At 44.1% G+C, this 71,150-nt stretch overlaps 4 protein-coding genes and 1 long non-coding RNA gene across 6 annotated transcripts; 2 read left to right on the forward strand and 3 right to left on the reverse strand.

The window, feature by feature from the left end:
- Nucleotides 1-3,283: 3,283 nt before the first annotated feature.
- LOC117900854 (40S ribosomal protein S28-like) lies at nt 3,284-3,518 on the reverse strand. The gene has a single exon (XM_034811375.1). It carries the CDS (start codon nt 3,516-3,518, stop codon nt 3,321-3,323), a length of 198 nt encoding a protein of 65 aa, XP_034667266.1. The 3' UTR covers nt 3,284-3,320.
- A 25,023-nt stretch (nt 3,519-28,541) lies between these two features.
- On the forward strand, nt 28,542-29,754 carry LOC117900607. 2 transcript variants are annotated; one of them, XM_034811021.1, is made up of 2 exons: nt 28,542-28,993; nt 29,207-29,309. In XM_034811021.1, exons 1-2 carry the CDS (start codon nt 28,779-28,781, stop codon nt 29,292-29,294), a joined length of 303 nt encoding a protein of 100 aa, XP_034666912.1. In that variant the 5' UTR covers nt 28,542-28,778; the 3' UTR covers nt 29,295-29,309. The 2 variants fall into 2 exon arrangements, with proteins under 2 accessions (XP_034666912.1, XP_034666913.1); XM_034811022.1 differs by lacking the exon at nt 29,207-29,309 and adding an exon at nt 29,660-29,754 and having other exon boundaries at nt 28,544-28,993.
- Nucleotides 29,755-31,087: 1,333 nt separating this feature from the next.
- LOC117900484 (mucin-2) lies at nt 31,088-33,262 on the reverse strand. The gene is made up of 5 exons (XM_034810868.1): nt 33,152-33,262; nt 32,511-33,077; nt 32,162-32,411; nt 31,855-31,894; nt 31,088-31,824 (listed from the first exon to the last, which is right to left on the reverse strand). Exons 1-5 carry the CDS (start codon nt 33,165-33,167, stop codon nt 31,240-31,242), a joined length of 1,458 nt encoding a protein of 485 aa, XP_034666759.1. The 5' UTR covers nt 33,168-33,262; the 3' UTR covers nt 31,088-31,239.
- A 10,031-nt stretch (nt 33,263-43,293) lies between these two features.
- Nucleotides 43,294-44,039, forward strand: LOC117901483. Its single transcript, XR_004649320.1, has 4 exons — nt 43,294-43,402; nt 43,463-43,652; nt 43,706-43,879; nt 43,943-44,039. It is a non-coding gene; the product is annotated as an uncharacterized LOC117901483 (long non-coding RNA).
- Nucleotides 44,040-50,275: 6,236 nt separating this feature from the next.
- On the reverse strand, nt 50,276-55,996 carry LOC117901482. The gene is made up of 2 exons (XM_034812251.1): nt 55,871-55,996; nt 50,276-55,800 (listed from the first exon to the last, which is right to left on the reverse strand). Exon 2 carries the CDS (start codon nt 55,797-55,799, stop codon nt 50,322-50,324), a length of 5,478 nt encoding a protein of 1,825 aa, XP_034668142.1. The 5' UTR covers nt 55,800; nt 55,871-55,996; the 3' UTR covers nt 50,276-50,321.
- Between the last annotated feature and the right edge of the window lie 15,154 nt (nt 55,997-71,150).

Genomic DNA, 71,150 nt, shown 5'->3' on the forward strand with positions numbered 1-71,150 from the left:
ACCCCTTTGGCACTGCACTTCATTTATTACATTCCATTTATGCAATTGCACCAAAATCCATGTTTGCGGTTAATGGAAAAATTATTTATTTAAATAAAATTTATTCGACACGCCACTGGGAGGGAACTGTGCGAGTGGCGGGGGGTGCGGTAGTGAAAGTCACGCTGGGATTTTGCTCTTACTCTGGGTTGGGTGGGTGGCAAAATTGTTGCTGACATCGATGCCCTACCATAACATGGGCGTTGGCACGCCCCCATCTACATAGTAGATATTCCTTTGTCCTCTATAGCTTTGGCTGCACGGATTGTTTTGGGTTTTGTATTCGGTCGTCATGGCGGCAATTTTGGAATTTATTCGTACGGATTTCTTCGGGTAGGTGGAGCCCAATTTGCTCTAACTGTGAGAGTGCTCTCTGTGAAATGGCGGCAATAATGGTTTTATAATGGATTTGTAGGCAAACTTTTCGTGAATTGAACTTGTTCAAAATTTATGGTAATGGAAAAGAAATTATGTTCACCTTTATACCAGCACAAAAGCGCGTATAAACTGTATTTTTCCACGATTTGAACATTAGGCAATGTTTTACGGTGGACTCTTGATCTGGCGGCTGGCTCCTGATCGGTCTGTGCCCCTCTGTGACGTCGCTGCCTGTACTCGGTTCTTCTTCCCAATCAGCGTTGCTTCTTGTTCCCACCCGCTCGGCTTCTCGACTCGCTATGATTATAGCTTCATGCTCTTCTTCGTGACAAATGCCTCGGCTGCCGTCTTCGCCGTGTCTCTGCCCAAAACCTATGCTACGCTGGCTGATGCTCTGCCAGCTTGACGCTTTGCTGCATCATTTCTCTCTGCTGCGTTTTCTACGCGAGCCTTACTGTTGCTTCTACCTGCTCCTCGATCTTTGCCTGTAGCTTCTCTGCCTTGCTGTCGTATCTGTTTGCCGTTTTACCGTACTTTGTACCGTTGTATTGCCGGGAATCTAGGGATGAAACCACTTGCTAGAGATGGCCAACTCCGAGCTATGTGACCCACATTTAAAGAGTTTTTATTTTCTTTCGGAAATTGAGAAAATTCAAATGGAAATACAATCATTTCTGGATAATTTCCTTAACAAGCGGTAACTTTTTTCCACACAGACCACCAGAGATTGAGATAATTGCAAAACTTTTCAGAAATAAGCAAGAAAAAAGGCCACAAATTTTCATGCAAAATCTCCACCAATTTTCTACCGTTCCCTGGTCATTTAACCGCAAAAATGTATAGGGGAGGAGAAAGAAGAGAGAGGAAAGGCGAGTAGCATAATTTGGGGCGCATTAATAACATAATGAAGTGAAATTAATTAAAGAGCCAAATGAGGGAGAAGCACAGAGAACCCAAAGAGACAGAGACAAAACATAATGGAAACATATTATTTGACGTTAATTCTTTGCTTTTGTTTGGGCTGCCCAGAGACAAGCATATTTCAAATAATGAATAACTAAATGCTGAAAGATGATGACAATAATCATTAGCATGAGCATATGGCTGGCAGTCAGTGCGCACAAGAACATTCATCCCATCCCTAGTGGATGGAGATGGAGAGTAGACGGGGAGACTCATTAAAAATTCCCACAATTTTCTGCGTTGCCAACTCCAGACCGTGGAAAGCGAAAGTTTTTCCTTCTTTGCTTTTCTTTGTATTGTCTTGTATTGTATCTTTTGTAGCCCCAGCACAGCTGTTGCAGCTGCTTTGCCAATTGCCACGCCCCCAGAACCCCAGAAGAAGGACGGGTGCGTAATGGAATGGATAGGGAATAGGGGCGGACGTTTGTCGCGGTCGTCAAATGAAGAGTTTAGTTTTAATTAAATTCTCAGTTGTTTTCGGGTAAAAAGTGCTCGCAGATTTATTAGAAAATTCTGCCGCCTCCGCTGCTGCAGTCTGGCTCCCATCTCTGGGGAGTATCTCTCAGACTCTCTCTCTCTCGTTCTCTTTGTGTCTCTTTGCCCCTTTGTCACTGTCAATTGTTATGTTTGGGATCGTTACTCTTCATATGTTCCGTTGTTCTCGGGCGACTGACTGCGCTTTAATGAATTTCGTTTTTCTGTAAAATCTGAAAGCGGGAAACTTCCTTTTCGTTGCTTCGTTCGTTTCACTTGGCAAATTCGAAAAAATTGCCAGTTCGTTGACATTTGCACGGCTGTCTGTCAGACTGATGGAATTGCGAGGGAAACAGACAATAATAAGGTGAAGAGCAATGTTAAGAAAGAGATTACTGAGGGTACGGGACAAGTTGCAAGTACTATTTCCTTACGGGCTCTCTGAAAGGATTACATTTTGCTGATCTGTAGCTATGGAAGAAAGGATATTTATGAATAATACAAAACAATCAAAGTCTTGAAATATTTGTTTTATTTCTTTTAACAACAACTTCACCTAGTTCACATGTGTACATGCCGAAAAGACGACTGAAATTCAGATACCGTAATTATTCAAATAATTATTTACTGTGCAGCGATGCACAATTATCTTGTTCCCTGTTAACGTTGTCCCTGTCGCAGGTAGTAACATTTTGGTTGAAATTTGTTCACATCGAATCAGCTGCATCGCCAGTAAAGTCTCCCAACTTGTAGATTTGGATGTAAAGTATTTTCACTTTTGATATGGTACTCATTGTGTATCATTCGAGGTGTACCTCTAGCTCTTAGTGCTGTGACTTTGTAATGGAATGCAAACTATCCGTGATGTAACCAAATCCTCTCCTGCACGCGTTCCAGTTTCGAGCTCTCCGTTTGTTTGACGGACGATCAAAGTCCAGCCAAGACCCGCAATTTGAAACTTGAAACGGGTCTGCAGTCCCCTACGTATCGATCTTTCTTGTATCTTTTTGTCTTAGAAACCAATTTTTTTTTTTGTTAAATTTAATTGAGTTCAAAGAACTTGAAGAACAACTCTAAAGCACAGAAATGTTAAGCAAAATTGAACACAATGACGTGTGTGTGTATTTTGTTGTTGCATTCTCGGAACCGAGTCCCAGCGCCTGCTTTGCCCTGCTGAGATATCTTCGACGCAAATTGAACTGTTGGAATAAATCAAAAATAACAATTTAACTCTTCAGCAGAATAAATCAGTCTTTTAATTTTATTATCGTGAATGTAAGTATTCGATCATCTCTCGCTGGCAGACATACCTAACCGATGTCTTCCATTCAAGTAGTACTTTTCGCATTTGTTGTGCGACTATTGTTGCTTTTTGCAAGGGGTGCCTAAAAGTACCACACGTGCCACACGAACTTACGATTCGGGAAATTTTAAGCACTCCAAGACATCTGCTGCTTTGCGCTCTTCTAACAAAGCCTTCTGGCCTCACGTTCCGACTCCAAAAGTGTGAGAATGTCACCCACGCGGATGGGTCCCTTTACATTACGTATCATCTGACGGCTCTGCTCGCCCAGGAACTCCACTTTGACCTGTGTACACTGACCCTGACAGCCAGTGCGGCCAATAATTTTAATAACGCGAGCATAGACCGCTGGTTTGTCCATCAGCTCTAACCAAAGGTGATATTTAGTTAATTTTTAAAATGATAAACGTGACTGTTTTTCCAAGGCTTAGTTCTGTGAAACATAAATGATCTTCCAGCCTTTGAAGGTATTTCTTTCTGCTGCAAAAATCTCCAGCCCGTCGGCATGCCCGAACGCTCTTTGGATATGAAAAGAATCGAAAGAACAGCAAATAATTCAGCCAACCGCACAGCAGCAGCAGAAATGTCAGCCAAAACTTCAACATACCACAAAATGGGGTGGATATGGCTGGGGGATGAAATTGAGTTGCAACTGTCAAAAATGCAGCATGTACGAGCACGAGTATTCCATGCCACTTGTCGGCGGCGTCGGTGGTGGTGCACTTGCACTCCAGTGTTCTCCGGTTGTCGGTTGTTGGCATTTACATTTCAGGAACGGAATTTACATATTTCACTATGGATTTTTTATTGGTGCACCTCAGTCAGGGCTGAACTACGAGTGGAGAGAGCTAGCTAAAAAATTCCATTTAACAGCTTACAATTTCATAGCCATATGCAAATAAATAAGACGAAGGAGTGAGAAGTGATGAGGGCAAGGGGGATTTTTCGTTTTACGAGTTGAAATGAAATTAGATTTTGATTTTCTCTGGACCAAAAAGTGTTGCACACTTTGACTGCGGTGGGGGGTGTGGGGTTTTTGCATTGTAAATGAGGGGCAGATACTGTTATAGTGGGACAGGATAATGGGTGACGCTCAGTGAGAGTGGGCGATGGTCTGTAGAAATGGGAGAGTTCCTGCCATGACAGGAGCGAGAGTCTTTGCCCAGAGTAAAGTGGTTGCCAGCAGAGCCTAATAATGCTTGCCACCAGAAGTTAAAGCGTCGCATTCACAAAATGTCAATGCTGAGCATGAAAATGAAGCAGGAAAAATGGAAAACTTGCCCCAAAGAGAAAGAGAGAGAGAGAGAGAGAGTGCGCGCGCGTTCTCTCACACAAACACAGACATTTTGGCATAAATATTTAAGCTGAATGCGTTTTCATTCCACAGGCATTGGCAAATAAAACAAACTGCCAATGAATCTCCCTCCAACGGTAAGGGGCGACACGGGATAGGACGGGAGTGCCGTGCCGTATCGTACGGAAAAGTGAAACAAAGCGAAGCGACGGCAACGGCGACGGCGACGTCAGGTTGCCATTTTTGTGTGCTCGGCACACGTTGCGTATGAATAATTTATTTAATGAACTTGTAGCTGGAACCTGGCACTGTTGCTGCTTCTGCTGCCGGCCATTGTATGAAAGTATCTGCGAGTACGAGTCAGAGTACGAAAATGTATCTTTTTCTCTGCTGCAGACATGCTATAAAGTTCCTTTTTGCTTTTATTTTTCTTTTGTTTTTCGGGCGATTTGTTGCCGGCGAACGTTTCGTTTCGATAGTTTTCCTTCTTTTTGCTGCCTTTTTGTTTATTTCGCCTTCATTTATTCTCTCACTCTCTTTGTTTCCGCTTTTCTGACAGCCCAAAATATCCAAATACTTTTTTTTGGCAGCGTGTGTGAATGCAGGGGGGATATATAAGAGTTTTGAAGGCAGTGACAACAGGTGACTGGAATTTGGAATGAGGTTTGACATTGAGAAGAATAGCATAAGAACTTTTATTAAAATGTGTCAACAAATAATAGTTTCTGGATTAAAATTAGAAGATTTTATGCACGGCATTAAAGTCATTCTTGAGGTTAAATTTAAATTAAAAGAACCCAAAAACTGAACCATATAACTCTGCCAATTCTACTACCAAAAAATAGCACTGTAGAGAATAAATCCCAACTACTCTACAACAAATCTTGAAACTGTTATAAAAAAGGAAGAAAACTTTTCCCATTAAACCCAAAAGCAGAACAGCTCACAAAGTTCTGCAAAACTGTTAAAATATCTACCGAATCTCGCAATATTTTCCATTGGTGATACTTCTTTCTTATTTCATTACCTGCGACTCTTTGGAGCAGCCCTCGCGCTCTGTTGCTCTGTCGTACTGAATGACCTCTGGAACATTGCCGTTTGCTCGTCCGTTCGCTCGTCGGTTGTTTCTGCTGGCGTTCTTTCTAGCGAGCGAAATTATTTATTTATAGTTCATTTGCGAGTTGGCATTCAAAGTTGTAATGTGCAACGTGGATGCCCCGAAAAATGGGGGTTGGAGTCCCTGCCCGACTGAATCCAGGACTTGGGGAATTTATGTGTGTGGCTAAGTACAACGACAAATTGACTTTGGGGTCCGAGGGTCAACTTCCACAACGGGTAGGACGTATCTGATGGATACTTTTTGGGTGCAGAGTGGAGATGGGTGAGTGGAGGTTCGAGGGGGCCAATCTTTCAATTAGCACGGCCATTTAGGATGTAACCAAGCATTAAACAATGAGAGCCAAAGAGCAAATTGAGGCAATGGCATTCACTTGCCAATGGCTCTCGTAGCTGGCCTGCCACTGCAGTGGTGCACTGGTGCGGGGAGGGGAGAGAGCTCTGTCGGGCATTAGAATTGCATTTTCGCCATGGGACTGGGCAAACGGATGGCTGGAGGACAATTATGCAAGCAAACCGCAGGATGCCAGAGAGACTTAGAGTTGAGTTCCAGCGCTCAAAGCAACGCCACTTAATTTAAAATTTTAAAATCCTCTTAGGCAAATGCCATTGACCACAGCAAAAACACACACACCGCCGGGCAGGCAGCAGTGGACAGCAGGCCACTTGATATGACAGCTGTAGATACATTTGTATCTTAAGGCAAAGCACAGACACACACAAACACATACGGCAGCTGGTTGTCACATTTTAGGCTATGCTCCAGAATGTACTCAAGCAGACAGCGGGCTCTGGGCTGTGGACAGCATCTATTAGATATTCTAATGTCCTGCTGGTGGTCCTTTGTATCTGTGCTTATTTGTTTTCAAGTTTTCGCCCTGTCAAATGGATATGTATCTATGCAGCTGCAGCACTTCATTATCCACACTTAGACAGACAGATACATGGAGAGACAGATACGTAGATACGGATGCCACTGACAGCCTCAAGTGTCTTGGCAATATTTTGGCATATTCAATTTCATTTGCCAGCCACACACACAAAAGTCAAGTGTATCTAACGGATACGTTGAAGGCTGCACAATTAATCAAGTGTGTCCCGCCCCACACTTTTCGGGGCAGCTCTTTGACAGGCATTCATTTCGCAAGAATGCGGAGATGCTCCTATGTGGAGGATCCTTCAGTCACATTCCCTTTCACAAATAAAATATCACTTTTTGTTTTATGCCTTCGTGACTGCGGAAAGCGATCCCAGCGACCCAGCGATCCCAGCGACCCAGCGATCCTCATTGTCTCTTTTTGGGGGCTTTGTCTTTGTTTCGCTCTTGCCTTTAAGTGCTCCACTTTGGGGCAATGCCATAAATTGAAGAGGAGAAGGAGAGCCCTGCCGCTGCTGCAGTTCGCGTGCAAACAAGGCCTGATCACGGAGGATGATTCACGTGAATAGACGGCAGAGTTTCTTCCTTCTTTTGGCGGTTCATCGAACCGCTCCGGCACTCCTCACTCTCCACTCGCCACACCAGCGATTGATGCCACTGCCGCCTGGCGTACATGTGGCTGCATCTCTGAGCAACAAATCATTAAAAATGTATTTTCAATTTCGTTGCAAACAACCCAACGACGGGGGAAGATTCCAACAGGGAATGAAGATGGGAGACGGGAAAGGGGGAACGGGGAACGGAGGAGACAAAGGCGAAACTCGTTTCAGTTGCAATTTTCCCTCGGTTGACATTCTGTCTTCTGTCGCAAACACTTTCCACCATTTTATCAGCAGCTGCAGCTGTCAAAGGGAGTTGCACGAGTCACAGAAGATGCACAAACTGTGCAGGCTTTAAGTGGACAAAAAATACGACAATTCTGAAGATTTTGCAAGAAAGAAAAAGGTGAAATTTTTGTGAGGTTTTAGTAGAAGAAAAAGCAGAATATTTGTGGAGTTTTCAGTAGAAGAAATTAGGAAAATCTTCGCGGTTTAAGTAGAAGAAGGAAACACATAATTGTTCGAGGTTTCCGTAGAATTGTTGAGGTTACTGTAGAAGAAAAATACTGTGGGAGTTTTTCGGCACAGAACTCTCTTTTAACTGGGGGAGAACATGGGGAAAAGATTCTACAGAATCATGATGGAAGAAAATACCCAACAAACCCGACTCACGACTAGTAGATTTTCTCTCTCTCTCTCTCCACCTCTCTATCTCTCTGTTGCGGCTTATCTGCCGGTTAGATCGGTTCGGCTTCAGATTTCTAATTTTCCAAAACCACCTGCAAAAAAGGAAAAAAAAATATCAGATCATATCCATGTCTACGCCCACCTGCCAGCGTAGAGAGAGAGAGAGAGATTCCGTTCGTTGCAGTTGCAGCAATTAATTAACTGCAGCCTTAACTAAGTCGCTGCGCTGCTCTGATCTGCGCTGCCCTCTTGGCCCCTTGCCACACCGCGCCTCAATCAAACTCATCATCAACGACGAACCGGAGTGGAGTGGAGTGTGTCTTTTGGGTTTGTAATCATGATGATCATCTCTCTACGTACACTCGCTCTCCGTGGGGGGAAGTAAATTGCATGCACGCCTTTTTAACCTAAATATGAAGAGTGCTGCCTGCCTCCCCCCACAGCCGCCGACTCTGCCACTCTCTCTCTCTCCTGGTCGACGTTCCGCCGATTGTCGCTGGTTGATAAGCGAAGCCAGCCGCGTGCTTTTATTATGGGGCACACAACCAACGATGCAACAACAGGGACTACAATGAGAGATGGCAGCGTGAGTATCGATTGATGCCTTCCCCTGAGCCTGAGGGGAAATTGTATGATTTTTTGAAACTTGGGCAAAGAGATTAGATTTGAAATGAATTAAAGGAGGCATGGAAGATAATTGTTTAAGTGAGAATCAAAAGATAGCCTTCCCCACATTCCTTGTAATGTATCTATATATTCCGATCTGCCATCGCAATGGTATCGCCTGCCACAAGCGATCCGCAAAAAGAGCCTGCCGCAATGGATTAATGAGTCGCGCGATCAGCGATCTCTTTCGGAGAGAACGGCGGCGGGAAAACGTTTACGTGACTGAATTTTCAATTATTTTTTATTGCACTCGAATGCAGCAGAGCAGGAGGAGGACGAGGAGAAGGACGGTGGTACGGTGGTACGGTGGTACGGGGAGGGGGCTGACTTGGCCTTTAATTGCAGGAAGTTGCATTTTGAATGTGCAATTTATTAAGATATTATTTATTGTTGGCTAAAATTGATTTTGAAAGTCGTGTGACTGCACCGCCGTGTGGCATAGTGTGTGGCAGGCAGTCAGGCAACCCAAACAACCGGCTTTCCATGTAATTAGGGCCCGGTCACACTTCGGAAGCGATGGAAAATCTGCTTCTAACACCTTCTGCCTGCCGTCTGGCTCCATTTGCACGATCCACGCGGGCGCACTTCGATTTCCTGCCTGCCACACCCCAGATTGCAGTGGCAGTGGACTGGAGTTCTTCTGCAATTAATTTGATGTGTGTGCCGGGGAAGGAACTTCTTCTACCGATGCGGCTCTCTAGCTCATTGCCAACTCTTTTTTGCATTGCCCTGGCCTGGCCCGGCCTGCTCTGGCGTTGAGTAATTGGACTCACTTTGATCTCCTATAAATAGCAACTAAATGGCACTTTGAAGTGCCATACGGGGGGCTGTTTAATTAAAAACTGCGCCTATGAAAATAAACAGAAGGCAAAAGTGACAGCACATCTGAATATTGCCCTTCCTCCATCCCGGAACAAACTTATTTACTTTTATTTTTTGTTAATTTGCGGCTAAAACTTTGCGTGTAACTATTTCTTAGCTTGCACTCGTAAGAATTGGGTCAGTAAAGTTTCGATTAAAGAGAGTTACCCTCCAGCTAGCAATCTGCTATCTGGGGTCTTGCGCCTCATTAATCAAATTAAATTGCATGAGAAATATGTATATAAATACACGATATATGTATGAATATGTGCAGCTTTCTTGGGAATGTTGTGTCGGTCAGTGCGCCCGCAAGTAGGCAGCGGGCAGCGTTGCGTGGCCAATAGCCAATGGAGTGGAGAGTCGAGTCGAGTCCTCCGTGGGGGATGATGATGATGATGGTACCTTGTGCAGTGAGCCGCAAAGATTTTGCCGCTGCGACAACAACTTGTAGTTACACTGCAGGGAGCTCTGTTTAAGGACTTGAGGGTGCGGGTGCGGGTGCGGGGTGTAGGTGTAAATTGGTGGTATAGGTTATTGGGTTATGTGTAAGGAGATGCTGTAAATGGATTAATCGCGAAAAGACATAAATTTGAAATGTTTGTGGGGCAGCATCTTGTTGGAAATAACTTTGTTTTTGCTGCCTTTTTGGGTGTCCTGTTTATTTCTGTTGTATTTCAATTCATGGTTTGCTTCTATGAAAATAGATAGTAACCTTTTGGTACCAACTGTACCCTTCCTTAATGCAGAAATGTCTTTGTTTTCATTAAATATTACATTTATTTGATTTATTTTAAATGTTTCAAATGTTAAAATTTAAATTTAAAAATTTAAATGTGTCAAAATCAATCCTTTGTCTCATCCAGTATCCTTTTTCATGCCAAAAACTCTTACGAACTATCTTTTGACACCTACTGTACCAATGAGTTTTCATTATTTGAATTCATTTTAAACTAAAATCTACGATTTTTTTGATCACCAATCCAAATATTGTTTCTAGAAATAATATTCGCTAGCATAAATAAACGCTTTAGCTACTGCAAGAGTTCGCCTCTTATGACACACTGCTGTCATCTACTGTACCGACTTGCCATTCCCCTTAATCTCAACACAATCATGTTTGCCCTATAAACACATATATGGAGACTCAAATATCCTCCTGAATATCCTTCACTTGGAAAATATCCTTCGATTTGTATGTGCCTCCTTGCACAGCTCGCAACTCGCAAATTGAAGCTTTTGTCACCTACTGTACCTGCTTAAGAGCATTTCACACTCGCTGTCTCTACTTATGTTTAACTCTCTATCTCTGTCTCTGTCTTTGCCACTGCCACTGCCACACTGCCACTGCCATTGCCACACGGCCACTTTCATTAATTGCGTTTGTTTGCTTCTTCGGCATTTTCTGCGCTCTCTTCGCTCTGTGCTACGCCTCTTTGCTCCCGCTAAGCTGCCACCCAAGTGTCAATTGCTAATTGCTTTCCATTCGAGGAGCGTTCCTGCCGAGGCGGGCTCCTTCTTCTTCGCTTAGGAGCTGCTACTGCTGCTGCTGCTGCTGCTGCATCCACGACTCACTCGAGACTTTTAATCAACTTGTGTGAGAGCCGCTGACAAAACTTGGCAATCATTGAGAGCTTTCACTGCAGCAACGAGCAGCAGCAACAACATATCATTAATGCAATCAATTTCGAGTATATATCACACACACACAGGCCCACACACCCACAGAGACATTCTGAACTACCGACAGGTGGCGCTAGGCACTAGTCCTTGCCTGACTTCTTACGCTCAATTACGCCTCGTCGCTTCATTTTCTTTGCCCACTCCCTCCCCACCCGCCGCCTGCATCTTGATTGTCTTTTGCTCGTGGCTCTTTCTCTCTGTCAACGTGTGGCTTGCTTTTTGTGCTGCGTGCCCCGTGCCGCACCTTGGTGGCGCCTCCTTCACCATTCTCTCAGCTACACGGCACGCGCAACACTCATCGATTACGCAGACTGCCAGCCAGCAAGCATATCCCGGGCATCACAAGCAGCATGGCTTGGCCTCCCAGCCAGCATCTTGTTGTGTTTTGCATGTAAATACTTGTAATTTGTCATTAAACGCAACCTGTCACGCCCCCAACCGACTGGAGAACCTCCTGAAGAGGGATGCAAGAGGGGTGGACCGACAACTTTCCATCAAACAAGAGATGGCAAACGGCTTTTCAATGGGTCATTGCGTTGCAACAATGGAGTGGGGTAGGCCAGCTATGGGGGGTCGTAAAATGGGTACACAGGTATTGGTGAAAGCAGAATTTGGATCTTGGAAGAGGCATCGTTAAGGCAGAATGTTGAAGGCAATGGCAGGGTATCTATGCGGAGAGCATGAAGGTTCTTAGAGGTACTACTGGGATACAAATTTAGAAGCAAACAAGTTATCTTTTATTATTTTAGAAAATTAAATTAAATGTATTTCAATTGAATTAAAATGTTTGATGCTATGAAGAATTATATAGGGATAGGGTAGGTTGGTTATGTACCGATTTAATGGAACTAGGGGAGGATTTAATGGAACTTGCATAAAGAGTAATATTTAAAAATGATTAAAACTATTTCTGGAGTTAATAGTATCCGACATTCGCATACAATATTACAAATCCCCAATAATTTATCTTTAAAGTTTTAAAAAAAAACTTAAACAATATTGTTACATACAAAAACTTAGCTCTAACAGCTAAGATAAATTTAAAATTAGATTTTAGACATCATAAATTTGTAAATACTATTTTAGGTCAACATCTGACAGCTCACGCAAAGGCAACATGATCAAAAGCACTGAAACCACGATTAAACAGCTAATGAGATTTTTATATGGAGATGAACAATGGTAGAAATCCAATTCGCAAATCTGCCAAATACGCAACAAAACTTTCATTCGAATCGGCAAAGCCCTTTAGGAGGAGATCACTAACTAACCCCGTGAAACGAGAGTTTTAATTCTAATTTAATTCTAATTACACTAATTTTAATTATAAAATAATGATCTCATTTTCCTTTTTTTATTCCAGAATAAATTGGAGAGAACTGTGGAAATTGTACGGCTTAATCAGGTATGTGCTCATCCGTTCAATAAACCAAAATATTTATTTACAATTTTGAGACGTTCATTTGAGACGTTTGAATTATTTCAAATAAAATCTTACCGTCCAAGAATCTCCCACAAGTGACCTGAATATTTGCCTAGCTCTAAGAGAAAGAATTTCAATTAATCAACTAATTAATTTGGCTAACAAGATCTCCCTGCCATGATGTTCCTTTAATGATTGCCAGCATACATTGTATTGAGTACTCGTGTATGCATCAGATACTTCTGCGATTCTGGACTCTGTCTTGGGGCTCTTTTTGGGGCAGGGCAGTGTGGGGCTGCCTGGTGAGTCGCTTGTTGCACAACAGATACAACAATCTTTACACACGCCAACTTTTAAATCATTTCGACGCCACGCAACGCTCGCGCCACATGCGAGTGCGAGTGCGAGAGCGAGCGAGGTCTGACCCCTGCCTGCCCCATGCCACCTTCATTCACAGCAAGGCGCAGAGGGGCATCGCATCTGAAGATCGCATGCCATTCGAGTGTGAACAGCGGGTGCTCCCCTTTTTTTCTCTCTCTTTCTATCTGTCTCTTTTTCTGTTTGTATCCCTCTCTCTCTCTGTGTCGCTGGGTCTCTCGCCAGTCTCTCGGCCTGCAGCAGTGTCAAAACATGCCACAGAGGATTGTCGGGGGTGGTGCAGGGTAGCCACATGCTGACAATGCCATGGGCCTCATAAATTGCCGCTATCTGAGGGGCCTTGTATCTGTATCTCATAGCTTTTTGTATCTTTGCCAGCAAAATATGCTGCTAATTGAATTGAATTTAACTTTTTGCTCACAGTTCGATGAGTTGCGATTTTTGTGATTTATGCAGGCAGTAGAGGGTCGCAGAGATAGCGAGGCGTGGGTGGAAGCCAACTCTGCCATCGAAGGAGACAATGCAGGGGCAAGTGCAGCAGTCCAAAAAAAAAGAGGAGCAACCCGTCCACGCCTCGTTTCGGTTCTCAACCAATTAAACCAGTTTCCTGTGTCGTCTTTGGTCTTTTTCGTTTCGCAGAACTTTAGTCGCAAGTTTTTGTTGTGTTTTTTGTGATGCTCTTTCGTAAGGGGAGAGCGTTTGAATCTTTAAGGCAGTGATTTTGTATTTTGTTGATTTAAACTATAGATTTTTATGATGAAAATATAACTTTATATCAATTACTGTTTTAAAGTCAGCGAAATAAATTTGGATAATATAAATTTGTGATCTTTTACAACACAACTTGAGAATATATCCAAAATATTTTTAATATTTTATTTTATTTTTGTGATAAATACTTTCCATACCACTTAGAGCATTTCAACAGTCGGTTAGTCTCCACTGGAGCCTCCTTATTGCTTCTTTCTTCATTCATTTGATTGCAGGCCTGATGAAATAACAAGTCGCTGGGCCCCAGCTGCGCGCACATCAGTGACGCCCTCATAATCAAAGGGGAATCCACTTCACTACCGCTCCACTTGCCCCTACACTACACTGTAAGTTACTCGGATGCTTAAAAACAGACAACAAGACAGACAGAGACAGTAAATGAGAATGAGAATAAAAGGTCTGCGCAGACGCAGCCGTCCATCCACAATCAAGGCAGGAACCGCAGAAAAAAGGGCAGCAGCAGCACTTAAACGAAAATAATTTAACGCAAAACGTGCGAATGTTTACTTAAAAGCAAAGTCCCTAAAGAGCAGACGACAAACAAGAATCTGACAACCGAACAGAACTTCAAGTGGTGGGGGCAGGGAGCTGGGGGCTGAGCCCTGACGAGTGTGAGAAGTTGGTAGCCGAAAGGCAAGGAACTTGAGCTTGAAGCTTTAAGAGTGCCCAAAATTATGAGGGTTTTGGAACAGGGCAAGGAATAAGATGGAATAGTATGCTGGTACGCCAATTATGAGGCTATTTAATATGCGATCGTAAGATATTTTCTTTGTTTTTTTTTTGAAAGGCAAGAATTTGGAAGAAAGAGACTCAAAAAAGTAAACACAAAGCTGCAAATAAATCTTTTGCATGCCATAGAAAAACCTCAAAAGTTGGGTGTATACATCAATGCTCCATTATCGAGAGCACTCCTCCCCTCTTTCGTATATATTCCATCTGTAAACGGACTGTCAAGTGACTAGCTTTTCTTTGCCACACTGCCGTACATCCACCCCATAAAGCTCTAGAGCACCCGAACCGTTTTGAAGGCATTGTCATAAATGTTAACCAAAATTGGCCAACACCCCCTGCTATCCCCCATTCCTTGCTATCCTTCTGCGCTGGCCTTTTTGCGCTCTCTCTTCTCTCTTCTGTGGGTATTTCAATCAAAATCAAGTGCAGATCTCCCCGCACGGATGGGGCTTGCATGAAAATTACACGCACAAAACACACAAACTAATTTTCCAACAAATTAGACGCGCAAGTAGATGCTAAACCATGGCCATGCCCCTCCAACCACCACTCTCCCTGCGTTGTTCATAATTTATTCGCCATTCTTTTGGCTCTCCCTCTCGTTCGCTTTTTTATTGTCCAGCGCAATTCGTGTGCGTAATTTCCCTGTGTTAAGTTTTTCCTTCTTTCGTTTTTTTTTTCTGCTGCTGCTGCTGCCTGGGAAAAACTTTGCTTTGAACATGCCAAGGGCACAGACGAGTGAACGGACTAGTGTGGGGGGTTGAGAATGCTGATTTAGGCGCATGATAATTGCCCGAGTCAAGCGAATGGGGACTGGGGCTGGGGCAGGGAAATGTCGTCTGTGCTCAAATGTGCGTGAAACATGCGTCGAGAGCTAAGAGCTGACTCGAGAGCAAGAGTTTCGTTTCCTTTTACAAGTGGACAAGTCCGAAAAACCCCTGAACGAACGGCTGCATTTGATGCCCAGAACATTTTGGCAACCGCATGCATGGCTGCACTTTTTACCCCCAGGATCAGTAAAGGAACAGGGGTCACGTGACCTTAATTAGAGCTGCCAAAAAGTAAAGAGAGTGAAAAGGGAAAACCTTCGAGTGGAAGAGAAACTCTGCTTCCGCTGACATTTCCTTTGTGTTTCGTTGTGTGTGTGTTTTCGGCGGCTTTTCTTTGTAAATTTTACGATTAAACGAATAAACACAACATCCCAGATGCAAAGCAAAGTTCTGCCTCTGAAAATTGCTTTCAATTATAGTTTTATGCACTCGACTTCTTAGTCATTTCATTGGCTATACACGATTACTAGTACGAGTACACAGAGTTTATAATCGGATAAGTACTTAGTATCTATCCTATGCATGTGGTGCATGCAGGGCTCTCCGCACAAATTGCAATAAATTTCAATTATTTACTTAAGTGTACATTAAACAGAATTGCCACTGAATCGGACACTCACTCCAGCCCCACTCTGTCTGTACCTTTGTCTCTTTGTCTCGCTCTCTCTCGATTCCTACTGTCTGAGTGCACTGAAAATCGTTCGTTAATGGAAATTGCCAACAGTTCTCTGTGGCTAAAAACTTATTATTAAAAGGTTATTAACATTCTATCTATAAATTGGAGGCAGGAGCAGAAAGTCTGTTAAAGCTCCCAGCTGAAGGGGATTACTGGTGCAGTGTGGCTGCTCCAATTTTGTCTATTGGGTGACTTTGTAATGGGAAACTTTTGGGCAGAATTTGATGTGATTCATTTATCTGCATTAGCGGTTGGCATAATATTTTAATAGAAATAGCTAGCAGGAAAGACACTGCTAATGCATTAAAGTAATCCCCAGATTACAGACTAATTTACTTTTACTTTACTTTAAATATGAAAGTATCTATTTTAATACTAATTCATATCTACATATGTATATCTCAAAAATAATTAAATCAACGGAAACATTTTTTATACCCGGTATTCGAAGAGTAAATAAGGTATATTTTATTTGTGCGGATAACGGTTGTATGTAACGCACAGAAGGAAACGTCTGCGACCCCATAAAGTATATATATTCTTGATCAGCATCAATAGCCGAGTCGATTGAGCCATGTCTGTCTGTCCGTCCGTCCGTCCGTCCGTCTTGTTTGTCGGCTAGTTCTCAGAGACTATAAGAGCTAGAGCCACCAAATTTTGGCACCAGACTGCTGTATGCTCACACTGAAACCAGTGTATTTCAAAAATGAGCCCCGCCCCCTTCCGCCCCCGCAAAAGGGACGAAAACCTCCCAAATCTACAATTTTGAAGATAACAGAAAACTAAAAACGCCATTCCGTAGGGAATGGCCATATCTGTAAGATTATCAAATTGGGATCCGATTGGATCATTATTATAGCCACAATGAAGAAACATTCACACTCTGCTTCGCGCAGTCTCTGCCGCGACTCTGCCCTGACTCTTCAAAGTGTGTCTCTAGGGGAGGGTGGCGAGCTAAAGGAGCGTGTTGGCGTGAGTAGTGTTGTTGATGTAGATGACAGATGAATAAAAAATGTAAAATTTGACAAATGACCGCTAAGTTGCAGATGTAGTACTGAGTGCCGGGTATAAAAGTTGTGACGCGTAAGAAGCGTCTCACACGTCCCTTCTCGTTTAATATGAAATATTTTTTGTAAATTTTAAAAATGCTTAACTCATATGAAAGTATTTTTTTAGGTGTCAAAATTATTCAAAAAATTTTAAAAATAATAATTATCTAAATACAATTATTTTATGGTAATATTTCCCACGCTATTTTCTCCGTCTTTTTTGGGTGCATTTTCTGTTCTTGTATTTTTTTTTAATCTTTATCGCTGCCAAATCAACCAAAAGCTGTAAGCCCCCGAACCGACATTAATTCAGTAACCTTGAGTCACACACACTCACACACAAACGTGCAAAAAATTGCACTTAATTTTAAACCATTTCCCTCTCTTTATGTAGTCCGCTCTTGAGCTTTCGCTCTGCACTTCTTTTTCTCTCTGACACTCTACTTATTTGCTCTGCGTAATGCCAGAGACATAAAAGCGGATTTACGCTTAATCACACACGAAGGATGCATATTTTACTGTACCCCCAGAATGGGGTCGGCTCCTGCTTGTATTACCTGTAGCCTGTGTATCTGTGTTTCGTGTTCTTGGTTGCTGAATGTTGTATGTTGTGTGTTGTGGGATGCTCATTGGCATGCACAAACGTAGACCCTGAATTTTGTTCATTAGAAGCGCCAAACGAGCGCGCTGCTTAACCCATGTTTTTGAGTTCCACAGTCGTTTGCCTCAACTCTATGGAAGCCCACAACCCTCTCTATCCTCTGCTCTCATGCCCCACACTCAAGCCCCTCTCAGACCATGCTCTAAAGCCCCTCTGATGCCATCAACCAATCTCCTCTGGTGCTCCTTCTCCTTCTCCCTCTCGCTCGTGCCCGCCTCTTAACCCTCTACGACCATCTCAGAGCCCCGCTGATCCCTGCCACTCTCGCACTCTCTCTCTGCCCCATGCTTTCCTCCCACCACTCTTTGTCCTTGCAATGTTTTCAGTTCATTTTGCTTGCCCAGTTTTTCACCTCCTCTCCCCTTCTCCCTCTTTGTGTGTGTGTTGTTTTTTTTTCGGTGCAGGACCTCCTGCTGTGAACACTTGGAGCTTTTCCGAATGCTGTGTGTGCTCGTGGCCCCCATTAGCCAAAAGGATTTATATTACAAGAGCACACATAAAAAGCACCGCAGGATATTTTGTTTTATGTGAATTTAATTGTAGTTTTAATCCAAAAGGACGAAGGTAGCCACGGCAACCATCCCACAACCCACCCACTCACATTTTCTCACTCCTTTTTTTTCGCCTGATGGATGCTGCTGCCTGCCTGCTGCTGCTCTCACAGCGTGTGCTATTTTAAATTAATAGCATTGCATTTTTAATAATAGCTGAACGAAAGGACCCACACACACACACACAAATACACACACACACACACACAACCGTCGACAGCCGACACACACGTACGTCGGCTACTTGATTTGGTTATGGCAGCGAGCGGGCAAAAGAAAAACTCGGTCAAGCGGCAGACACCAAAAAGGACCAAAGGAGCAAACGGGAGAGGGCTTGATGCTCGGGGCTTGGGTGCTCCCTATGAAACATCAATAAGCTCCAAAAGCAAGATCAAAGCATAATTATGCTGTATGCTGCAGCACTCCTCTGCTCTCCGCTACGTTCCTTAAGGGGGAAATATTTGAAATATTTATTTAATATTCCAACTTTTTTTAGAAAGAATTATGAGCCAACAAAAGAATGGAAACCAGAAGTGAAAAGTCTGGAAAACAAACCGAAACAGGGACTACACTCCGAAAATTTATAAGAAATATCCCACTAGAATACATTTTTGGTTACAGAATTGTTGGTTTATTTTATTTGGAGATTTTCTCTACAAAGAGAAAGAAAACAATTTTCTAAATTTTACTTTTCAAATAATTTTGAATGAAATTCATAAATTCTTTATAAAATATTCACTTCATTTTCTAAAACCCCAATAATTTCATGTTGCCCCTGATCATTTTATAGGGCATACAAATTCAGAGTAAAGCTCTCTACACACGAGGCCTCAACAGTTTCATTTTTGGTCTGGCAGCAACTTTTGAGGAGAAGAGAAAAACTTGGCCAAGTTTTGAGGAGAAGAATCAACGGAAATATGGCAAACAGAATCCTCTGCCACACACTCCCCCACACACGTCTAAAAGAAGGCTCAAAAGTGCGCACATCCTGCTTAGCCGGGTTTTTGTAATGTGTCGTTGTTGTTGCTTCCTCCCTCCCATACACACACACACACAGAGGCAACCAAAAAGGGACAATTTGTTTAAAGGTAACAAAAAGTTTTGGCGCTCTCAATTTTTTTGCCGACAGAAGGGGGGAGCGAGAGAGAGAGAGAGGAATGCTTTTGCATAAACTTGAGCGGCAAAAGTTGAAAATATTATATTGTATTTTTGGTCTTCTGGTGTCTTGAATATGTAAAAATATGTATAGATTGTACATACGATATTCATAAATATACATACAAATATATATCAGAATAAGGCAAACAACAAAGACAAAACTTCAAAGGAAATGTGCCACAGGAAAGACAAACGAAAGCGATAGAGAAAGAGGGGGAAGGAAACAAAATATTAAGAAAGTTATTCCAGTTAAAATGGAAGTTGATTTTGTGGTTTTCCTTACTTCCTGTTCCTTCCCCCAGATGAATTTTGTACCTGTGGAACGTACCCAAAAAAAGGAGCTTTGATTTGAGTAGAATGTATTTCTCTTTAGATGTTCTTGCATTCAACAATTAAAAAAGAAACCCCAAATTACACTCCCAATATTTCCCTTTTCTGCACTTTTCCTGAGGGACAGACCTTTCATGCTTTCGTTCCATTCGTGCTGAGTAAATAAAAATCAGGCAAAACAAAATCATTTGCATAATTCAAGGCATTATTTTATTTAAAGCGGGTCTTAAATTGATATTACAAGAGCAATTTGTGTTGACTGGGGAAAGGGGCAGTACGGGTGCGGCAAAAGGGGCTGTGGCTGTGCGTGAAACGTACATGGAAAAACTGTGCCACAAAACTCCATTTGTTGCTTTTCCAACATTTCCCGCTGCTGTGCGCTGTTGCTGGTGGATGTTGTTTTTTCCACTTTTCGTTTCGCTTCCAGTCGCTGGGGCGTGTTCATTCATTTCCTGTTGCGCCCAAAGTTATGCAAAGCGTATGGCAAAGTGAACAAGCGAATGCGAGGGCAGGATGTGCAGGATTTAGATGGGTTTGGGCAGAGGGGCATGAGAGCCAGCAGGGAAATGAGATAGCGACGGAAACGCGTAAAATAAGATTCGGTGGATGTGAATGTGTGAAGCGGATTGCCAGATGAGTGACTGGGATACTGAAGCATTCATAGGTGCTGAGATCTGTACATTAATGGATTTTAGAAGAAGAAAAATAGCGATTAAGAAGAATAAATAGAACTAAAAGACATGAAGTGCCTTTAGGAACATAGTCTAACAGGTAATCCCAAAAAAGAGACCCCCAAAAAAGCTTTCAATCTTTACAGACTAGCTTCGGTAATGATAAATATCAAAGCGAATCAGCATTGCAGTTTCCCAATCGATCCAAATAGCTGTGAAATATTCTTTTCGAAACGCAGTTTCGATTCTGTAGTCTTCCAACAAGTCTTATCAACTGTTTCTCATATCATTTCGAGTGTCTGTGCCTGCAGTTACTTCCTCATTCCGTAACCTGCAGCAAGCTCCCATGAGGCGCCAAGGCAATCCGTTTCGCTTTGGGGGGTGTTGCCGCTCCCATCCATTTCTCATATTTCGCTGGCCGTTGACATCTGCCACCAAGAGGCAGGGCTACATGAGAATAAATGTCCGCGCTGATTTGTGTCTGAGTGCCAGCCGCCAGCCGCCAGTCCCCTTCCCCTCAGCACCAGTTGCAAGTGTTTCGTGTAATTGGAAGCAGATGTTGCAAGATCTCCATGTATTTTGGCATTAGTCTTCTTATCCGATGAGCGGGGATTAAGTTGGTGGTAATAGGCAAGAATTGCAATTGGGTTACAAAGTTAGGATCGAAATTTACCACCACATACCGGAGCACACGATGCTCACATATGCGGCAATGATCGCATTGATGCTCGGTAACAATTGTGATAAGAAAAGGTCTGCATTTGCGTCCCGCAAATTCCTCCTCCTTGGTGTGCCCGCTTGAGGCGGCTATTCATATTCTCAATGTTGGAAAACTAGTTTTTTCTTAACTGAATGACTTGAGACCAGACAGAAAAATCGAATGTAGTGCTGGAAAAGGGAATCAGAATTATGAATTCAAAATCCCCATTGTGACACGAAGAATGGGCTTGTAAAAATTCATATCATATCTACTCACATATCTAGTTGCATAAAAACAAAAATTATAAAAAAACATTCCAACTAGAGGAAATTAAAACCCATTAAAATGAAAGCCATAACAATAATTCAAAGCCCGAAAAGGCCAGAAATATGCTTGTCAGAGCGACCATTATTCCGTATCCAAATCCTGTTGATTAGCATACAGGCAGCGAAATCGCAATAAAAGTAATTATTTTGATTACATTTCTAACGGACGTTGTGTCAGTTCTGGTTGTGGGGTTCTGTCTGATGAGGATGAGGATGACGAAGAGAGGATGTTGATGAGGATTTGGATGTGGGTTTGTTTGGGGTATTCGGAGTTCCGTGGCAAAAGTCAAATGAGAGCAGCGCAGACACATGTATAAATAATAAATATGGCGCCAAAATGAAGGAAAACAAATACAAAATGAAGAAAATTTCGTCAGTGGTTGGCATGGGGGCGTGGCAGGACACATCAACATTAAAAATGTATTTTAATGTGTCGCCCATTTGGCTGCTTTCGCTCACTCTCCCTCCCACTCGTTAATGTCTTTCATTTTGGCAGGGAAACTTCCCAACGTGAAGCCACCACAAAGCCCCCACCTGTCAGACACACAAGACAGTCGGAAAGACAGACAGACCGACCGACCATTAGGCCAACAATTTTCATTGCGTTTGTAAATCATAAAATTCTGCCGAATTCCAGAGCGACAACAGCACTCCCATGTCGTGTCTTGTGTCTTGTGTTTGCCTTTGACTTTCGTCTAATTACTCGTGATTTAATTTGCAATTGTAATTAGCCAAGGAAAATGTCATTTTTGTGAAGGGTTTGCGACAACCAAATGAAGAGGCGAGCCACCGAGGCGCGAGGATGGGTTAGAGATCTCATGTGTTGGGGGATTAACGCCTTGAAGTTTTTAATTAGACATGCGAAAAAACGTCACGCCAGACAACCTATTAAAAGCTTAAAAAAATGAACTGCCAACTGCAGCTGCTGGGAGCTGGGAGCTGCAACCCGGTGCTGTGCCAGTGCTTCCAGGCGAACAATAGACTGGGGAGGTCTGGCAGCGCCATGTTGACAAACAGCGCTGCCAGCTGCAGTCAAAACGCAATCGAAATAAATTTGACTGCCACTACACGAATACCCCTGAAGAGAAGTACCTTGAAATACCTATCCACACAAAAAAAGCACAGCTCTGCACAGCACGAGAAGAAGGGACAGCTCCCACCTGTCATAGTCCATTCTCTGTGCTGCTGCTGCTGCTGCATGCCCCATCAACCAAGAAGCGTATCCAAAAGAGGAGAGAGACGGGGGGAGATGTCTGCTATCTAAAGCTGTTGATAAAGCGCACATTAAAATATATACGTATCTAAGTATCTCAAAGATACTGCTGCTGCCTCGGCCGCCTGCTGCACTGTTGGAACAGGTGAGGCGAAGCGTCCTTCAGGGCTTCATCCCAGGGATGTGCTGGGGCACGGGGCATTCAAATGAAAAACCGTGAGAATCAAAGCAGCAGACAAGTGGAGCGGAAAGCTTTCAGTGCGTGGCCAAGATGAGAGCGGGTCTGGGCTGGAAGTCTGTCCAAAACCGAAAAATTGTCGGAGGCGGGGTAGCCCAGTCGTCCTCCGATTGTCCGGTGAAAAGAAGGTCCTCCCTGTACCCCCACATCCCATCTTCTGTCTTCGTTGAGTTGTTAAGTTTCGTTTGGTTCTTGGGAGGATTTTTCTTTATTTTTTTTCTTACGTTTCATTTATTACGCGAGGTTTCTTTCCTTTTTTTCGCTTCTTATTTTTTGTAAATTAAGAATTTCCCTGCAGCTTTTTACAGCTTCTCAATGACTGACTACGTCCTCCAAGCCACACCACACCCCTCCTCGAAATCACCCCCCAATGGGAGGGTCTCTTCAGTCTCTTAGTCTACTCTGACTGTTGGCGTTATAAAAGCTCAACGCTTCATTGCACAAACATAGTGAAGGACCGGAAGGCAGTCAGGCAGACAGGCAGTCAGTCAGCCAGTAGAGGCATCATCGATTCTAAAGGCCTAAAGGGAGTGCTGCTAGTGGGGGAGCAATCTGGAGCAACAGCAGCAGCAGAGTGTGGGGGCCAGAAGTCGAGTATTGGGAAGCATTCCACCACTTAACAGAGCACACAACTTGGCTTGTGGTCGACGCGTCGACAAAGTCGAAGTTCGTTGGTGACTGCTCCCCTCCCTCCGAGCCACACGATATCGTTTCTGCATACATGAGCATAAAATATGCCAAAGGGGAGGCCGAGACCGAGGAGCCTCTCCACCCGGAGCGGTGTCTGTGGCAAAGACAAGAACTCAAAATTAAATTAATTAAAACAATATAAACAATAAGCGAGCGACATGCGGAACACCTACGAGAGAGGGAAAGAGAGCGGCAATGGAGATGTGTAAAGCAGACTGCACAGGATGGTACAGTAGAGACTCTTAGAGGGAAAATATGTGCAAGATTTGATGTGCAAGGACACATGAGTAATGAGCCATTTATTGATATATCTATTGATGAGAAAAAGGTTGCCATTATTTTCTCTAGCAACTCCAATCTACTGCTCCTTCAGCACTTTCTTCCTGCATAGCCAGCGATCACTGTTGCTCCGACACTATGTGCAGGAAAACCCTTTCCTTTGCAGTTTTATGCGTGACATAACCCATTCATATTCCCGGCAGCTCACAGCTTAAGCTTATTGTTTACTTGTTGAAAGATGCCTTGCCCCCAAAAACAAACAAGAGTAAATGGGTAAAAAATAGAAAATCTTTTTAGAAGAAAAATATCCAACTGACGGATAAAAAGTCAAAGCATTTTTCCTCTCTGACATTTTGGTGAGAGGCGCTGCTTCTGCCAAGCTGAAATCAAAGCAAATAAAGTAAGCAAATTATGAAGCGAGATGAAATGGAGGAGCAGCGTCCAGAGCAGACTGCTGGAAAATAAATTCAGTGAGCGTCTAGCTGGAATTTGTTGAGTGGAGAAGATTGGACATTGATAGCGTACGTGGTCAGGATTCCCAAAAAAAAAGAAGGAAGAGACTTACTGCCAGTCCTCTGGCATTCTAGCATTCGTGGCTGCAACCTGAAGTGGCAGAAGAAATGTATTCGTCCATGGTGTGCTGGGAGTAAACATGTTTCAAATATTTATGCGCTCATTTCTGGTGGCTCTGCCGCCGCTGCTCAACTATTATTGTGGCAGAGAGCGCTATTTGTCTTCGGCTTGACAAAAACCGCGACTTTCAGTCCTACAAGGAGTAGGTAGGTGGGTCCTTCAATTTACTGTATGTTGTAGCTGTGGCTGTATCTCTTTCTCCCCCTTTTGTGGCAGAGCCCAGGACACGTTTTGGCAATGAACACGACAAAGGAACGTGTGTTTATTTTTATTTGTGGCCTCCCCACAAAGGTAAGTGCGCAAGAAAAGGCGAGCAGCAGAGCAGGACTCCAATATCCTTGCTCTGTGTGTTTGCGGGGGCTCTCGGGAAAAATTTATGTGGCAGGGCGGCTCGTAAAGGCCGTGCTGTCGCTTGGTTGATTGAATTTTTGCCCGTTGCACTGCCGTCTGTCCGGGGCTGTGGGGCGGAGGCGGTTGTAAATTTTTAGTCGCGCAAACTAATTGGAAACTTCGAGGTGGGAGGCGTCTCAGATAATCCATAATTAAAATTAAACATTGAACAAGCAAATTTCTTTGTGGACATTAGATCCAAGTTTGCATTTCTTTGCAAAGGAAAATAAAGAAAAACCAAAGGTGGATTTCTCTTTTCTGGGTTAATATCAATAGTAAAAATGTAAGAAAATTGCAAGAAAATTAATTAAACAAAAGTAAATGTGGGCAAAAGAAAAAATGGTGTTAAATATATAGAAATAGGAAAATTCTATTTGGGACCGTCCTCATGTTTTTTCCATGCAAATGTTTGCCCAGGTCCTGGTTCAGTTTTTTCTCCTGCCAGCGGAGGATCTGTTCACATAAAATGCAAAAGTAAACAGCATCATTAAAGGCGAAAAGCACCTGGGGACTGGGAACTCGTGGGCCGGGCATCTTCTGTGGGGGCAAGATGCGGGCTATTAACAATGTTGCCACTTCATTCAAATTAAGCAAGAGAGACCCCACACCCCCACCAACCTTGCGCCACAACCTACGTGACGGTTGCCACAAAAACGTCCTTTCGCCTCAATGTTCAAATTTTAATCGCATTTCTTGGTCTTGGCTCCGGGTCCTTTTCACTTGCCGCCTGTCCTTTGGCTTCGACACTTGCAAGGGGGACAGGGGGACGGACCACGACTCTGGGTCTTGGGCTGTCAAGGCAAAAGCAGACCAGAGAAAAGGGTTTTTTTTTGGTTGCCTCTTGTTTGTCCTGTATTTCGTCCTTTGGCCCAGTGCCCTCACGGCCCATGGCCCTGTCACTCACTCATTTGTTTTTGTCTTCTCTTCTGCGTTTTGCTGCCCACAAAATGGAAATGGAAATTGGTTTTCTCTTGGTTTTCGCTCCCTTTGCCAGGGTGTCCCCCAAACGGCAGCAACAACAACAATAACATTCATTTAAAATGCAAATAAAGTGACAAATTACCTGAATTAGTGACACAACCAACGTTCAGCGTTCAGCGCGTTTTCCTCTTGAGGTATTTACTTTTGTTTTTATTTTTAAATGCCCAATTTGGCTGTTGACTTTGGTTAGGCGAGTGCTTCTTCTTGGTTCTGCTGGTTCTTCAGCTTTGGTGATAGAACTGGGGCCCAGAACACAGAACACAACACACAAAAAAACACTGCACAGCCAATTGAAATGTAGGGTTCCCGATGGGAGAGTGAGATGCAAATGCTTCTTGCAATACTTTAAACGGGAGATTTCTACATTATAGCAGTGTGAATTCCATTTTCAGATGCAGGAAAAAAACTTTGACCTTACGATCTAGCAACCAGCACAGCCCTGAAAGGTTAATAGGGCAGCGTCAATCATTAATTAATATTCCATCATTAATTTGTGGCTAAAAGAGAGTCTAGAGGGCTACAACTTCATTTGTATGGGAAAAAGTACATTCTTTCTTGCCGAAAATTCAGCATTCGTATTCAAAATAAATGAATATCTCATAACACTCTCATAATTACATATACGTAAACAGCTTACAATTATTTATTTACATTTAGTAATTTGATATAATTAAATGATTTGATGTATGGACTTATTATTTATTTAATATTATTATATTTTAACATTTTTACAACACAAAAACTAAAGTTGTTCACCTATTTTCTGGTGTACTGATATATTATTTATTGATTTTAAAATTGTGTAACCTAAAAATTAAACTGGAAATTACTAAAGAATCTTCTGAATATTTTTCCTAAATTTAATTATCAACATTTCCTTAACACTTTGACATGTTTTGTATTCCTTACTGCCATATGCAACATTTTCAGTACATCCATAATTCGCTCAGCCCAAATCAGCTGGCAGCGCGGTGTCCTTTAAAGACCATCCGCAATGCCCAGCCAGCTATTAAATTCAATTGTTGCCCCGAACAATATTGAATCAACAGTAGACTGGCGGAGAGATGAGAGCTCTACAAGGAACAGCAAAAGGAAAACTTAAGGCCTTCTGAACAGCTGTCGTGTAAATATTTAATTTACGAAATTCCATAATAAAATGTTCCTTCTGGCTGCTCCTTTAAGGCAGCTGGGGTTTTCATTTCGCATGCCAATTGTTTGGCAAGTGTCAAAATAATAACAAGCCACCCCCAGAAGTCCAAGGCTGAACCCGACCCCAGGACCTCAGGACCAACCGCCCCCTCAGCCCCTTGGGTGCATGTAATACCAATGCCAAGTGTCAAAATATTTCGGCAATTTTTTTATGTTAATTTCGTATTAATAAAATAAATATTAAATCAGAGCGCGGCGAGGGATGTAGATGAGGGTGACAAATGACAAATGTCTCGGGCGGGGCGGGGGCACAACGACGACTATATTAGAGACCAAAACCACTAATTTATCCCCAGAGAAAGTTAAGGGAGAGGGAAGAGTGCCGGCAGCTGTTGCCCTCCATTGAACCCACCCTCACACCAGCAGGGGGTTGGCTTTGATTGGAGCTTTCATTGTGCGGAGAAGTTCCTTCCCTCAATTTAAATTTCATAAACTTAAAGATCCCTTAGCCAATTTTGCTATTTGTTGTTATTATTAAATTCTTACACTCTCGAGTCGTTGATTTTTATGGGCTCTGCGGCATTTTCTTTTTTAATTGTTATGCTACGCGAATCGAGCAGAGCCCAGCTAACCCCTTTGGCATTGGCATTAGCATTGGCATTGGCAGCGGCTGCTTAGCTGCTCATTAGCCAAAGTTTTATGTCTCAGGTCATAATTTGTAGGTACTGGCTGGATGGTAGTAAAAGTTTTTTGGCCATAAACAGCAGCTTCTGCGCTGAGCTTGAGAAGGAAAAGAAGAGCGAGCCATAAAAAGCTGATTCCGTTTCCGTCGGTGTTTTGAGCATACAATTTCGAGTCTAGGGAATGAAGGGAAGGCACATAATTGCAGCCATTTTCAATGTTAATTTAATATAATTGAACGCTTGAAGGAAGAGGGAAATGACACTGGATATCATAGCCGCAGGGCATAAATAGGCGCAAAGGAAATGCGAAGCCTCAGAGAAATACTTTGAAAAGTCTTTAAAAGTTTTGCAGATGCTAAAATTACATTTATTTTGGCTTAGGAAATGTCGCAAAATTGTGGAAAAAGATTTCGTATTTCGCCCTAAACAGGTAGCACTCCCATGGATCCAGTCCCACAACGACCCGGACCAAAATGTCTCTTTGGAACGACAATGGTTTTCCCCTTCATGCATAGTTCTCTGTCCCCAATGTCCCCCCTTCTCTGTACTCGCTGATCCCTGGAATGTGCAACATCGTGTGTCTGCAACGGAAGCTACTTGTTGGGTTAATGACATCGTAAAAATAGCTGCAGCTGCTGCTGTTGCTGCCACTGCCACTGCCACTGCTGCAGATGCTGTATGCCGTGCGAAAAACTGACACTGTACCTCCAGCGGGGGCCATAATAATTAAGCCCCCTGCCTTACCCTTTTTCGCCTGTGTCTAGTTTTTGACTCTAAATAGTAGCAACTGAAATAGTAGCATTCCCCAAGAGAGTTTTCAAGTAACAAATTGCAGGAAAATGCCCTCCAACTGCAGTCCAAAATACTTTATGGTCTTACGGATGGAAGGAAGAACGTAATGAGGCTTCTATTAGGTATTTCAGAGGATCCTAATACCAAGAAACTTTCAACCCCAGCCAGTCTTCAAAACTTTCAACCCATTCCGAGCATAAACGTATCTTTTTTCTGTAGAAAATCCCCAATGGTAGGCCTTGAGTCTAACTGTCACAAGTGAAAAACTGTCGTCCTCCCATTCAAAATCGAAAAAGTTTAGTTGTAATTTTTATCTCGAACCCTCAACACCTTTGCCACAGATTTCTGATTGGAAAGTTTCGGAATAAAAATTTACAAACTACAAAATTTCACAAGGGAAATACTTTCGGTTCCTAACTCCGTGAAGCTTGTTGGCGCTCAAGAAAAACTCGGGTATTCTGACGCGTAAAATCGTTGCAGCAAAATCATGTGCGGCGGCTATGGTTGTGGCAGCTACGGTTATGGACCCTCTGGTCCATGTGGTGCCTGGTGTGGTTCGTACTGCGGCCCCTCGTGTGGACCCTGCTGTGGACCGTCGTGCGGTCCCTGCGGCTACTCGGGTGGCTGCTGTGGGGCGCTTGGTTGCGGCCCAAGCGGACCGGCCTGTTGGCCATATGGACTGTACACATGCTGAGCTTCAGAAGGATTTCAGGAACCAATGAGAAGTTCCATCCAAACTCGTTAAACGAGAGGTGAGTACACCGCTCCGCACAAAACAAAGCAGACGCGGGACCATGCCACGCGTTGCCAATAAAAATTTCAACTCAATGGGTTGGGGGCGCATTTCAATAACTCGTCCTGGGACACAAAGGAGCTCGTTGGAGGAGGATAGGCCGGAGAAGGGTGGCTAGAGCAGCCTGCTGCCTTCGATTGTAAACAAAACTCTAATTTGAATTCTTCTGGAGGAGAGAAGTCGCATCGGATGTGCAAAGGGAGAAAAGCGGATTTCATTACAGCAGAGAGAGGCCTTTGGTTACCGTTGCCAGCCATTGAAAAGCGCGCAAAGAAAACACAGGTGTAAAAGGGGGGGTCCAAGGAGGAGGAAGCTGGAGGAACTCTCTCCATACGTGCTGCTTTTATTACAACATTTTCTGATGCTTTGTGTTCATTGTTTATTTGGAAATGAAAGAGCTGCGGCAGTAAGGACCCGCAATCAGGGCCTCCTGCAGAGCATTCGAATTGAGGCAAGGCGCGCGCCCCCCATTGAGAGCGGAGCTAAATGCTAGCCATAAAAAAATTTGCCATGTGGCACAGCTTGATGTGCACTGAAATCTCATAAAGCTAAATATTAGAGTCATAAACTCATATTAATCATATGAATATACACTAAATCTTTCTCTCTCTTTTCTTCATTGCAGGTCGGTGTCTACGATTACAGTTTTTGGCTAAACTGAAAATTGGATTAGGCACTGGAAACAACTCATTAAAAAACAGGCAGCTATTGACATAAAAACATGTTGTCTATTGCTGTAGGGGGGTCGTACCAACCTAATAGCAAAGGGAAAAATTTGTCCCCTAAGCCGTTAGTGCCTGCTGCCAGGAATCCCCAAGTCTTAACATGTCTGTAGGCTTAAGCCACTAAACAAGCCAAGAGACAGGAGAGACACACAGAGACGGAGAGAGAGTAAGCCTCTCGCACCTTAGCAGGAACCGACAACTCCTGCTGTAGATGTGTGTACCCCCTTTCCTGGGAAAAGCCATTGCCAAACATGTCTCGGAAAATGGCTGGCGGCTAAAAAGTCTGCGTTTACTTTTTGGGGGGGTGTGCGCCTATGCGAAACTGAAAGTCATGCGTTTTCCGCGCTTTCCGGGACAGGGAACCAGCGTGTTGATTTTACTTTTCAGCCTCTCCTCTTGCTGTTCACATTTCTGTTCTTTTAAGGGAAAAAGTGGAAGTGGAAATGAAAATGGCAAAAGGATAGGAACTTGTGAATGGTGTGAGGGTTTTGGGGGTTTGGGGTGACTGCCACTGTTTTGCCAGCAATGTCATGCTGTGTCACGTTATTTATTTTCGCTGTATTTTTGAGCTGCTCCGAACCCGTTTTCCTTGTGTTTTTCTTTGCCACAAACTTGACGTCTTTAAATTAACATAAAAGAAACGTTAGGCTTTTCGATGGCGCTGCCGTAGATGTGGGAGTGGGTGTGGGTGTGAGGCGTGGCATATGTGCCCATTCTGTTTAATTATTTTGTTAAGCAGTTGACACATAGCAGCGGCAGCGCCCGAGGGCCTTAAGCAGGCACTTTATGGCCAGGGCCGAAAACTTCGTTTACTAAGCCGATAATACGGCAGAGAGTCGTCGAGTCCTAGGTCCCGAAACTAACCCCAAACAAGGGTGGGGCCTTGTGGAGCTCTGCCCACGATGCCCGCCACGATAAGCCTTAAAGCGCATTGTGGTCAGTTTTTCAGTGGGCCAGATCTCTTTTATTTCGGTTTGCCCTTTGCCCGTTATGCGGCCCAAAATCCTGTTATGGCCTAATCTCGAGGGTGGAACGAAGAGAGTGCGGCCAGGGCGAGGTTTACGCGTCTCAGAGCCAAATACCTTAAATACTTTTTGACGTTTTCACATGTGACTGGAACCAAAATATGTCGCACCCTTGGCCACGCTGGTCAATGGGGTTTCTCCCCTTAAGTGGGTCGTAATTCCTTTTTGGCCACACATTGGGGTCTTTAGGGAGGGCAATAATGTGGGTGTGCGACAAAACTTATTGGCTTGAGAACAGTTATGGATGGAATGGCTCCTTCTTGAGATCTAAAAACCTCAAATGGCTAAGAAAAAACTCCGAAATTATTGCACTTTCTTGTAGCTTTGCATACTCGTTTATTTGACTGTAATATAGGCTTGGATATAATCGATTAGACATAGTTTATCAAGGTGGGGTCTGGTGGCGCTGCTCGATTGTTATGGGCTATCGTGATCGTAATAGTAATCGTCCAGGTCTAGACCGAGGGCTGCACGCAGCGCGTGTTCTCGGGCAGATCGCAGATGCCCTTCAGGGCGTTGAAGTACTTGTCGCCGCAGCTCACCTGCAGTGGCTTTCCATAGCGGCAGATGTAGTAGTCGTTGCAGCTCTTCAGGGAGGCCATCATGAAGCCATCGGGCTTGCTCCGGCACACGTAGTTGGTGTAGGTGAGGATGTTCAGCTCCTGGGCCTGGGGGGTGGCCTGCTGCTGCATTGCCTCCACGAGTAGTCCGGCAGGACGGGCCGGGCGGGCGGGTCTCACTTGCATGGAAGCGGGCTTCACCATGGAGGCTGCGCTGGCTCCGCTGCATGGAGTGGTGACCTGAACACAGGGTGTGGTGACCTCTACACAGGGTGTTGTCACTTCTACGCATGGGGTGGTGATCTCCACGCATGGGGTGGTGACTTCTACGCATGGGGTGGTGATCTCCACGCATGGGGTGGTGACTTCTGCGCATGGGGTGGTGATCTCCACGCATGGTGTGGTTATTGTTGAACAAGTTGTTGTTGAACAGGTTGTTGTTGCAGAAGGAGTGGGTACACAGGGTGTTGCGGGTGCTGGTGTAGCTGGCGTGCTTGCACAGGGTGTCTCGGGTACTTTGGGGGTCGTTCCACAGGGTGTAGTGGAGGGTGTTGTTGAGCATGTGGTTGTTGTCGATGTTGTTGTTGAGCATGTGGTTGTTGTCGATGTTGTTGTTGAGCATGTGGTTGTTGTCGATGTTGTTGTTGAGCATGTGGTTGTTGTCGATGTTGTTGTTGAGCATGTGGTTGTTGTCGATGTTGTTGTTGAGCATGTGGTTGTTGTCGATGTTGTTGTTGAGCATGTGGTTGTTGTCGATGTTGTTGTTGAGCATGTGGTTGTTGTCAATGTTGTTGTTGAGCATGTGGTTGTTGTCGATGTTGTTGTTGAACATGTGGTTGTTGTCGATGTGGTTGTTGAACAAGTTGTGGTTGTCGAAGTTGTTGTTGTACATGTTGTTGTTGTAGAACTTGTTGTTGTTGTCGATGTACTTGTTGAACATGTTGTAGTTGTCGATGTTGTTGTTGTACAAGTTGTTGTGGTAGAGCTTGTTGTTGAACAGGTGGTTGTCGTCGCTGTTGTTGTCGAACAGGTGGTTGTTGGTGCAGATGGGGTAGTTGCACAGGGTGGTGTAGCGGGGGTGCTTGCACAGGGTGTTGTGGCTGCTGGTGTAGCGAGTGTTGTAACACAAGGTGTTTCTGGTACTTTGGGAGTGGTTACACAGGGTGTTGTGGCTGCTGGTGTAGCGAGTGTTGTAACACAGGGTGTTTCGGGTACTTTGGGTGTGGTCGCACAGGGTGTTGTGGCTGCTGTTGTAGCGGGGGTGCTTGCACAGGGTGTTGTGGCTGCTGGTGTAGCGGGTGTGGTAGCACAAGGTGTTTCGGGTACTTTCGGTGTGGTTGCACAGGGTGTTTCGGGTGCCACCGTGGGGCAGGGTGTCGTGGGACATGGTGTCGTGGGACAGGGTGTCGTGGGACAGGGTGTCGGTGTACAGGGAACAGCAGAATCAGCGGTGTCCGTAGCCAACGCCGATGACTGTACTTCAATGCATCCGGTGTTGTAGTTGACACATCCCTGGACCTTGGCGTCAAAGAAGCGGGAGCATGTGCTTACCAGCGCCTGTCCTCCCTGGCACTCGTAGTACTGAGAGCAGCTTCCCGGCACAAGAGCCCTGAAGCCGTCCGACTTGTGGACGCACACATAGCGGCGATACAGCTGATTGTTGATGGCCGTCGGTACGTTGGGCACACTGGCGGCACTGATACTGGCCACCAGCAAGGCGGCACAGGCAATTACTGCAATGGGGATACGGGGATATGGGTTAGTCCTTGCTGTTTGGCAGCAGCCAATAGTAGTCGAAGACTCATACCGAATGTGCTCTTCATTCTTAGATGGCAGCTATTCCTTTTTGAGTGCGGGTTCTGGTCTCCTTGACAAGCTGGCGTACAAAGTGCTGTACTGGAATGACAGTTTCGCAAGTGCCGCTGCCTTTTATACATGGCGGGGCGTACCGAAGATACGTATCTTTACATGGCCCAAGTGACCCTTATCGATGGGTCTAACATCTAGATGGGGCTCTGATATCTGTGCGTCTTCGGCGACAACCTTGATTTTGAATGCTCGCAGGGTTTGGGGGATGCGATGCTGCTTTGATACCGTGCGTTATCATCTGACGAATGTCATTTGGCCTAAACTTTTCAATTTCAATAATTATTTCGCACGAAATCACAGCCGGGAACACGCGTGACACATCTTTTTCTCTCTTTCTCTCTCGGCAGCCACAACGTGCTATTAATTAAGAGTTTTAGACTGTCATCATTCGATATTCGACACTCGACATCCGGACATTCTACATTCCACATGCGAGGAGCCCATCCGCTCTGCCCCAACAAATACCAACCTCACATCCAGTTTCCAGACCGAGTGAGACCGAGTGTGTGTGTCCGTGCGGTCAGGGCCTGATGACGTTAATTTAACAAAGGAATTTACAATTGTTTAATTAATTAGATGCATGCCGCATACGCACAAAGACAGTGACCAGGGGAGACCGAGAGTAAAGACATGTCCAGCATGCCAGACAGCAGCAGCAGCACATATTTGCCATCCTTGTCATGGGCTAGAGTCGCGTAGTTCCTCGCAATCGGTGTCTAAATACATGTCAATCGGTGTTTGGTTAGGCGTGGACTGGGTTAGGGATTGGTCTCTGATCTGCCTTCGATTATTCCGTTCTTTGTATTTAATTATTCGCTCCGTTATCATCTGGTGCGGCTGCCCTAAAACTACCAAAATGCTACTTATGCCCGATAAAATGCCACAACGAACGTCTTGCAAACATGTGTTTTTATTTTCTGCTGAATGGGTTCCCCTCCCGATAACGATCAATAGAACTGCCGTGGGTTCGCTCGTCAAGTGCGTACTATGTAATTACAATCAAATCGATAAGAAATCAAGTCAAGTACAGGTCGTGGTCGCTTTCGCTGTCGTTGTCGTTTGTCGTGTTCGGGAGTTGACTTGAAAGCTCGTGCGTGCAAATCGCCTGCACAATCATTTTTCATGTCACATCAAAAACAATTACCAAAGTCGAGACTTGAGGCGGAAATTTCTCATATGCCCTTACAGCGATAGTTTGTTCTTTTGCATGCAACTTTCAAACATTTTTACTTCAGAAGAATTTGTGTACAAAAATAATTGCTGCATCAGAGTTAAAATAAATTAAAATTCCAAAGAAAGAGAGTTTTTTTTAGAGCAACAATAAGGTGGATACTTGCAAAGACTTGCAAATGTGATGTCTGATAGCAGCAACGGAATTCCTGTTGCTGCTTCCGTTTCCGTTAAAAAAAAACGCTATTAGAGTTGCCCAAATAAATTGATGAAAGTCTTCAGTTCGTATCGTATCTGATTTTCAAATGAACATGTAATAACCATCTCGAATATTATCCAACGAATATCGGAACCATGGACATTAATTTCAAATTAGAATTCAATTTGGTCAAATCGGACATTAGCTGCGGCGGTCAGGGACACAAACTAATATCTACAAAAATCCACACACAGCAGCAGCAGCCAATCTGCTTGTTAACCCATAAAAAATGTCTGTCTATTACCGGCAATTACATTAAAATCTCGACTCTCCAACAACAACACCAGCAAATCTATATAATAAAACATTTTAACGAAATTGAATTGAGATTTTTGGGCTGATTTTTCTCGTTTTTTCAAACCCTTTCATAGAAAGGTTGCTAGCAAGAGTCATGGCTGAATGTCGTATTGGTATTAATGTAGTAGAGAGTGGGCCCAAAATTTTGGGTCAGCATCGCCGGCAGCGCATTAAGAGAAAGTTTATGAGGGGCGAGGACACTAGAAAGGGTAAAAAATCAATAGTTCAGTAGTTGAAAATTTAAATTTCTCGGCAGACAAACAAATTTTAAATGTTTCATGTTTTGTTGGGTTTTCTTTCGGGAAGAGATTATTTATGCGACTTTATTTTACAGTTGACTTGAGGCAGGCGAGAAACAAAAGGAAGAGCAGAAAGCGACTGAAAAAGAAATCACTTAACCCTTGAGCAACCCCCGACACATGCGAAATTGACTTGAATTATCGAATTTCGTATCGGGTCTCTGGTCTGGGTCTGCCACTGGCTCAGGCTATGACTCTGGGTGACCCTTTTATCCAACTTGAACTCGAGTTCAGTCGGCGGAATGGCGGGCGGCACACACACACATCACGGGGGGGGAGGAGAATCAAACGGAATATAAATCAGTATAATGATTTCTCTGCGAGCAAAAACAAAGCAGAAAAAAGTGGCATAGGAAAGGAAAGGGACAGAGCGGTGGAGCGGTCTTCTGTGTTTGCTCTCCGCCTGGCGCCCGGAAACGGAAGCAGCGCCAGAGTGTGTGTGCGAAAAGATGGCTATACTCTGAGTGGAAGAAGGGAACTTTAAACGGTTTCTTGTACTTTAACTATCCTTCTGTACACTGCTGTCCCGTGCTCTTTGTGCAGCGGAATCACCTTGTCGCGACGGGAGGGTGCGTACTCCGTGGAACATTGCCTTACACTTTGCAATTTCCTCACAGAGCAACAAGTGAAAGAGGGAATGGACGCTCTGAATGATCAACTATTTGATTCCCTGTAACTTTGGGGTTTCAGTGGAGCTGAATGTCTTTAGGGAGAGTTTCCTAGAGCTCTTAGACCACGCTATTTGAAGGATCAATGTATGAAATGACTCTTGGTCCAATCTACTCCACTTCTATATATGCTTTGGAGGCATAAAAAGTAATCTAGCTTGTCCTTTGCCACAGCATCGTCATCCTCGTCCTCGTCCTCGTCATCGTCATCGTCAATGTCCTGGCGTGACCCCATTTCCCCTCAAATTAAGTTCAATCGAATTGCCTGCTATGCTGCCACAGTTTCCAATCAAAGTCTTTCAGCAAGCGGCTGTAGCAGTGGCAGTTCCAGTGGCAGTGGCAGTGGCAGGCAACGGAAGCTGCAAAGATATGAAAAGGGAAGCGAATCGAATTAAGTCGGCAGCTGCTTATTGATTTTCATAAATGAAATGCATTATGTTGCTGGGGATACACCAAACCAAAGGACCGATGCCAAAGCTGATGCTGATGCTATGGGTTGTTGGAATTGTTATTCCGCATGCATTAACCGTTGCTCAGGTACAACTTGCTGATTAATAATTTACAAGGAGACGAACTTTGTGAGCTGCACGAAGAGCAAGCTGAGAATCACTGAGAATAGAAAGCACAGAGCAGTGCCGGAAGGCATGAAGCTGTTTTGTCGCAACGCTAAAATAAATTCACTTGCATGCCAGTGCAAAGGATGCAGGATACAGATAGTCCTCACACACACAAGAGAATCCTCAGTCGACTGGTTACGCGACGACTCAGTGGAGTGCGAAAGGGCATTGGCTGGAACTCGCTCTGACTCGGACCTGGTCTCTCGCACTGACTTATGGCAAGATAAGCAGACGAGTTTGACTTACAGGTTAATTTATTATTGAAACTAATGTCTGCACCCTCAACCCCCATAAGGATGGAGTTGGGTGAGGCAGGTGCCAGATGAGTCACATATCAGAATGGGGAAATCGGAATCAGAGTACTCCGCAGGGTGGGCAAGAGTGCAAATTATGAAACTCGACTTGACAAATGTCAGTGACATTAATTAATCGTTGAGATACGACAGGAACTGCGCCTCAGCTGTTGGTCGCACATGTGGCACATACGTAAAGTCAAGGGCAGGGCTATGGGCATGTGGTGGGTGTTGAAGGTGTGGTCATTCATTTAGCTGTGGGTTGGTTGAGAGAAATTTAAGGCAACTTTTATTGGAGAATACAAGTCAAGATATATTCAGAAATGTCCACCTAATCGATACACCTTTCTCACTTACTTTTTGTTAATTGTTTCCACTCTGTGTAGCTTCACGTGATTTGCCTTTTTGCAAGAAGACATTTTCTGGGCATATGGACAATTTATGATTTATATGCCACATAAAAACTTATTTTTATCATCATCGCGCTTGCGAGTCATCAGCGTTTGCAAGGAGCAGTGGCTAAGAGGGGAAAGTAAATCCCTTTACAATATAAGAAACCCCCAAAAAATGCACAGCGACAGAGCTTGAAGGATCTTTAGTGGGCGAGCGAACACGCAAACGCATAAAAGCCACAAACAAACGTGCTCATATATTGCCATGAATGAAGCTGTGTGTGCGGGACTGTACATAAAAAGTAACGCTGGTATAAAAATAACTGAAATATGCACACACGCACACACCTTTACGATTCACTGAAGGAGTAAAAATTGTACAGTGGAATTTACACGCTAAATGCGTCCCAAAAGAGAGCAAGCGAAAGTCATTAAATGGCCCCAGCCAGCACCTGGAAAGGAAGACACCACGCCACGCCATGACACACCCCCCACATACTCGCAGTAGGCACCAAAAAGGTTTTACATGTCATTGCGGAGCCCCCAATGGAGAGGGAGAGTGTGGCAGAGTGGCGAGAGTGTAGCCAGAAATTCACATAAATACATAATGAGCAGCAATTTCGCCCCTGCACCTCCACACATGTTTGTGTGTGTGTGTGTGAGAGGGGAAATCCAAGAAAATGGCCGACCAAAGTGCGTGGGACTTGGGGCTAAAAAAGCGTAAACTTTTACTTTAATTTCCCGCTGGAATTGGCCCAAGGAATGGCCACGGCTAAGCCATTGGGCCAAGAAAGCGAGCTGTCAACATTTTCGTGCCATCAAAGCGCCTAGTTGTATGCAATTAATGTGTGTGTGTGGGTGAGGCCTTCAGGCGTGTGGGCTTTGAGGAAACTACTTACGAGGCACTCCACTACACGGCAAGAGAATAATGCAGGAAATACCACAACTACGAAGTTTGTATGCCCTTACGGAAGAGGCAAACGAACGAGCGTACACGTTGAACTAATGTAATGAGAAACATTCTCTGTTTAGACTTTTAGCAAATTACTTACGTGACTGATAGGAAACTCAAGTGATATCTTATCGAATCGAATCAAATCTTACAGCTACACAACCGCCCTAAAGATAGGCACGAAAACAAATGTTCCAATAACGAAATGAAATATCTGGATACAAATACAGAAATAAAAAATATGTAACGAGGCGGAAGAGCTTTCCCTGTTGTTGGTTGAAATACTCTTCGTTTTTGGCGCTCTGCTCTAATATTAAGGCCAAGTTGTTGGCTGGCAAAGTTCACACGAAGCCAAAAAGGAACGACAATGTCCCGTGAGACATTTTCAATTATTTATGCCAAGGCGGTGAAGGAGGTGGAGGAGGAGAAGACCTAGCCATATGTGTCGTGCTCTATTCTGTGTCTGTCGTGTCCGTGGCAGGACTGTCACTTGACAAATTTGCAGCCATGTCCATGGCCAGCTTTAATGTGGTCCAAGACAGCCAGACAGCCAGCAGGAACGTGAAAATTTCGTTAAGAAAATTATTTACATTTGCAAATTTTATGAGCTTTGTTTTCACGACGAAGCCAGAGCCAGCGCCAGAGCCAGGGCTAGGTGGGATGGGCTGACTCTCCCACATGGTTGCATATTTAATGTACGAGTGCAAAGTAGGATGTGTGTGTGGAGTGTGTTTCGGTACCAGAAACACCACCCAATGCACCCAAGCATATTACTCGCACTCGTAAGTATTCGGTTGGGCTCTGACTCTGACTCTGCCTTTTCTGACTCCTCCTCTTACCCCTACACGTGTCGTACTTTTTAACCGTATTAAATTACATCCCTGTTGGCGTTTATTAATGGCGCAAACTTTTAATGAGAATGTGCATATTTAATTGCAAAGTCAAGAGGGAAAGAGAATGAGAAACGGAGAGTGCCCCCACTGCGGCAGTTTTTTTTTTTGGGTGCTGCCATGGCAACCGCTAAGATTCTGCTTTAGCTGCTGCCTCTGCTGCTGCTGCCACACTTTTCGGGGGAGTCTCCAATATTCCACTTGCTCTCGGAGTCGAGGTATTTGTTTACCTGCTGCTGATGTTCTGGGTTCTGGGAATGCTACTTAGCGGCAACATCTCATCAGCATTAATGTGCCCAGGTCGTCGTCATAATCAGCGCTGAGGTCGCAAACGCCGAATTGCCTTCAATGTTTGCTTTGTTCGTGCTCAGTTTTTAGACATAGTCCACAGCAGCAGCAGGTCTTTGGTCCATTAAAAATGTGAACTAATTTGGAGAGGATATTAACAGAGCAGCGGGCAGAAGGGGTTTTTATGTTTGTCCTGGCTCTGGCCATACACTTGACACAGTTTTAAAAGTGGGAATAATGAATGCTGCTGACGTCAGGTGGAAAAAACTCTTAGGTATTAATTATAAGCCAAGAAGGAAATCTGGGCCTTAAAATAACCTTAAAATCTGCAAAAAAAATGTCTGGCAATCTTTAAACTCCTGGAAAACAACTCCATTTCAATTAATACAAAAAACCTTGTTGAGGAAACCTCCATGGAAATGCACTCTGCGAAACTCGCAGGGAAACTGCAAATGTGATTGGCTTTCAAATGTAATTAATTGCGGCAGCGAGAGAAGCAAATGAAGAGGAAATCATTCCTGTAAATGGTATCGTTTTTGGGCGAAATTAAAGTTTGTAATTTGATTAAAAGTTGCCGGGGTACAGTGAAGCCCCCAGCCTACAGCACCAGAGCCGTATGGGGTCATTTAGCACAATCATCTCTGAAATGGAGTGCAAAACATACCGTGGCCGGGTTTATTTGTCCGACGACCCAAAACAATTAATAGAGTTGCATGTGAAAAACATTTTTTGGTGGTTCAAGAGATTGTTGCCATTTTGAGTTAGTGCAAAAGTTTTAGAAGCGTCGCTAAAAAAAACGCTGCAGAAACAGCAGCAGCAGCAGCACGGGAGAAAAAAGATTGAAAAAATATTTTGCCAGGGCGGATGTTGGAGGCGTCAATACAGAGCTCTATTTCCGCTGGTATATTTTTTGTTCCTGCCACCAAAAAGGACATACACTGCATACATTTTGTGGCACACGGCACACACACATGCAGATGTCGTGGCGTATACGTAATATTTTCTGGAAATTCGTTCGAGTGTTAGAGGGTTGGAGTTGGGGGCACACAGAGGTTGGACGGGGGCGCACACTCATAAAAATAAACTGAAATTGTCAAATATATGTATGTATTCAGAAACGGGTGAACAGGAGAGGGACAGAGAGATGGAAAGAGGTGCAGAGAGGAATGGGGAGTTGGGGTAAAAGTGTCTCATGCTGCTGCTGAAAAGTATGCAATGGTAATGGACTTTTAATGTTTGAATTTTTGCGTTTCTCCACTCTCAATGGGTAGCGGGTGTGTTTCCGTCTCTCTCTCTCTCTCTCTCTTTCTGTGAGAGTGGCTGTGTGAAGCGACGCGTTCGGCATTATTATTATTATTATAAATATAAATATGTTGAATAATGGTTGGTGGACTCTGTTTGCTGCTTGTTGAATGTAGATTGGATATCATGAACTGCACTGAAAATTGGAGAATAAACCACGAATCTAATTCCAGGAAATATATGAAAAAGCTTGCTCAAAACATAAATTAATTTAGGGGTCTTAGTATTACAAAAATACTGCCAATATTTTGTAGTGTAAAATAAATACCTTTAATATGTCTGCTTTAATTTTTTATATGTTTAATCAAATCTTCTATTGCGACACTCAAAACACAAAAATATTTCTTTTATTTCGGACCTTAATTTGAATCCCAATTAAAAGTTTCGCTTCCCCAAAATTGAAAATTCGTTATCCACAGAATGGTTAGAAACTCCTTAAATTTCCATTAGCTCTGATATATTAAACTCTTTATTTTTCACTATCATAGAGCTTCCTTTTACATCTTTCCTCTCAGTTTCTATGCTTAAGTACATATAAACATACAAATATTTATGTATGTATGTATACCAATCCCACCGCAACGAAAAAAGCTATACCTAAAAGAATAATTTACAGACAAACACATACTCTTGCCCCGCCACCAAGTCACGATCTATTCATCATTCATTCGCCCCTTGCTTGCCCTTTTTTGCTGTATCTCTCATGGGGGAAGCCCCGTTACGCTTCATTAAAAACCACTTGGATATTTAAATACGCCCATAAATGTTGCTCCACCACCACCACTGACGGCCATCATCACAGTCGCCAAAAAAAGAGTACGACCCCTCGGTTTGGAACAGCCAAAACAAATGATGGCCCTTTCAACCCGCCAATTGTCAACTCGTTTCGCCCCCCACAAACGGCGACACCCCGCCCCCACTTGTAACGCATCTCGTTCGCTGTATGGCATGACATTAACCCCATGAAACCCACAAAAAGAAAATACAACAAAAAAGGTTTGCCAGCTAAAATTATAAACCACTCGAGCATATTTTGCCAGTCTCCTCTGCTCTGTCCCCAGCTCATCAGGATTGCAATTTTTCACCGAGAATCAAACAGCAACTGAAAAACTTTGAAACGGAAATGCGACCGAAACCAAAACCGGATATGAGTGAGGGATATACACAAATATGGATTTGTGTGTGTACTGTGAGAGCTCGAATGTGTCTGTGTGTGTGTGTTCATATAGCGGCAATATATATGGTCCAGACCACGTCGCGTCAACCTATAAATAAAAGAAATGCGAGCCTCAACGTAATCCTCATCGTCTGTTGCCTGTCGCCTGTCCCAACTCCACGTTGGAGTATGCAACACATTTTTTTGTGCCCGCTCACACTCGCACCCGCAACCCCCTCTGTGTTTGGTTATTAAGGAGCATCAAGTGGGAGGGCTATGGCAATGCTTTTTAAAATATATGAGCATACTTTTTGGCTGCCTGGCAGTCGAGAGAGACGACCGACGACCGACCGGAAGCCAGTGATATTATTTTTAAACGCTTGCAGACGGATGCGTGTGTGTGTGCGCCGCCAGCAGAATGTAACGTTATATTATGAAACAAAAGCTCAGAAAAACGTCAAGCTCTGGCAATGGAAATGGAGACGAACAACGACACCATGGGCAGGGGGCGGGGTGCGAGAGGCGAATGCGCTTTAAATGTCAGCCATTTATTAAGTTGGGCCCCCAAAACGCAGTAGACGGGCAAATGGCAAAACGGCGAATGTCAGACCGGACCAGAAATCGCAATCACTTAGACAAAACGGGACGGGAAATGAGGGACGAAAGTTGAGAGAGTTGAGAGGAGATGAGGGACATGCCAGGGTTGAGCGTGCCCGCAAAAGGGAAAGGGGAAAAGGGAAGGGATTGCGCTGAGGACATTTAGTAATTCGCAGAGTGGAGACCAAGGCTACCGAATATATTGAATAATTTTTGGAATCATTTTGAATTTTTCCTTTTATTTCTTTCATTTTACATCCTAAATGTCTTGAATTTCTCAATCGTAAATTTCAAGTCGTCTATAAAACATCAAAATTTAAAAATTCCAAATTTTTCTAAATTAATTTGCTGCTATTTTATTTGTTGCAATATATTAGTAAATGTTGTTCGTAGTAGGGCGGCTTCCTATCGCTGCAGATAAATCCTCGGTCCCGAAGCAAGGAGGCGACACAACAGATATGTATATATATAAAGGGTTTATTAGACACTCGAACGGCGCGGGTGTAGACGATTTAATGGTATGTGTATTTATGTAGAATCTACTGTGTATGTTGACTCGCGTGCACCGGAATGTAAGGGGGTGGGTTGCAAACTGAGCTTAGCTTAGAGGCTGGCTGCCCGCCAGCTCACGAGTGCCAGAAAAGAGAGAGTGAGAGCGAGAGCGAGCTCCGGCTGTAAGCAAAAGTCCGCTGCTAACTCTCTGCTGCTACTCTGAACAAATGAAGTTGAACACATAACAGATATGTAAGCAGGGAACCATAACTCAGTGATATGTGATGGCAAGTGCATAATTTTAAGCCACAAAAATTAACATTAATGTAAATATCATTCCCCCATGAAAAATACACTTTCGACCCCAAACAGGCGGATCCCTTAATATGTTAAAAAATTCATCAAAAACTGAGACTAAGACCGAGCCTGAAGTCCGGAATTCCTCCCCCCATAAACTTATAATTACTCAGTCATTCAAGGCGAACAAGTTTCGAAGGCTTCGCCAACAAACAAAAAAGTATGTTTTTTATGTCGAAGGGTAGCCACGAATTTTCTTTTATTTTTATTTTTTTAACAGAAAACATGAAAGTTTTCCGCTTGTAAGCCGACTAGAAAGTACTTATTATGTGCTTCAAAATCATTTCAGGCTAAAAATACAAATCAATGGGATGCCTTGGAAACTGCGTCAGAAGACTCTTCGACTGTTCCTGCTGCAAGTTCTCAAAAATAATTATCAAGAACTCACACAAAAACTGAATACTGCTTGGGTAATGTTTTGCCTGAATATTTTAGTGCTGAAATAACGAGAGACCCTTTAAAGGATTGGCAAAAATGCATAGCCGCATTTGCTATTTATTTTGTTTATAATTTGTTCAGCTGATTCTTCCTCCTTGTTGTGGGACACCGTGCACCGACTGGCGCTCACTCCAGATTGTTGCTTATTAGTGCTAAGAAGTAAAGAATTTTACTATTTCTAAGCGAGTTACACTATCCGGTGCGTACTGTTGTTGTTTATTGTTAAAATAATTTTATTTATTGCCTAACTCCTAGCCTTTAGATCAGTATAAAACCTAACATTTAATTGTTATACTTATTCCTTTGGAAAAGACACGCGCCGGAAAGCGAGACTTGATCGTTTTCTGCTGCAATATTTTTTATGTACAATTCATGTAACTAAATTAACGTAAAGTTCACCATAAATTGCCTTTTTTTGCCTTGCGCTCCTACCCCCAGCTACCCGCTATTCTTGTGCATTTACAGGGTATGACCGAGAGCAGGAAAAATGAATGTATAAATTGTTTTCTGGCCAAAATTAATTGAAACTTTATTTGGATTATGAAATTAGCACACGGCCAGTGGAGTTCTGCCCCAGCATTTAAGCGCTTTTTAATTAGGTTTCACTTTTTTCCCCCGGATTGTGGGGTTGGCATTTGAAGTGGATCATTAGGATGAGTGTCGGTGGTGGTATGGTGGACCGGTGGCTCAGTGGTTTCAGTGGCAGTGCAGGGGACGGGGTAGGACAAGCACTTCATAAAATGGCGCCAGCTTTTAATTGTGTGGAAAAATGCTTCAACTAGAAAATACATTTTTGTCGAATGTTGGATGAAAATGCAATTAAACTTTGGAATTGAAAGGTAGAAAGGCAGGCAGGCAGTCAGCAGGCAAATCAAATTGAGATGGACATGAAATGGCATTTGGGCCAATCAAGCGGCAAAATGTAAATGAAAATGGACAAGCTGCAGAAGGAGAGTGAGAAGGGGAAAAGTTTTCTTTTGGCCTAACCGAAAATCACTCATGAAATTTGATTGACTGCATCAATGAGTAAATGACTTCAACCACTGACAGATGAACCGAGAGCACACACACAGACACACCGTGGGGCCAGTTGTGAGGGGAAGTGAGGGGAGCGGGGGCAAAAAGTTTCGTTTTTGCGGCGGAAATATCCTGACAATTCCTGACTCAACTTTTACCCACACAGAACCGCTCTCACTCTGTCATTCAGTTGTCTCTCTCTGTCTCTCTTTTGGTTGTGTCTCTCTCGCTCATGAAAATTGACAATCAAATTGCAAATAGCTTTATCTTGTAGTTTGCTTATTTATTTATATCATTTCGTACACTTCCTGTGGGTAGCAGGGCAGGGAACAGAGCGAAGGCGGGGCAGTCGGGCAGCGGCCATAGTTGTTAAGCTCAATGACTCTGTCTCGCTCGCTCGCACGCCCCGCCCGATCTATGTGGCCGCCATTTTGTGCGAGTGTGTGTTTGTGTGTGTGCGATTGCCTGTCCTTTTTGGCCTGTTATCCTTGGCTTATGTTTTCAATTAAATTTCCATTCAATTTTCATGACATGATGAACTACCTAGGGCCTGCGCCAGCAGCAGGACTCTCGACTCGACTCGACTCGACAGGACAGGTCTCTGGACTCGTATTCGGATTCGGACTCGACTCTCTGCTCGACTCAGCTGTGACTGGCTGAAGGATGTTGTTGGCATCACCCCCCACCCCTGTCGAGTGTGTATGTGTGTGTGTGTGTGTCAGTCAATTTATTTAATAACAAACGCACAGAGCAACCCCCCCTTTAACAGAACCAGCATATCCATCTCCTGTTCCATCATAAAAATCTCCACAGAGATTTCTGAATAAATCAAGAGCCAAATATTTTATTTCATTTCATTTTCACTTTAATAAAATAGACAAGAAAAAGGAGAAAAGAACAATAAATAAAGGCCAGCCCAGGCTTGGGGACAGTCGAGACTTTTGACACACTGCCACAATGGTAATAAGATCTGGAATCAGGCGATTACTATAGTTTCTGTCCTTGTTCCTGGATAGATTCGTCTCTGCTTTTCGTGAAAACTTCCTATCCGAATCGTTATACCCTGTGCAAGTGTGTCCAAAGAGTGTGATGGAAAAGAATGCAAAGATATGCGCAACAGAGTCAGATTCAACGGAAGAGAAAGGGAGGTAGGAGGAATAAGAGGAGAGTCTAGAGTCCAGGGGTCAGGAGCAGAAATAGAAGAGTGAAATCAGAAGAGAAAAGAGTCAGAGTCAGGGTGTCAGGGCAGTCATAGATACAACGGAAGAGTAGCAGTCGGAGATGGGGTCACGGACAGGGCCAACGGAAGTGAAAGAGTGAGAGCCAGGGGGATCAGGGACACGGACAGGAACAGTAACACACCAAGAGCTGGACTCACTGGCCATGGCCAGAAACAGAATAAGCAACAACAAAACTTTGTTTTGTATATGACTGGGGGAAACTCATCATGCAGCTTTTTTTCTGTAACTTTTTCCTTTGCTTTTCTCTTTGACTTTGCGGAATAACTGAAACTGTATATGATTGACATGATTTTTCTATTGTACCCAAAAGTGCTCGAAGGGTTCCCGGAATGCAGAGAAAATGAGTTTGTTCTTAGGAAGGATGGCAAGATGGAAACGAAGCTTTGGGACTGATGGACATCAGCAAGTAAATGACAGATGCAAATGACAGGGAGATAGCTAGAGAGAGAGAGAGAGAGAGAATGGAATAATTATATTATGCTTAGGTGGAACTTAGCAAAGGAAAAAGTTATACCTTCTAAGTAGAATTGTTATTCCATCTACAGATATGAATGCTTCTTTATTATCAATTTCTGGAAGAACTTTCCACCTTCTAAGAATGTTACTAAAATATAAACTTCTTTATATAAGGAAACACAAATATGTCGTAATTGCATTTTTGACAGATTAATGTATGTGAGTATAGCCAGGCATATCCTTGACTTGTCTTTTCCAACTTCCAGTCCAACTTGATGCATTCCAATCGACTCCAAGGACAGAAGTCCTTTGATACGAACATTTTTGCTGTCATCAAAATGTTAGCAGCCGATTGCTTCTGCTAGACTTGCCACCGAAGAGGAGAGAGTCCCGTCCAGTACAGTCGTCAGATTTAGTTTATTATTTATATCAATCAACCGTTAACCAAAATTGCTGCGGCAATTGATTTCCGTAGGAGGGAGGTAGGACTAAAGGACTGAAGCAAACAAAGTAAAGTGATGGCTGGGGCAACAACTATCAAAACAACCGCATTTTTGATGGGTTATACGAGTGCGAGTAAATGCAAAAAGAGTGAGAGAGATAGAGAGAGACTGAGGCGAGTGGCTGTCAGACAGGCTGACAAAAACAATAAACCAATGAATTTGAGATGGGCATAAATAACAAAAGGCCAAAGAAAGAAGGCAAAAAAAATCAAAATGGAAATAATCGAAATTTGTGTGTGGGTGGAAAAAGTTAATTTCACTTATCTGGGATCGCCTCATTTAACTGTGGGAGAAACTTTAATGGATAAAACACATATGCGAAGCTCCCCAGAGGGAGGTCCAACACGAAGGCCAACAGGTAGGGTAGGGGAGGGTAGGGTGTGGTGCAGGGAGCCAACCAGCAGCTGAAGCAACATCATTTCAATCAAATGTTTTTGTTTATGACAGCCAGCAATGAGCAGCCCAACGAGTGAGGTAGAGGACGTGGCCGTGGCATGATTTATCATTATACGACTCAGAAAAGCGAGCCCGAAACCCAAACGCAATCCTGACACTGGCATACACAGCTCCAACTCTCTGAGTCTGACCGTGCTGTTATGCAACATAAGTATATGTTCAATATATAATAACATAAAATATATGATGGGCCTGCCACATAAATAAAACAGCAGGGCATAAATGTTACAAATGAACACACGTCAGGCAAAAATGTTACGCAGCTTTCAATTCACCAAAATAAAAAAATAAAGAAGGCAACGCGAGACAACATAAAATGCACGTAAATTATACATATGGAAAATGGATTAAATGTCTGCTGCAAATGGTAAAGTGATGCCTCAAAAGTAGTGCCATAAATGGCACTAAAATACGTGTTTAAATGAGTCAAATATATTATGATATTGGTTAGAAAATGTTGCATACATAGTTGGGCTACGAAATTACTTGGATTAGGAAATGACTTCCACTTACTATGAACAAAATTGTGGGCTTTAATCTTATTTCAATGTTTATTCAGATGAATTGGGTTTAACTTTGATGGAATTTCTTTTGAGAGGTGATTGTAATTGGCAAATATTTTATTTGAATATTTTAAAAGCGAAATTGCAGGTTCGATCAATTTTGTAGACAGTTTTCTTTTTTGAAACAAAAAAATGCAGCTATTTTCTGCAGATAAGTTACTTTTCTCAGATACAAATTCATTGAAAGAAACTAATAAAAATATTTAAATTAATTGAAGTTGAACTCTCTTTGCTGCAACTCTGCCAAAGTCAATGGCATAGGCACATTCCCAGCTAGAATTGAATGTGGAATTAGAATACTTTTCAAATGGAAATATCATTTCTCGTTTTGTTTCCAGATTTTCGTTTGCAGGTATCACAATACAAGACTACCCAACAGATACATATCTTGGTCGATGGTTAATTTCCTAACACAAGATTCGGAAGCGTTATCAGTGGGCTACCAGAGTGCATGCCAGTCTGTCTCTATTAATAGAGCAGCTCCACTTTACCTGAGAACTTTTGTAGAGAAATGAACATCCCCCATCTACTACTAAATTAATTTTAAACAGTCGCTGAACTTTGACATGAATAGCTTAATTAAGTGAAGTGGCCTCAAATCAAATCAAATCGAATCGAATGTGAATCGAAGCTGCAAAGTGATATTAAAAACCAACTGGCGGCGTCAATTAAAAATAAAAGGCTGAGCAGAGCTAAATAAATGGGCATTCCAAGGCAGGCAGTCAGCCCGGTCAAAAGGCAAACATTCAAGTGCTGAAAGCATTGACAGGCACAGACAGACAGTCGGACAGACAGACTAAGGGACAGGCTTTATCCCGTGGATAGAGAGCGACGAGGAACATTGGCTTCAATGGCCAATGGTGGGATGTGGCGCGAGTTTATTGAATGAAATTAGACGGACAAATAGTTAGAGTAGCCATTGCCATTTCGATGCAGAGATTTCCCATTGACTGGTTGGTCGGTTGGTCGCTCGGACAGTCAGTCTGCCGCCTGGCCATAAGCCTAATGTAAGTCCTGCCTCCTCCGCACCATCCAATGTCGCAGTTTGCAGTCGGCAGTCCGCATTGGGAAACGTCCATTAGCTAAGCAGATTAATTGCTAAAAGGTATTTAATTCGTGATGCTTTTATATTTTCAGCGAGAGCTCACTTTACTCTCTGCCCACCCTCCTCCAATCACTTCTGGGAGTACGGGCTTTGCCTTTGCCTTTTCTTTTGCTTTTTTTTCTTCTTTTATTTCATTTTATGGCTGTGCGCTTTTTGAGCTCCTTGGAAATATGGCGTTAAGTACTCGCATTTCTCTCTGTTCTGGCTTCTCTCTTTTTTTCTTCTCCTTTTTTTTGTCACTTTTTTAATGCTTCATTAGCTGCTAATGGAAATTGTGTGAGGCGTGGAGAGTGTCGTCGTCGTCGTCGTGTCTGTAATTTTCCTTTGTACGAATTTCCCTTTAAATGTTCGATCCAAATCGGGGAAAAATGGCAATCACTGTGGGCAACAACGCACTTTCCCCACTTACAGGTAAAGAAAGGAAAGGAACAGAAAAAAAGAACCCACCAACCAGTAGCAAATAATTTCCAGAAACTTGTGTGATTTATGTGCAAATATAACACAAAAGCTGAGGCAAGTTTTATGCCATAAAGTAGCAGAGAGAAGGAAGGAAAGAGCTCAAAACAGAAGCTGCTGGCTGCAAACATAGTAAGCGACAGAGAGCTAGAAAAACAGCGAGGAAGAGTGGAACAGCTCTCTGCTGGTGGCAATGAAGTAGGACATCAGGTAGCATGGCAAAATGAAAATTACCGCTGCAGCTGTTGCCAAGTCAAACAAGCAGAATGACGAGCGGAGCGTAGCCAGGGACAAGCCAACTAAAAAAAGAAAGCCAAGAACTTTCTACACAATAGAGAGACATAAAGAGAGAGAGAGGGGGCGAGGGGGGAGGTGTAGCAGAAAGCGACAGCTGCAACAGTAGTGAAAGCTAGCCCCAGAAAACTTTTGAAAAAGATTCTTTATAATGGACACGGAAATAATAATATACACAAAAGCCAGAAAAATATCGAACTGTGAGGGCAGTCAGGGGAGGGCACTCCGCACCATCCTCATAGAGCCATCGCTCTCTCTCTCTCACTCAAATTTATTAGATACTATTCAGATATTTCTAAAAACTGCTCATCAAATAGCTCAAGTAACTTCTCATACAGCTTGGGAAACTCTTTGGAAGTACTCGGGGGAAGCAACATGTTCCATGTTGCGATACACGAAAGTCAGAAAGTCGAACTGTTCCTAGAAAGGGAATCCTTTTTAATGGTACTCCGGGGAGCACATCTGCCACTTGTAATTTATTAAACATTTTTAAGTACTATGAAATATTTGCTCATAAGATAACTCAAAAGTACAGTGCCTCCGCATTTGATTAGTTAATATTCTCATACATCTTGGGATTACGCTGAATATTCTCCTCCATGATCTTCTTGTGTGTGAGCTCCCAGTTCTCCAGGCGTATGAGCACGTCGGGTATGACCTCTTTGATCTTGAGGCGTGCCAGCTCGGGTCCGTCGCGAAGCTCGACGTTTGTTTTGAAGTTGTAGTTGGGCGTGTAGCCATGGATCTTGAGGAAGTGATCAAAGTAGAAGGGCACAATCTGCTCCTGCATGTTGTCCACGACTAGCAGCGAGTCTTGGGTGAGAGAGTTGGCAATCACCTCGCCATCATCCTTGAAAGCGCGCATAAAGTTTTTGGTGTTTTCCGAAATGACAATCTTTGGCTCTGGCACTGGGACCACACGCTTCTTGAAGAAGAGACGCGGCAGACGACCCTCCCGCTGGGGTGGCTTGTAGGGTGGCTCCAGGTTGCGGCGCACCTTCTTCATTTCCATTTCTATGCGCCGCTCCACCTGGTAGGCCTGAGCCGAGATCTTCTCCAGATGGCGGCGCCGCTTGCGCAGCGTAACCTCCACCTCTCGCACCTTCTTTATGTCCATGTGCTCGAACTTGCCAAGCAATTCCATCACCACATCACTGATCCCCGCCACCATGTCGGCCGTGCAGGGCACCACGTCGCTGCTGCCGCGCAGCGAGTCGGGCACGACGCGACGCCACACCTCGGCGATGACTGCCCGATGCTTGTTGAACTCTTCATCGGCAAAGGACTGCTCGATGGGCTTGCCCAGATAGTGCAGGACTCGATGCTCCATTTCGATGGCCCGTCCCTCCATGAAGAACTTCTTGGCCGACTTGCGGGCCACGTAATCCTCCTTCTCCTTGAGGTGTTTGCTGCACCAGTCCATAAACGTCTCCAGTCGGCCCTGCAGCTCCGTGTGAATGGACAGCGTAAAGTGCATCTCGAGTAGGGTCATAAAGGTCTTTGTCTTAAGGTTTTCCACTCCCTGCAAAAAGGCCTCGGCATCGGGAAAGACCTGCAGAATAGGGTGGATCTTCTGCATGTAGACATCGTAGTAGAAGGAGCGTATGGCCCATGCATCGTCTTTGTCCCGCACACGAATGTTGACAGTCGAACGCTTGGCTATGGAAATGTCTGCACGTTCTAGTTCGTACTCCAAATGCTGCTGCTGCTGCCCCTCTTCCTCTTCAACTTGCAGTTCCGGCTCCTCGCCAACGGCTTCTGTGGACGCTTTGCCCAGCTTCGAGGCGGGCACCAAGTGTATCCAGTCGTGCTCCATGCGCCAGTCCTGATCCCCCATGAGATAGTGGAAATTCTGCAGCATAATGCAGCGTATCCAGTGCCCCTCGATGAACACAATGTCCATGTTGAGCATCATCAGCTCCCGCTCCAGTTCGCGAAACTCGTGCTTCAGTTTGTCGGTGATCTCGTAGTAGGCCTTCACCTGGTAGACCAACGACATGGCCGCATTGTACTCCCTCTTTTGCCACTTGACGAAGAGACCCTCATACAGATTCTTCGTATTCTTCATGTTCACCCAATGCCGCTCGTTCATCCGGTCGTAGATCTTCGTGCGCACCATTTGTCCCTGGATCAACAGCGATTCGTACTTCAGTCGCATGGCATCCTTGAGCAGTTCGATGCCCGTCTTGAAGTTGAATGTCTTCACGTTCGGGCGACTCTTCAGCTCCTCGATGTAGTTCTCATCGAGATCGGTGATTACAGCGCCATAATACTTACGATTGCCGGGACCCAGCAGCGTTTTTCTTACATCTGGCACCTCCACTTCGAGTCGCAGTCGCAGACTATTCCTCAGGCGAGTGCCGAAGGTAAAGAAAGTGTCCTTGGGCCCCATCATGGACGACTGCTCCTTGTGCTGGCCCGAAAAGGGCAGCATGCGATACGGATCCTCGTCCTCGGCATTCACATCGATGACTGTGGCATGGAAGCGTGAGCGTCGCATCTCCTCGAACGGCACCAGTGGCTTTCGTATGTAGTCCAAGGGTATTTTGGTCTTTCCCTCCACCACCAGAAAGCTGCCGCTGTCATTGGACAGATCGGTGCACGTGGAGCTGCTCAGCGAACTCAGGCAGTTCTCGATGCTGCGCAGATCCTCCTCTAGGTCCGCGCAAATAGCCCTGCGATCCACCAGCAGCCGCTCCTCGCCCGGCTCAATGTCCTTTGTCTCGTAGATGGCCTCGCGGGTTTCGCGCAGAAACTCCAAGTACTCCCGTCGGCCAGGGAAATCCAATTTGGCAATCTCCTCGGGATCACGCGAGTGAAACACAAAGTCGCGGGGATAGCACAGGTCCTGGACCACTGCACCCTTGTTGGTCTCCTTGGTGTCGATGCGCGTGGCAGCCAGATGCTCGTTGATGATCGTCTCGAAGTCATAGCGCGGCATTGTCAGGTCCGTGTCGATGTGCCTCTTGCACGGCGGATTGGCCTTATCGAACTTGAACACTGGCTCCTTGATCCGCTTCAGGACAGTCGTAATCTCGGGGTGCACAGTCTTGTTTTGGTACTGCACATGGACATTCTTCACCTGGGTGGGCGCCCAATGGTCGTGGTGGTGACGCGCCTCAAAAATGTCCGTGTAGCGGCGTTTCTTTTTGCGCACATTTGCCAGGCGAATCCTCTCCGGCTCGGGCTGCTCCAGCAGCGGCACGGGGGAATACGGCAGCACCTCATTGAAAATAGCCGATGGAATGCGTTCCGCTTCGTAGTCCCGGCGACGACGTGGATGGATCGTCAGAGTTTTCTCTCGCAGCTTGGGTGCTGGCATGTTGCCGCGATAGCGCATTGGTTGATACCCAGCACCGGCCAGCAGGCGCCCATGGGAGGACATTTTGTGGTCCCGCCAGTAGCCCGCGCGATTGCAATTGTTTCGAAAGATCGAGACTGTGCTCTTTCGCCGCTGGACGCTGTTCCGCCAATTTTTGTAGTGGCTTTCGTTTTTCTGCAGGCTTTCGGGGATACTGCTGCTCCAGTAACGGTTGCGATTGCGATTCTTCTGGTTGTTGCCAGTAACTGGCACTCGCTGCCGTTTCCACGTGGGCATAAAGCAGCGCAGATCCTTTCGGGGAGTGTCGCAACCCGCTGAGAGTCGACTATCCACGCTCGATCTAGTGTCTTCGGTGTGCTCCGACTGGTCGTAGGGCGGCTCTGGTGTCGGCACCCAGTCCACTTCGATCTCCTCTTGATCGCCTTCGTCCTGGCCCAGATCCCGCAACTGTTGCTTCCTGATCTCCTGACAGGGCAGCCCCAGCAGCTGCATGCGAGCGAGTTTCTTCTTGTGCCGCTTGAGTGAGGCTATTTTCTGCTTCAAATTCAGATACTCCAACGTGGTGGTGGTCTTTGTGGCATCCAGGACATCCACATCGGCGACCTCCGCCTGGTTGCGATCTTCAAACACAATCATCTTCTCGGGGAAGACATACCGAATGAGATTGAACTTTCGCACATTGTACTGCAGCTTCGGCTTGATCACTTTGATGTTCTTGCGGAGCAGTCGATGGTAGTGCATGCCAAGACGCTTATCGATGAACTCACGGACGGCGCTCTGGCGCTCGTGACGCTTCATGAGCAGCGGCTCGGGCGGGAACAGATCCAAATTGGGATCGTCGGGGTCCATGACCTTGATGATGCCCCGCTCAATGTCCAGCTTGATGGGCTCCTTGTGTGGCACCAGCTGACTGAGCCACTCCTCGCGCGTGAGGCAACCCTTGACGGTGCGCTGGCCCTGCATGATCTGGTGGCGATGCAGCTTTCCTCGCAGCCCGTCGCCGTGCTTGAAGTGAAAGCCGCGTAGCTGGAAGTGATCGCCGATCTTGCCCACCTGGAGGTAGTCCTCGTCGTCGCTGCTCTGCTCGCTGGGCGTGGAGCCGACGCTGCCGTCGATGCTCTCCTCGCAGCGGAGGTTCTGCTCCGCGGCAGGCAGCTCCTTGAGCTTACCGGTGCGCTCCAGGAAGAACTGCTGGGTGACCTTGGCCTTGTCGCGTGCCACACAATTCTCACGGTGCATGACCGCCTTCAGACGCTCCGTTTCGGTGAGGGTCTTTGGGAAGACCTTGCGGCTCCGCACCACCGGCTTGATCTCGACACTCTTGCGGAAGCTCCGCTCGATGGCATCATCGATGATGGCCACATCCTCGCTCAGATCCCGCTCGGCCACGGTGCGTGCTTCGATCTCCTTTTCGGCTGCCTCCTGCCTCTGGCGCTCCTTCTGCTGCTCCAGGGAGCGCTGCTTGCTGCGCAGGTAAATGTCCTTGTAGCGTGCCTCACGCCGCGCGCGCTCCTCGTCAATTTTCTTTCTATTTGCTGGCTTGTCTGCACTGCGGTAGAGATCCACCAGACGTGGCGACTTGACCACCGGCTCCTCCTGCATCGGCTCGTCCTTGATGAGGGTGGTGAAGCGACGCGGCACAGCCAGACGCTCCGCCTTTAGCTCTGCCTCCACCTTTACTTGGGTGTTCTTCTTCGTGGCACGCCGTGCCATGTACCGATTGACCCGCCAGTAGGTCTGCGTGTCCTCCTGCTCGATCTCGTCCTGCTCGTACGTGTTCTTGTAGTCCATGCCATGAAAGTCCAAGTTCAAGGGATTGTGCAGATCAATCAGCTCGCTGATGTGCGAGTCGGAGCCCTCGGAGCCCGTGCTGGCACACAGATTGTCCCCGTGCTTCACCATCTTGCTGATCACATCGTACTCCTGCACTTTGGTCAGCGGCTTGTGCCGCAGCGCCACAGGATTCACCAGGCAGTGCGTCTGCCGCGGGTCCTGCGTGAGAAAGAACTTCTGGCGCGATGGACGCAGCTTTGCCAGCTGAGTGTAGTTGTCCGGACAGCGTCCGATGTGGGAGCGCGGAGCTCCGGCCATTAGGCTCGCCGGACACGGTTTCATCCACGCCTTGCCCTTGAAGAATGGCGGACGCTCGGAGGGCTCGTGCAGCGAGTCGATCATCTCCTGTGAGTCGGCCATCCCATGCACCCGTGCCGAGGGTCGCCCCGACGACACGCGACTGCTTGACTGGCTCGAGGCCGTGGTGGAGGTGCAGCTCTGCTTGCGAATCTTCACCGTCTGCACACCGTCGCGAAAGTGCGAGTTGCTAGAGCTGGCGAAGTCCCTGCCCCTCCGCCGCACCAGACTTTGGCCGCACTCGTCTCTCTTGTGCAGATCCGTCCGCTTCACATTGGCATCGGGAAACTCTAGCGTCTGCACCGTCAGCTGATGCTCCGAGTCCTTGCGCGAGAAGTCAATGTTCCGAAACTGCTGTATGATGCGCTGCTCCTTGGTCTTCTTGCCGGGACTTTTGCGCGGCGGACACTGATTCTTGCCCCAAACCCGCTCCGTTCTGTCCTTGTGCTCCCTGTGCTTGCGCTTCTCCGCCGGCTCCTCAATGAACTCTGTGGTTCTCACTTTAGGCTCCTTTCTGGGTCGCAGTCGCACCTGCACTGTGGTCGCCTTGTAAGTGCTCTTTCGCTCATCCCCCATTCTGTTGGGAGAGCGTTTTATGTTAGCAGCTTAAAGTTGGTTTAAAATAAGTTTTCACCATTTGCTTTTACCTGTTTTTATCCTCACTGCTTTTGGTATGAAATATATATAAAGTTTGTCTCTATTTTGGTAACTGGTATACTGGTATACTGGTTTGTGGGTGTTCACTTTGCTTGATATTCAAGGCCAGTTTTGCTTACAAACTGATATTCAAATCATGACTGTTTTTTTTTACATGAATAATTAAATAAGTGGCAGGGACTGCTACCCTGCTACCTAGAGCATCGATAGAGAATTTCGGAGTGGAATTACCAGGTTTTTCGTTTACTTTGTACTTCCCCAAGAAACAAGTATAGGCACAAAGTCCCACAAGTAAAGGATATTTTGTGCTCCCTTCGACTTCCCTGTTACACCTTTCCCTTTCTTTTATTTTCCATTTTCTGCTTATCATATTGAAAACCATAAATATTTTTGCAACACACATCTGCCCCTCCCCCCGCCACACACACAGACCACATTTTTATTACAGTTCTTGGCAACATTTGTGCCGTGATTTCCTCTCCTTTCCCTCACTTCTTGGCATCTATTTCAGTGCTGCTATTTTTTACCGTCGCATCGCCCCTTGGCTGCGGGCCTCCCAGAAGTATGCCATAAAAATTGACTTGTTTTCCATTTGTTTTTTGTGGTTTGTCGCACTGCGGTTCGAGTTGGAGCTCCCCTCTGTTCCCCTCATGTTTGTTTTGCATTTTATGGCTCACATATGTCAGCTCTAATAAGTTACCAAAACTAAGCCCAGTCAATCCCGCAGCTTCAGCAGGCTCTGCTCCAGCAACCATGGCAATTCCCCCACTGCTTGTTCCACTGTCAGCCGCCACTGCTTTCTGCGCTGTTACTCCCACCACTGCTTCTCCGCCCACTGCTTGCTCCACTGCCAACGATCCGTTCCCTAACGCCATATAATTGAAATTAATAACAACTCGAACGGTGGAGGGTGGAGGCTTGGGCAGGGGCCCAATGGAAAAGCTGTGTAATAATTCAACAGAACAACCGGTAGGGGAGGAGACCTCCCTCTTTGCCTGTCGCTTACCTCTTTTCAATTTGCACAAAATTCACGGCATATTCATTTCATATTTATGTTTATTTCTGACACAACGCCGCCCCGCGAGCGGAAATGAAGTTAATTTTTGTACATATTCTATTCGGGCGTCAATTTTAATGCGCAATTATTGTCCGTTTTGCGCGTTTTGTTCGCTTTTCGTGTTTATTTTGCCTTTGACTGACAGCATTTTCAATTGCTGACTTATTGTTGCCGCGGGGTGGCGAAAAGCCTTCTGCAGTTTTGTTTTTAGCATTTCGTTTTTCGCTGTGCAAATAAATGATTTATAATAATTTCAGAAAATGGCACTTAAAGAGCGGAAATTGCCCGAAATGAAGGTGCTTTAGGGGGCTAATTGTGTGCATATATAATTGTTCAACGAAAATTCAATTAAGGGGTAGTATTTATTAGGGGAAAAAAGGAGTTTAAATATGGAAATTAGGACTAGGAATGAGATTTATTGTTCATAATTCATAATTAATTTATATTAAATATGTTAAATTCCCTGATGCACTAATTGAGCGAAGTTCTGTCTGAAAATTGTGGAATAATTAAAAGAAATATTTTCTAACCACTAGAAATATTTCCCAGCCTCTAGAAATATTTCAAAATAATTTATCTTGGCTTAGAAGTCTCCGGTAGAAGTTAAAAAATCTTAAATATCTTTTGCCAAGACTATAAAAACAAAAGCATCTAAAAATTTGCTAGCCTTTTCGCTAGCCATCGTCTGCGCACTTTTCCCACTAAAAAGTTTAATTCAATTAAGAGTTTTTTCGCCCAGCATTGTAGGTGTTTTTGTAGTTGTAGGATGAAAGAGTGCAGGGAGTGGGTAGAGAGGACACAGCATCACAGGTAAAGTCAAAGTTGCGCTTTTCAATTTTTGTAGCATTTTCCTCGGGTGGCCTTCTCTCACCTGCACTCCACCTCTCTTTCTCTCTCTCTCTCTGTCGCTACATGTTACATTCACCTTTTCGCGTGGAATTCATTAAAAATGCATTCGACGGCTGTGCAGGCCGCAGCGCAGCGTCGCCCGAAAAGAAACTGAAAAATTGAAGCAGCAAAACTTTCGAGTCGACGCCGAAAAAAAGAATAAAAAGTGTTTGCCATATGGCCAGGAGTCGAGCAGTACTGCCGGGCGGCGGGGTTATGTTCCCTTTGTGCTTAAGTTACTTCTAGGGTGAACAATTCTTTCGGGCCAGACGCTGCCTTAAAGTGGAAGAGGTTCAACGTCTTTTGGAGGCTACTTTAATTGGCTGGAATTTTAGGAGATTATGAGGGTGTCTGGGAAGAAATTGGAACACCGTGAAGAGTCCGAAAATTAACCTGTAAATTTCGTTATGAGGATTTTCCCTTGATTGTTTCTGATTCTAGAACACCTCTTGTTCCTACTTCTCACTTTTCTATCGAATGTTTTCTTAAGCAATTCTTATTTCAGCTCCTTTTCTCAATTTTCCCCATGACTTTCCTGCTCTAATTTCCATTTGTTTCTTTTCGTACTTTTGCTTTAATCTCCTGCTGCTCAGCAAAATCTTCCTTTGCCCATTTCTATGTCCTTGGTCATGTTTATACCCTTTACTGCCTGTCCCCTAATTAGCCAGGTGAATATCTGGCTCACCTTAACTCGTAATATCCTTCAACCTAATTCGCTTAAAATGCATATCAATATAAGCAAAGTTTAACAAAGTTTTCGACCGCTTGCGCAGGAGCAGCCTCCGACTACTGACCCGCTCTGCCCGTCCCTGTTTTCCTCGTTGCTCTCGGAGGTATCCGATTTTTTTTCGCACGCGCTACAAAGTTTTTAATTGAAAGTTTTAAGCCTTAATTGAAGTTTGCCCAGTGGCAAACTGCCCGCCTTCCCACCACAACCAACCACCCCCCCAATGGCGCATGTAATGCATTTGCCTCTCAGCCAGCAGCCTTGTGGCTTCTGCCAGTGCGGATTCAGCACCTTGGCTAACTTCACTTCCAGCTTCCTCCTACCATTATTTCCTATTCCCCTCTCTATTGCCATTTACAGCTTCTCCAAAGTGTGTTAGCCGCAGGATAGAGACTCTCCTGCCTCGTCAAAATCCGCGTACTTTTGGAGTGAAAGGCAAATTTGCCTTTTTTATTCCCCAGCTACGAAATAATTATAATTTGCAAATTTTTCCCTGCGCTCGGACGCTGTTTAATTTTCTGTGTGGAAAATGCATAAAAGTTTCCACAAGTCGCAAGTAACAGTTTTTATACTCGGTCCTCTAAGAGTAAGTAGTGTATATTGTATTTGTGCAAAAAGTGGATGCATGTAGGTAACGCACAGAAGGAAACGTTTCCGACCCCACAAAGTATATATATTCTTGATCAGCATCAACAGCCGAGTCGATAGAGCCATATCTTTCCGTCTGTCTGTCCCTCCGTCTTGATTAGCTCCTGGATGTCAGAGACTATAAAAGCTAGAGCCAAGTGTATTTCAAAATTTCGCACCGCCCTGTATCCACAATTTTAAAAATAAAAAACTAAAAATGCCATTCCTTAGGAAAGGAGCATTTCTACCAGATCACCGAATTGGGATCAGTTTGGATCATTTTTATAGGCAGAATGAAGAAATTAACTTGCAGTGGCTACGTCCAGGCGCTTTGCTTATTTATTGAACATTCTCACAGTGCACACTCTGCTCCGTGCAGTGTGCGGCTCTTGGGGAGGGGGGCGAGCTAAAAGAGCGTGTTGGCGTTAGAAGTGATGTAGATTTAGATAACATACATATGTAGAAAAAATTTAAAATGTTAAATTAGAAAAAAACCACCAACGTACAGATGTACAACTGTTGTGACGCGTAAGAAGCGTCTCGCGCGTCCCCCCTCGTTTCATTTATATTTTTAGCCTTTCTGGCTGCTCTTATTTTCTTTTGAGGGACTTACATTGAGTCCTCTCACACTTTCTCGAAATGATATTGATGTGTCTGAAGTTTACATTTGCGGTGGAATTTATAATAACCGGTACTCGAAAGCTAACAGGGTATATTGTATTTGTGTTCGGAGCAATGTGCGTAACCCATAGAAGGAAACGGTTCTTGATCAGCATCAATAGCCGAGTCGATAAGCCATGTCTGTCTGTCCGTCTGTTCGTCCGTCCGTCCGTCTTGATGATCGCCTGGATATCAGATACTATACAAATTTAACGTTATTATATTTGCTCATTCTCTATCGCTAGCACATTCTACCTCGTGCAGTGGGCGTCTCTGGTGGAGGGGTCGTTGGTGTGAAAAGTTATGAAAATATAGATGACAGATGTAGAAAAAATTTAAAATTTAAAATGTAGAGTTCGAAAATATCATTCGTTCATACATATGTATGTATCACACTAAGATTACATAAATAAATATTTATGTACATACATATACACTGCATTAGTACCGGATATAAAAGTTGTGACGCGTACGAAGCGTCTCACAAACGTTCCTCCTCGTTTTAATTAAATGGGTCCCCGCAGCCCCGATGGGTATTCGATGAGTTGCTACGTTGGATTTCGTGTAGTGCAATAATAATAATTATAATATTCATATGACACTAGGCGGCGGAAACTTTATGTCAGCTTCTTTTTAAAGCAACAATATTAACAACTTTTAATAACCAATCGTCGGGCAATGCCCCCTGCCTACCATATGTGTTGTGTGTGCTGGGAATTACTGAAATACATTTAATTGTAGAGAAGGTAGCACTTTGAATGCACTCTCTGGGGGGGTTAATACTATGTTCATATAATGGCAAAATTACTATATAGCTGGCAGAACTATTGGGCATTCGATAAACATTTTCGCTTATATCCGAATTTTCTCATTCTAAAATCTTTCCATAATTATTTTTAATTTATCTCTTCCCCTTTCAAACTGCTCCCGCATTAATCTATACCCAACTTTCTGCCCTTCCTTCCCCCCTTTTGATATTTATTCCTCTGCTCTTTTGTGGCACTGTGCAACATATGACACAAATACTCTCCCTCCATTCACCTCACAGTTGACCTCACACAGGCAAAAACACACACAACAAAAAAATAAAATGAAGAATCGTCCATTGCATATCGCGTTGTTAATTAAATAAAAATATTACATTCGAATTTACGAAATATTTTATTATTCTTATATTTTTTCCATCTCTTTTTGGCACGAATTCGGGCCTATTGTTGTTTGTGCACACACACACGGATGTTGTTCTTGTTCCATCATGATGCATCATGTTGTCATATACATAAATACATATTTACATACATATTGTACATGTGTGGGACGTATACATATAAAATTATTCATTATTTTTCTCTGATTGTATTCGTGTGTGAGCGCAAAAGTTACCCCCAAAACCAACGCACACACAAAGAATCAGAAGAAAATGTCAGTTTTTAATTAAATTTTCACGGAAGTGCAGCCACATTAAACGGAAATGTTGAAACATTTAAATGCAAACGACATGAGGCGGTGGGGTAAAAAAACAACAAACTGTAGGACACACGATGGATGACCCACAGTGTTCCGAGAGTACTGTCAACCTCCCCACCCTCCACAGAATCCGGCAAGCCACAGCCCCAGAACATCCTCTCATCTTCATCAGGAGCATCAGCAGCAGCAGTAGCGCCTTTGTGGTTGGTTGTCAAGTTGTTTGCTGAGCTCTCGAGAAAAACGGCAGCTTTAATATTAAAAATAATAATATCAATATGTGCGCGAAGTATAAATATTTATATGTCATAAAGGGGTGAAGGTTTTTTAATGCTTTTTGTGGGAAATGACGAGAGCAAGGGGTTCTTATTTCGATGATTACTGAGTCCTAATACAAATTAATCTATACTTAAATTTAAGTGTCTAATTTTGTATTTACATTTATTGAGACATTGCCCATGTAGTTTTTCCCCTCAAGTCTTCTACAGTTCTTCCTGGGAAAACTATAGCAAAATCGAATAATATAATGGGAAAATAGTTGCAGGGGAAAATGACTGCCATATGCAAAGAGTTTTTAATGTTTATTTATGCAATAATGCAACGACAATTAGGCCAATTAAATATTTATTTTAACACTCGGTATCGGCCATCCCAGTGGACTGGCATTCAGAATTTTTGAACATTTTAATATTTGTTTTAATTTGCAATTCTTGTTGTTGCTGCTCGAACCAATCGACCATCCATTTCGAGTGCTGTTTTCGAGCCACCACAAAGGCAGGCAGCAACAACTTGCTTAATTTCCATTTTGTTGTTGGTCAAATGAAAGCAAACAATAAGGCAACAAAAAGGGCCTGGACTATTGCACTTTGTCAACTCCAAACAAATTGAAAAATCAACAAAGAATTGGGAAAGGCCACAATTTTGAGGTCGAAGCAATGAATATACTGGCGAACGGACTGTTTCAGGAGCAGAGAGGCAGTCGCTGATCGTGTCCATAGATGGCTCTAATAGTTATAGTTAATTGACAGAACATACGAAATATATCCGGCAGAATATTCGACATTAGCCATTAAACTTTCATCTCTTCAATAAACCATCTGGATTCCAAGCTTCTGCTCCAAACAATGGTATCCTCTGTGAGTGTATAAACAAAAACTATATTCGGACAAGTAAAATCAACAGCAAAGTGCAAAGTGAACAACAATACGGAGCCGTGGCGACAAAATAAACTATAAATAAAACCGCAAAAATTAATTAGTAAACCAGCAACTAACTGAAAAACTAAAGTATATTAATTAATCGCTAGTTGGATTTCCATTTCAACTTTTTTGTTGCTGTTGCTCCAGTAATATTTTCATTTGGTTTTCCTGGTTGCGTTATTAGTTATTGCTCACTTGGGCATTGGCAGACACACAGAACACTCACAGCAGTCACACTCACACACACAGCACACTCATGTGTGTGTGTGTGTAATTGATGGGCGCAAAAAAGTTTGGATTATGATGCATGGGCCTCTGGACAAATGATCCAAATGTAAACTGATATGAATGCCCGGCGGTAACAGAAAGTGAAGCGGAAGTCCATGAGATAAACGTAGAAAATGTATCTCAAGGATGTAGGTTATGTAGGATAAAGGATACACTTTGTGTAAGTATCCTAGAAATTGGTTAATTTTGCTCCTCATGTATTTTAAAATGCAAAATTAAAACCAATTTTCATGGGCTGCACATAAGCAGCTCTCTAAAATTATAGTAATAATTATTGTTTTCTGCCTTTCATTTTTTTTCTCCTTTACTTGTTTGCTCCATCACATTCATTCTCTCCCTCTCTCAATTGTTCCCTTGTCAGCAACAGGGTATTACCAGTGCGACTCTTCTCTGCTCTATCTCCTTTTTCACAACTTTCACATTAAGTACCAAAGAAGTAAAAACATTTTCCCGCAGCAAGACTTTCTTTAATGCTTTGGGTTTTCCACGCTTAATTAAATTCCACCCGCAGATTTGCAATATTTTACATTATTGTTGCCATAATTCTTTATAGCTGGCACCATCAACCTTTGACACCTTTCATTATTGCCCGCGCACACACAGTATTGCGTACCCACTGACAATATCCGACAATTTCAATTTCGCATTATAGACCCAAAACCGCGGCAATGAAAACGAACACAGAGACCACAAAATTATTATTATTGCTACTGCGAGGGAAGTTGCTTTTAGTCCTGCCAGTCCTGCCACTGGGAGACGCATAAGCATGACAAAAAATTAAAAATAGAATGCGAATAAAAATGCGATAGGATATTATAGAAAATACAGTGAGAGAAAATGTGAAATATTCCGTATTCATTCAGAATTATTCCCTCTAAAATTGTTTAGTTCTGACTAGCATTTCCTCATCTTACAACAGCTATAATTACACTACTTTTCTCCCCGTGCACATTAATTATAGTCCCGCACCCAAGCTCTAACCCATAAGTCCGCAGACTTCCGCCCACAAAACCCGCCAAATCTCTATAGATTGCCCCAAACTCCAGGCCAGAGCTGGCAACATTCTCTTGTGCTGCTGCCTGACCAACTCGCTTATATGTTATTAAAACCATTTTTAATTGAAAATTAATTGAAATATCAATTGAAATGGCATTAAAATGCGTACAACCGAAAGCGCACAAATGCCATGGCGCACAACCTGTAACCTATAACCCCTGCCAGCAGCACCACCACCAAATGCATACAAACATATGGCATGTATGTATTGTACACCCACTTGTCCATCATCATAATTCCTTTGGCGAATTTATGCATTACAATTTATTATGATGCCATTTCATTTGGCATTTATCCAGCCACCCATACGAAAATAATACCCACTCGTGTGTGTGTGTATGCAAGTATCTGGTGTCCTGTATCCTGGTGTCTGTGTCTGTTTGTGAAGATAATTTGTAATGGTTTAATTTGAGCCCCGCTCCCACACCCCAAAATATGCAGTGATCACTGTACTTGAGGCTCGAAATCAATTAATACTCAATTGTAATTGGCGAAAACTTTCAGCAACCGATATACCGAATGCCGCATCGAATCGAATCGAATATCGAATGCCGTCATAAATTAGCCAGAGACAAAACACTAATTGAATTAAGCGGATTTACAAATTTGTTGAACATTATTAATTGAAATTGGAATTTCGTATGAGTGGGTGTCTCCGTGTGGGTGTGCTGTATCTCTGCGTGTGTGTGCTGCATGCATGGCTGATGTTCGGTTCGAGTCCATTTGTTATGTACGTTTATTTATATCTTGCTTTGGCTCAAGGAGGAGCACCTGAAGTAACCATAAATTCAGATGTGCGACACACTTTAATATTGCTGCAGCAGTTGCACCTCGAAGCATGGTGTCCTGTGCTTTTTTCTGAGAAATATTTCATATAACGCCCCTCAAACCAACAGGTGGCTGGGGGCGTGCAATGAAGAAAGGAAAGGGCAAAACGTGGCTTCCTTTTTTTAGTTCAATTGGCAAAGGGTCAGTCAATATGTGAGTTACGAGCAGCAGCAGATTCAAAAACTGAAACTGAAACTGTATTGCGATTTTCTATCTATAATGGACCAATTGGTCACTTTACCAATGGAATAATGGGGCAGGGTATCGTGATTTTCCCCCTGCGACTCATAGTTCAAATCTCTTTCAATCACCATACTAGACCCCAAGAATCCCCGTCTCGCAAGTGTTTACCGAGAAAACCTCAGTCATGGCATCGAAAACAAAAGAAACACAAATCAAAAAATCAACACAAATGCTGGAAAGAAAACAGAAACAGTTACAAGAGAGCCGAGCGAGAGGAAATGCCGGAAATGCGCCGTGGAACAGGGCAGGGAGTCTTTTGCAAATACAGTTAACCACATTTTAAGCACATTTAAATACAACAACAAATGGGGAACAATGGCCCAGACGTGGGCGTGAGCAGGGAGCTGAGTGGCAAATGGGTGTGGGAGTGGCAAGTGGAAGGCCAGGGCAGACGAAGGCAATGAATTACAATGACACGCACCTAAAAAGTATAAAAGAAAGCAAAGACAATGGTATACCCAGGGAATACATTATGGGCTCCCTGTACCCGCGCTTCCAATATACCCTCTTACACGCCAGATTAAGGGGTATAACAGAAAGAGAAAAAAGAGCAGGAAAAAACATTTTTGCGGCATGACATGGAACAATGCCGGGCAGAGGACATGCCAGAGGACAGCAACGGCAGAAGCTCCAAAGGAGGCGGCAGTGGCGGCATGCCACTGTGCGAAGGCATCCAGCAGGATCACAAATACTACAAGCAATTTAACATTATTTTAATGCCAACCTCCTTTCGTCTCTTTTGTCTTCCAGACGGCGGGCTCCACGTCCAACAGTGGCATGGGAGGAGGGGGAACTCCACCCCAGCACACAGCATATTTACATGCGTGTTTATCTGCCATGTAAGTAGTGTGTATAAAATAGAGCGACAGTTACCTATGTGCCTGTGTGTGTTTGTGTGCCACGGTGTCTGCCCGCCTGTTGCAAATGTTCGGGCACAGGGAACTCCAACCCTCCTCAGAGATGTCTCCTCTTAGCTGCCGGATATCCCTGGCAAAGGATTTCTCCCTTATTCATTTCTGGCTCGCTTCTGGCTGCTTAATGCGATTCGTGACTGAAACTATCGCGACGACTGTCGGTCTGGAGCTTTTCATGTGAGTGCGAGAGTTCGTGAGCGTTGCCATCGCTCATCTCCAGCGCGCACACACAGACAATCGCACACAGACACGCACTTCAATTGTAATAGTGTGCAAATGTGTTTGTCATTTGTCTTTTTAACGCCAAACTGCCTTTGAATGTGTACGTGTGCACACGTGTGGCCTGTCCTGCTCCAGCTCCTGCTCCTGCTCCTGCTCTTCCCTGTTGCTCCCCGTTCCTCCCTGTTTTTCACTTTTCATGGCCGTGTCTCCCTCTTGCCTGTGTGTTGCCTATTCACTATTCCTGCCTCCAGCTGCCAGCCCTGCTGTGAGGCCGACGACATTTCGACTTCCGCCGGAAGTGCGCATTAAAATTGCCATTAGGCAAGCGGGCAGAGAGGGAAGGTTGGAGAGCGGCAGGGAGAATTCAGCGAAGGAGGAGCAGGCACATTTTGGCAACTGGCAAACAATAGGCGCGTAATTTGCTCGGCCACCAAAAAGAGCAAAAGAGCAGGAGACCAGAAAAGCAGAAGAGCATGCGACCAGAAGAGCTTTTGAAGCAATTGTGCCGCCACTTTGCCACAGAAGAATCCCCCTAATGACGATTTGTTGGTGTTAGTTGGACCGGAGTCGTACTTGAAGAATTTCAGAGAGAGAGAGAGAGTAAGATAAAAGAAAATAAAAATTGGTTTAAAGGAATAATGTAGCTAGAAAGTGAATGAATCTTTAGTTTAGAGTTTACACGCAGCTTTACACCTTTTAAACCCTCCCCCTATCTACCAGCTTCCGCCCTTTATTACTTCCCCCAGCTGCCACATGAAGTTGACTGCACTAAATATTCAAATTTCATATTGTCTTCCCCTGCCACATCGAGGGGAGACTTTAACCCTTTTTGCTTGTAACGCTGCAGAAATTCTATAATGTAAAATAGTGTTGATTCTTTTTTTGTTGTTGTTCAGCTCTAATTAGGGGTGCATTTTTAATGATGTTCAACGCTTTGCAGCGCTGTTTTTTCCTACTCTTTCCCCCAAAATCATTTCAAGCGTGAGAAAAAAAAAAAAAAAAAAGAGTTTTATTTAAACTTTAACCAAATGAAATGCATAGTTCCCGGCAGCCTGTGAATGCATCAAAGAATTTTTCCCAAGCGGGTTTCACTTAAATATTTGCACAAACCGCACAAAAGTGCCAGGAGAGAGAGCTGAAGAGAGTTCGGGTTCCCCACCTCAACCCCCACCCACCAACGCCTTGCCACGCCACGCATGAGTAATTTATTTAATTAATTTGTTCATAATTAATGCCAATGGCAAAAATACCGTTTGCTGTGTATGTTTATAAAAATGTCATAAATTTTCAACGTGTTTTTATACCCGGTACTCGAATAGTAAATAGGGTATATTGTATTTGTGGGGAAAAACGGTTGTATGTAACGCACAGAAGGAAACGGTTCCGACCCCACAAAGTGTATGTATTCTTGATCAGCATCAATAGCCGAGTCGATAGAGCCATGTCTGTCCGTCTGTCCGTCCGTCCTTCTGTCCGTCTGTCCGTCTTGTTTGTCGCCTAGTTCTCAGATACTATAAGAGCTAGAGCCACCAAATTTTGGCACCAGACTGCTGTATGCTCACACTGAAACTAGTGTATTTCAAAAATGAGCCCCGCCCCCTTCCGCCCCCGCAAAAGGTCGAAAACCATGAAAATCTACAATTTTGAAGATAATAAAAACGCCATTCCGTAGGGAATGACCATATCTATCAGATCACCAAATTGGAATCCGATTGGATCATTATTATGGCCACAATGAAGAAATTAATATGCAGTGGCTAAACCCACCCCGTCCCGCAGCTTATATTTGTTTTTTCACATTCACACTCTGCTTCGCGCAGTTTGTGGCCTATGGCTCTGACACGTCTCTGCCTCTGCCGCGTCTCTGCCCTGACTCTGCAGTGTGTGTCTCTAGGGGAGGGTGGCGAGCTAAAGGAGCGTGTTGGCGTGAGCAGTGTTGTTGGTGTATATGACAGATGAAGAAAAAATTTAAAATTTTACAAATAAGTGCTAAGGTGCTGATGTAGTACTGCGTGCCGAGTATAAAAGTTGTGACGCGTAAGAAGCATCTCACACGTCCCTTCTCGTGTTTGTTCTGCTCTTGTGCTGCTGCAGCTGCAGCCACTGCTACTGCTACTGCTGTTTTCTTTTCTTTGGTCTGATCGACCGACCGACCGACCGACCGACCGACCGACCGACCGACCGACCGACCGACCGACCGACCGACCGTCTGTCATATTCATATTGCATCGCCTGATGCGACTTTTTGCCAGCTATTTGTTAAATATGTCACTTTTAATATGCCACGCACATTTTCACTTATTAAGTGCGCTTCATTCGCTTATACAAAAAAAGGCGAGTGTGCGACATAAAAAATAAATATTATAATAATAAATAATAATGGGCGAGGGGTCGAAAAGCGAAGCGACCGCTCGCCATTGTGCAGCGCTGCGTATGCGTGATTTTTAATCAACCCATCCTGCAGGCAGTGTCGCCTCAACAGCAGCTTCAGCAGCAGCCTGTAGCCTCATCATCGTCATCGCCAGAGTTCTCGGCGGCCTCATTCACATGCAGAACCGCAGTTCGGTGCTCAGCCCATCATCGTTGCATTAAATGCATTAAAGCAAAGTCTTTTATTTCGTTTCATAATGTTTATGATCGTTAAAAAATAAAATTACGTGGCGCGAAAATATGATGAACAATGAGAGAGACCACGACAATGCTGCCACAGAGTTGAGTCTGCTGGTGCTGCTGCTGCCACAGATATAATGATGAGCAGGTAGCCCAGTGGATTAATGACGATTTATAGCTGGAATTTTCAGTGCAAATGTCGTTAAGCTGGGGGTGAGGGCGAGTACTGGTATCCCGGGGAAACAAAGTATTAACACATCATAGAGAGAGAAGAGTTAAAGCAGAAGGAAATAAAAAGTTGTTTATATTGAGGGTTGACAAATTGTTGACAAATGATTCTTCAGATAGATCGATAGATATGTAGATAGATTCATTTAGTGTTTCCAGTACTTATTGACTAACAATTTATTTAATCCCTGACTTAATTAATAGATACTTTAAACAATTGGCAGATTGTTAGCCATAATCCCACCCATTCCATGGACTGCCTTAAACTGATTTCTCAGCTGCACTTGAGCTCAATTACTATACCCCAAAACAAGACAAAAAACACAGCTCAAAAACACACGCCCACACCACAAAGCACACACGACTGTCTGCCACTGTGTATGTGCCTTACATAATGTGCAATGAGGCGTATGAGCGATTTCTGTGTATGCGCAGAAAATGTTAAGTGCTTAATGGTTAATGCCACTTGTGTGGCTTGTATCAATTCGGTAGCAATCGAGACCGCAACTTGTGACATCAATTGAGATGCGAAATTGAGAGGCTGCTGCCGAGAGCTGCCTACAACACAGAAACTCGAGCAGAGAAATTGAATTAAAATTGCAAATCAACTAAATCGAAGGAGGGGAAGGGAGAGCAAAGTAAGGAGAGGCTGAAAAAAGAAATCGCACTTAATGCAATAAAATGCCAGGACAAGAGCGGAGACAGACAGCGGGTGGGGAGTTGGTGGGTGGAAAATGTATCAATTGGTATTCACACAAACCAGCAACACACATAAAGAAACGCACACACACACGTCCATGGCTGGGGGATGCTTTACTCAATTTGCAGGCAAATAGCAAGGAGAATAAGCGGCTTGATAAAAATCTATTGCATACTAATAGGCACTTCAATTCAATTCGCTCACTTAGCCAGGGACCTACAAACACATACACCCATGCATTTACACATACATATATGTTTGCTGTGTGTGTGTGTGTGTCTGTGTGTGTACTGCACTTTACAATGACCCATAATAAAGTTTGTTTGCCGCTCTGTGTCTGCCAATTTGAACATTTTGTGTTTGCCCAACGATGCCAGTGCAAATAACCAGCCGATGTCAAAGAGCAGCAGCCAGCACAAAATCAGAGAGTAAGAGAGTGGGAGAGCGAGAGCTTGAATGATTGTTGCTTTGCTCACACCTTTCGTCAAGTTTACACAATGTTACGCATACGCCACATTGCCCATTCACCTGCCGCCATCATATGTTTCCCACTTTCCGGTTCCTGTGCAGGCGCCTGTGGCTCGGGCAGGGTATTACATGGGGGCAGATTGTTCTCAGAGCGCATGTATGCGGGCAAGCTAAAATCTCTCTTCGCAGTTGCAGGGGACAGCGCTTAAAGAGAGCGAAAGAAGAGCGAAGAGAGAGGCAGAGTTTCATAGCAATGGGCAGCACTTTTCTACGGAGTTTTGGTATTATTTACTGGTATTTTTTGGCAGTGCTGCAGTTGGAATTTAATCCTATACATTGAGTATGAAGAAAAGGCAAAGGTTTTGCATTAATAATATTGTGGTTCTACGAACAGAATGCACTCCAATTGCCCCCCCAAAATCTCTTTGATTAAACCCCAAACTTCACTTTAAAGTAACCCCTAAATCGTTGCCAGTTCAACAGCCCACACAACATCCGACCTCAAACCGGGCTATTAATTAGCTATTTTGAATGCCATTTGGAATTCAACCTCAATCGATTCATGATGACCCTTTCTTCTGCCTCTCCTCCCCATGCAGCAAGCTGTCAAAGCAAATCCTCTACCCAAAAAGCACCTTCTACATTATATGTTTGAAGTCACATTAAATGGACGGAGGGAGGGAGGACGGGGGCTAGTGGCCCAGCAGTGCGTATGAGTGACATTTAATTAGTACGACATAAGCGTCGCCGTAAAGTACACTTTGAATTGTATTTATTTGCCAAGGAACAGAGGGAACAGAGAACCCCCTTCGAGTGTTGAAGAGGGAAAACTTTTGTGCTGTGTATTTGGAGGGTATTTACACACACATTTCACACCGCCAGACACTTGAACAAAGTGTAAGACATTTATAAGCAAATATTTATAGCGCACTCTCAGCTGAGGTAGGGGGATGAGTGTGTGGTGGTGCGTGGAGCTGCGAGGAGCCTGTGCACAACAAAATAATTACAACATAAATTAAGCAAAATAACCGCAAACGCGTAAATGTTACTTCGTGACTTCCACTCCTCCTGTGTGTGTCGATTTGTCTGTG

Source organism: Drosophila subobscura, chromosome U, assembly GCF_008121235.1.
Source record: "Drosophila subobscura isolate 14011-0131.10 chromosome U, UCBerk_Dsub_1.0, whole genome shotgun sequence".
In the NCBI taxonomy this organism is placed as follows: domain Eukaryota; kingdom Metazoa; phylum Arthropoda; class Insecta; order Diptera; family Drosophilidae; genus Drosophila; species Drosophila subobscura.

Bases quoted from the DNA above. Each gene is read 5' to 3' on its own strand.
- LOC117900854 (XM_034811375.1), bottom strand. From the start codon at position 3,518: ATGGACAAACCAGCGGTCTATGCTCGCGTTATTAAAATTATTGGCCGC.
- LOC117900607 (XM_034811021.1), top strand. From the start codon at position 28,779: ATGTGGTGCCTGGTGTGGTTCGTACTGCGGCCCCTCGTGTGGACCCTG. The intron at 28,994-29,206 runs GTGAGTACACCG...ATTCTTCTGGAG, and splicing joins CCAAACTCGTTAAACGAGAG to GAGAGAAGTCGCATCGGATG.
- LOC117900484 (XM_034810868.1), bottom strand. The intron at 32,412-32,510 runs CACCCTGTGTAA...CCCCCGCTACAC, and splicing joins CGCTACACCAGCAGCCACAA to CACCCTGTGCAACTACCCCA. The intron at 31,895-32,161 runs ATCGACAACAAC...ATGCTCAACAAC, and splicing joins ACCACATGTTCAACAACAAC to ACCCTCCACTACACCCTGTG.
- LOC117901482 (XM_034812251.1), bottom strand. From the start codon at position 55,799: ATGGGGGATGAGCGAAAGAGCACTTACAAGGCGACCACAGTGCAGGTG.